Source organism: Cyprinodon tularosa, unplaced genomic scaffold, assembly GCF_016077235.1.
Source record: "Cyprinodon tularosa strain WSP-4 unplaced genomic scaffold, ASM1607723v1 ctg187, whole genome shotgun sequence".
Classification (NCBI taxonomy): Eukaryota; Metazoa; Chordata; class Actinopteri; order Cyprinodontiformes; family Cyprinodontidae; genus Cyprinodon; species Cyprinodon tularosa.
Genome location: NW_024038657.1, coordinates 423,729 through 474,804, shown reverse-complemented (window position 1 = coordinate 474,804; position 51,076 = coordinate 423,729). Strand labels below are relative to the sequence as shown.

Sequence of the window (51,076 nt, the reverse complement as noted above, 5' to 3'; positions counted from 1 at the left end):
TAAATGTGAGCGTCCACACGAATGCATGAAAACGCTGCAAAATGTATGCCAGGCCTGTAAGTGGCGCTGTGGTGCCAAAGCAAAAATAAGCGACGAAATGTAGGGCATGCGCACTAATATTTATACATGGTTGCCCTGCGGGTCTATTTTCGTGGTTAAGTCAAATTCAGGTGCTGAACTATGTGGTCGATATTGCTCTGTTCTTCCTGGAGATATTCCAGAAGAAGAAGATTCTGTTGTAAGCCCGACCAGCCCGACAGCAGGGTGAGTAGCATTAGCAGCAACGGCGCCATTGTTGTTGTGATGTGTCGCGCTTGCGTGTTTAGAGGCGACGCTATGACGCATGCGTGTAAAAAATAAAATGCGGTTAGGGTGTAAAGATGGAAACGCGAATACGGCGTTTCAGAATCTTCCCACTCTGAAGGGTGAATAAAAAAATGATCGTTTACAGACCCCCGAAACGCCGGCTTCGTGTGGATGAGAGGCTGGTTTGGTGAAAAATTTGTGCGTTTAGGCCAGGGTTCGTCTTCGTGTGGACGGGGCCTAAGACCTTCACTGAAGATTAGTCAAACTGAATAAACATGGTTTTGACCTGAGGTGGTGAACTTATGGCTGATCCATTTCCACATAAAACAAGGCTGTTTACTGACCTCTAGTTAAAGGGCATAGCTGACAGGCTGGAGTCCAAGAATAAGAAAGGTTCGAAGGTAAAAAGGACAGGTAGTGCGCCTGCACTGCATGTAAGAGGTAAGGATTTAAGGACAACAGATACTTCCCCTTCAGCCTGCCTGTAAATCTCCGCTGCTCTTTACAAGCGTCGATGGGAGAGCTATTCTAGACGAGCTAACGGCTTGCCAACGCTAAGGAATGCCAAACAGGCCGGAGCAGGATGCCAGATTAGAGGCAAGAGGGTGTGAAGACATTAACGGCTTCAGAGAACAGATCGCAGCCTTGAATCTGAGTCAGGATAGGAAATACTGTACAATGAAATAAAAAAGGTTTGGTTTATGGAATAAATACTGTCAATGGTTCGCCACAATATACAGTGTTGAAAAAGACAAGACACAGACACGGTCAATGAGAGAGGAAAAATGAGCAGCAGGTTGGTCTCTTCATCCTCCTCCAGGCTGCATGCAGGTTTCTCCACTCCCAGAAGAGAACACCAAGAGGATGGGATGGAGAAGTCGTTTTTTTTTTCCTTTTAAAAATGTCTTTTTCACTCCATTGTTCTGGTAGGTAGGGAGAAATTAATGCAGCGTCAAATCTGGGATGGACAGGATGCCTCAAATCAGGAAGAGAGGGTGGGGTCACAACATGAAGACTGGTCCTTATGGAGCAGAGGGGTTTTGGAGTGATGGGAGTGTTTCAGCGCTACAGAAACGGGGGGGAGACAAAGACAAAAAAATAATACATTAAGTCCAACTTAATTAGAAAAGAGGACCTGGATGAGCATGAATGAAAATGAGAAGTAGATCTACGGTTCTTTGCAAAATCATTTATCCCACTTTAAAATTTTTGTCTGTTACAACCACAAACATGTCCAAGGCGCTCGATGCACAGTGCCAGTACTTCTTGAATTTAACGCAGCTCTTCCTGAAGTTTTCTGCCTTTTTCTACTGGATGAACTGATTAATCCAGGTGTGCCTGACCTCAGTGACCATGGCACACCTGGATTAATCAGTTCATCCAGAAATGACAGACAGTTCAGTATCTTTATCTCACTTTTATCTTGTCTTTCTTTCATCTTTTCTGTTTTTCCTTTCCTGTTCTACTTACATTGCAGTGTCCATATAATCTGTAAAACTCCCTGCATAATTATAATAAAGCTATATATATGCATAAATCAAGCGGAACACTATGGCGACAGCTGTACTGCTCCAATTGTGAAAGTAAAATCTGTTGGGCTCTTTTATTCTTATTGCCATATCGCCGGACAGAACGCTGTTAAATAAAAAAAGAAAAAAAAGGAAAAAAAGGAAACGACAGACAGGAAACAGAAGAGCTTCCTTAAGTTCAGGGAGTAGTGGAGTTGTGCATAGAGCCCATTAGCAGATATCTGATAGACAGATCTCAAACTGCAATGTGAAAGAAGATAAACATATTAACTTCAATTCAAGATTCAGCTCAAAAACCACTAAACAAAATTCACTTCCTTTATAAGCTAAATGCTTTATAAGCTAATTTTCTTTCTTTCTTTCTTTCTCTTTCTTTCTCTTTCTATCTATCTATCTATCTATCTATTTCTATACTGTATGTGTGACCAAATGACAGGTCAGGAATAAAGCTTTGGAGAAGTTTCAGTTACAAAATAGTATCTCAGCGTTGAGCGTCTCACAGCTCCTTTCAGTGAAAACTGCACACCATTTTGACTGCATCGTGTCGCTCTTCCATACAATCCCAATAAAATGCACAAATGCAATAAAGTTTGTGGTTGTAACATGGCATTGTGGTTGTAACATGTGGTTTTACAAGTCAATGTAAAAGCAGCCATGCAACAAACGGCAGTAAAGTTGAACTCAATCCTTAAAATCAGTAATCTTCACCTCTAAAAAATCTAAGCAAAAAAAGAACCCCCCCCAAAAAAAATATGAAACAGCTTAAATATTATCTTTGACATATGATACTTCCTACTTTTTCTTGTGAGAGGATTTTGAATGAGAGCTCCGGGCCCTGGAAGATGCAGCCTGACTTTTGGTACCAGAGTTCTTATTGGCGGCACTGAGCGATTCCTCTGCAGTTCTATTTATGGAGGTGGAAGATCTGCCTCTAGACTCTCTGCAGACTCCTGTCATCCTGGCATTACCAGGCGGGTTGGGAAAAGACAGAGACTTGACTGTTTGGGGCGCTGAATATTTGGAGTTTGACTGTGAACGGACCGAGTCTGCCAGCAATGAGTAGCTGCAGCCAGCAGCAGCAACTCCTTGCACAGATTTAGACCTACTGGGCAACTGCTTTTTCCTTACCGAGACATCTAGGTGAGTTTTTGGATTAGAGTTTTGTTGGCTTTCACCCCATGCTTTAGATGTGTTAGGATACACACGCCAAGCTTTAGACGAGGTTAGATCATCAACATGTAAAGAAAAAGCAGACTTCCGCCTGCTGCTGGAAGAGGAAGGGCCAATATTAGTTTTGATGAACGTGTCCTGGCGCACAGGGACCGAAGCTCTCCGGCCTGATGCAGCCCCTCTTCTATCAGAGACATTTGAACTGACTGTTAAGTCGCTACTTAAAGAACTGGCGGAGTCTCTACGTGGCAGAGAACGTCCGTGACTCACCTCTGTATTAAAAACATCACTGATACTACGACTTCTAATGAAGGTGGCATCTCTTGGGAGACCCCTGCCACCATGGGACCGGCTGCTTGTATGAATGCTGTTGTCGGAAGAAAGAGAAGAGGAGGTTCTTACAGGGCTTGTGTGGAGACTTCGGGTTAGAGCTCGCAAGTGGTGGGTGGCCGAGGCAGGAACGCTGCTGCCAAGGACGGGGCTGGCCCGTGGACTGCTCCTCAGCTGGGGCCTGCCGGGACTGCTTCTGGGGCTCCGGGAGGCACGACCTGACTTGGTGGCGAGCTCTTTAGCCCGGGACCGCCGGGGGCTGCTGTTCAAGCTCCGGGGAGCCTGAGGAGTCTCAAGGTCCTCCAAACGCTGAGTGAGAGCCAACTTCTGCTGGATGGCCATACGCAGGAGAGAATTCAGAGTCTTCTTCTCATCCTCGGCAGCTGCAAGCTGCCTCTGCATCTCGTCCAGCTGGGTGACGTACTGATCACACCTGAAAGATGTGGACAGGATCAACATGCAGCATGCAGGAGCAGAGCTGAGCTCATTGCAAGGCACACAAGTCAGTGTGTTAGAAGCAACAACAACCAACACCACAAAGGACGTCAATTTTTGGAAATAATTAGCAGTAAATATACCAGTTATTAACACAGCAATTTGAGCATCACACCCTCAGTTGACTAAACTGAGTCCCTTCTTTACTTTGCACAATTAAATATCATTATTCTATTTTCATGTTTTCTTTTTCTTGGCAGATGATATGTTCCCATGCACTGTAAATATACCATTGAGAACATTTATGTATAAAAAAAAGATAAACAAAACTTTTTCTTTTATATCTTTACACAAAAGAAAAAACAAAGGCACAAGCATTGATTCAGTTTGAAAAAAACAAACAAAAAAAAAAACCAGGAGTTTCTAAATATTATGCTTAATGAGAACTGAAGTGAATGAATATCATCCATAAAGGGAAATCTGGAAAACTTAAAATCCTACTTATGTTTGTGAAAATCTTTAAAACAGAACAAAAGCGTAAAAGGCACCCAAACTGAAGGGTCCTCAAATGATTAATGTGGGTGAATTGCAGGTAAATCCTCCATGTGCAGATGTCACCACAAGGTGGTGCCTCTAAACTAAGCATGAACCATAACCTTTCTCTAAAGCAGTAAATCTTCTCCTGGATCAGACCTCAGCTGTCCTTGATCACTGTCTGTACTTCAATCCTTCTTAAGGCTAAACGGCAGCTCATTAATGTCTGCAGACTCCTCAGAGAGTCTGACACCTGGCCAGGATATTCTTTAATTGCTGGTAAATTAAAATTCAAAACATTTTGCTATTTCTAGTCAAATGGAACTCCAGAATTGCTGATAGCAAATCAACTAAGGAATTTTCTGTGTTCTATGGCTTTTTTTAACTCTTCATCTCTTGCAAACTTATCAGACCTTTTCACTCTTAACATGACCTATGTCAATCAGACCAACCCCCCCCCCCAGCAGCACAAGGCAGAACATGTGCTGTATAATCTTCACGTGAAGAGTCTGCGCAGACAAAATAAGCACCGTAAGCTCATTATATATGAGCAACAGTAAATGGATCCCAATCATCAGTGCCTCCAAGAAGCATAAAGTGATAGAAAATAACTATTTAAACTACTTTATATTGTTATATCATATAATCTTACCGACTGGCAAACATGACTCTGAGAGAAGAAAAGGTGGCAGCATCCTCTTTCAGGGCTTTTAGCTCATTCCTCAGTTTCATCATGGTCTCCGACACCATGCTTTTCTCTGTCTCATACTTGGTTTTCAGGTTAGACAAGGCCAACTCAGCGGTCTGCAAAAAGAAAAACAAACTAACTTTACGTTTGTACTTTTAAAAACGATAATCATTGCTTGTTAATCTTTCATTTGGAGACATTTTTTAAAATGATAGAGCTAAGATGCACCAGGGATTTTTACTTTTGTTGGCATTTTAATGATACAGTCAACACTTCAAAAGAACAACGAGTTACCAAAAACTAAAAGGATAGGAAATAAAAAGTTGTTTGGACAGATCGCAACATCAGGAAAACCAAGCAGCTTCTTCTTTCTGTTCTTTATACGGAACATTAATGCTTTCTGTTGGTAGCAGAATAACAGGAAGCGGCTCTTATGCAAACAGACAGGACTATAAAGGCCTTGATGCTCCTAAGCTAAACAGGAATCTGTGTCAGCATAGTGCATTGATCAGGACGGCAAAACAGATTTAAAGCAGTTTTCTTCTTTCTCCAGTTTATTACAGATAAGAGATAGAGCCCGATAATATTATCCCATTAAATGTTTCTTATTGAAATCATGCATTTAAATGTAGAATGTAAAAAGAAACGTGTTTATATTAAGTATTTCAAAGAAGTAACCTCCATAATGTCAGCTTTAGATCGTTTAAAGGATCATCTGGAGAGTCATGGGAGGGCAGCGGAGGGGGAGAACTCCAGACACGACAGAAGTAGGTCAGATGAGATGTACGAGTGGAGGAGAAGGTGGACTTATCAAAGTGCAGTGGAAAAGGGACGGTCTGGTCAGCAATATACACCAACCGGTTATTTTATTAGGTACATCTGTTCAACTGTTATAAGTAATAAGAAAACTAGAGAGGAACTGGATGCATGTAGACATGGTAGTGGAGTTCAACCCAGTCAGAATGAGGAGGAAAGAGAATTTAAATGGCTGAATGTGGAATGTGTGTTGGTGCAAGGCAGGCTGGTCTGAGCGTCTCAGAAACAGCTGATCTACTGGGATTCCTACACAGTCTGAATAAGACTAGCTATCCGGTGGGCAGCAGTTTTTTGAGACTAAGGCGCCTTGTTGAGTATAGAGGAGAATGGTCAAAATGGTTTGGATGGTAGAAACATACCAGTCTCCATAGTAACCACTCATATAGTAAGCTGGGCTAAAGCATCTCCTGTCAGCAAAGAAAGGGAAACTTAGCTAATGAATGGTGAGTAAAGTAGTTATGTAATGATATGAAAGATACAGTCTAGGTACACTTTGGGTCCCTGAGTAAGTAGAGCGATGGAGTTCTAAAGACCCCAGCTTTGACCTGAGCATTGTTAAAACCATCTGGTACTAATCTACTGAGGGCTATGCCCCCCATGTCACAAAGCTAAAATCTTTTAAAACTGGTTGAGAACAGACAACCGCATCGGTCTTCCGCAGATCTCAGTCTCACAGCACATTTAGCATGTGGTGGAAGCAGATTCACTGCATTGGCCGTGCATCCCACAACTCTGCAGCTACTGTGTCAATCTGTCATGTCAAAGAGGGCTGAACGATTTACCCAAAAAATGTTAACTGCAATTTTATTTTCACTTTCCTTTGTACTAATCACCAGCACATATTTATTTCCCTCAAGGGTTTCCTCCTTTCCGTGACCTTGAGAGCTTGTTTGTCCAGATTCTTTTGTAGCAGGATATTACTGTTGTGTGGAAAAGTTTTTCCCTCTAATCGCATGTATAGATCTGTGTGCGAGCTGAAGCTCTCTCTTCCCTTCTGGAAGAGAAAGTGACAAGGTTGGTTCCTTACATTTGTCATATGAAAACTAAAATTGTGATTATATTGCTAATCCAAATATCTGCTAGGCCCTAATCTCAGATATTTAAGGAACATTCTGTCATTAAATTAATGGGAGATCATTCAAAATGGTTCTCATCCTTTTTTGTATCGAGCTTCAGCTTCTTCCGTGATTAGAGCCAGAATAAAGCTTTATAACAGCTTTGTTCCTGCAGCTGTTCAACAGAAAAAGATGCAGAGGCACTTTGCAGATTTTCATGTGCTGTACTGTGCAAGCATATTCTTATTCTCAATGTATTTATCCTTCAGTACTCTGATTACTTCTCAAAAGGATTTATTTTTTGGGTGTTTGCTATGTGTGTGTTTATAAGGCTGGTGTGTAAAAGTGACGTAATTTTTATCTTCCCCTCAATGTGTGCAAATATTTAAGTATTAACCTGAACCATTTAACCACGGTACAAGCTTGTATGTAGCGAAGTTACCGATAACTACTATAATCAGGAAAAAAAACGATTATACTGGTGGTATTTGTATAGAGTGAGTCTCAAGCTTTTTTTTTTTTACAGCAAACAGACCCAAAATCTTGATTGTACCAAAAGATGCAACAAGATAAATACAGTATCTTTTTTTAATCTATGGAAAAACAATAAAAGGTTGACAACAAACCAATCCTGGATAATCTAAGGAAGAATATATGAAACTTTCAGAGAGTGCTGGATACAGCTGAAACCGACAAAATAAGAATGCATTTCAACTTAAACAAAACACAGAAGTTAGCTATAACGAGCACAGCAGCCCAGACAGACTAAACAGAGGAGCTGTGACTGGGTAACGCTGACTTTTACCAGGATCCCCATCAGACCATTTGGATACCATGGAGGAAGGATTTCTAAAAGAGCCAAAGAGATGAGAAACATCGTCCAGTCTAGGTCTAACCTCAGGGGAAATGTAGCTTAGCTCACCTGCTTGTTTGCCTTGAGGACAGTCCGCAGGGTTGCAATCTGCTCTCTCTTTGTGCTAAGAAGAGATTTGAGCTTCAGAACTTCCTCCAAAAGACTTTCCGTGTCCCGCTCGGACTCGTCGCTGCTGCTGAGACCAGAGTAGGGCATCGCTCCTCTCTGACGGCAGAGGTCCACAGCCACCTGAGGGATCACACAGTAAAACCATTTGAAATGGATTTCTTCCTGGGAAAAGTTTGTTACACTATTACAACAGTAAAAAAATAAATTAATTAAATTAAACATGTTTAGTGTGTAATTTGAATGTTTAACTTATTTCAAATTTCTTATTTTCTTAGAGGCTGTTAATATTTATCTCTATTTTATTATTTTCAGTTTTCATTTCACTGCTGAGAAAAAAAAAATAAGTAAATCAAAGTTTTCAAGTGTTTGAGACAATGTTTGCTCAAAGGATTATGTGTTCCTAAGACCATGAATCAACTTTGACCTCTGATAATCCCATCCATTCAAACCAGCACATGCAGGCACGTGTCAACGCCGCCCTGAACAGGCGCTGGATTTATGCAGACAGGAGAGGCACTCAAGAACGTTAGCGTGCTGAATGCAACGTCAGGCTCAGGTAAAGAGCCGTTATTTCATTATATGTTCTGGTTTGTAACGGGTGCAGTGCTGCAGGTCTCACATACACAGTCACCTTACCCTGAGGTGCTTGATCTGGCAACGGATGACAGCAACCAGGTTGGACACATTGGAGGGGTCCCTGAAGTCCAGAGTGGGCGAAGCGGGACAGGTCAGAGAGTCTCCGCTGGCTCCAGCGCTGTCCACCTCCCCCATGAACTGCAGTGCTGCAGCTTTGGAGATGAACATGTCGTTAGCCCGAGGCTTCTTCTGGGAGTTGTGCTGGGCGAAGACATGGTGGGACCTTCGTAACCCTCCTCCGCCTCCCCTGGCGCTGTCCCGGTAGTAGTCCAGGGTGACCCGTTTGGGTGTTATGTTGTTGCACACACATATGTGATGGTAGAGGTTGGAAAGCTCCTCAGAGAAAGCCAGCAGCTCTTCCTGTGCCACGCTCAGGTGCCCCTCAGAATCGGTCGCCACCTTCCGTGTGGCTCCGATCTCCTTCTCCAGCTCACTGATGCGCTCCTGGTCCTGCTTGCTGGACTTGATGCACTGACGGATCTTGTCGGCCAGCTCCTGGGCCTCGCCCCTCCACCGCTCCTTCTCCTGCTTGTACCTCTGCTCAAGGGTGTTGTAACGAGTTCCCGCCTGTGAAATTTCGTCTCGTAGCTTCAGGAGCTCTTCACTGGCGGCACGCATTCGTGCCTCCAGTACCTCTTTGCTCTTGGTGTCCACCTCGTAGTCGAAGCCCTCAGAAGCCTCCTCTCCTGTCTCCACCTTCTGCGTCTCCTCAGCCTCCTGGTTTTGATGCTGCACCGCCTCCAGCTGCTTAGTGAGAGAGCCAACCTTGTCCTCCTGCTGACTTAGTGCCTGTTTGGACATCATCAGTTGCATTTGCAGCTCCTCTAATTTGCTAGCAAGACTTGATTTCTCCCTTTCTGCCTGAAATTCCATACAAAAAAAAACAACAACATGTAAATCTACTCTTTAATTTCAGTAAACCAACTTAATGAACCTCATGAAATTGAAAGTAACATTTTTTGACACTGATGCCCCTTTCCTCACTCTCTCCTCGTCTTGATGCATTTTTAATGGAACCACATTCAGCTCCAGAATCCAAACATCTGTTAGACAGGAGCCTAAAACCCAACCCCCCCAACTTAAGTGCATCATTAATAATGTACTTTGTCCAAACAAAGAGAAACTCAATAGGTTCTCAATTCTCTTTACAGCCTTAGAATAAATCTGTGTTGATAGTAATTATGAGGGGACTTCATTTCTTTGTGAACCAGCTGTATTTTATTCAACCAGAACGGATGTGGTCCCAAACAGGAAGCTAACAGCTCAGTCAAACGGACTAAACTGTGCTGAAACTTCCACACCTGAGACAATAATGATTGTTCTCAAATGAGGCTGAACATACAGAGAAAATAAAGGTTTTTCATCTGAAATCTACAGTTTCAATGCAAAGATACTTACAATTTGTGAGATTGATGACTTATATAAGCAGGGATGCGAATATTTAGACCAAATATAAAAAAGGTTTGTCATATTTGGGACTTTAATATCAAACACAGAAATGCAGATCTCATAAAATGTATGTACTAATAAAAGAAAAGTGGAACAGCAATTCCCCCCTCAAGTTAAGAACTGATTCTGCAATCAAGATTATGTGGTAACCGGCAAAGAGTCATTTACACAACTCTTCTTCTTTGGTTCAATTCAGCTAAATTTACAGAAACCTAATGACCTTCAAAGATCAAGAGGCAGCAGTTAATTTCAAAGGAAGTGAGAGTAGATCCCATTAAAAAACAATATTTTATTTCTTTTTTTTCTGCAATACATAATTAAGTTGTTTCTACGGAGCCTGTTGCCTACCTGTAGGAGCTGCTGCTTCAGTTTCTGACTGTCTGAAAAGTGCAGCTCACTCAGCAGGTCGGACACCAAGCCCGACGCTGGAGCACGCAAGAATACGTCGCTGTTGCGCGGTGTGGAGTAGCGATGGTTGAGGCCGTTGCTTTTGGAGCTGGGAGCGGATGCAGAACCATTTGTGTGACTGCTGTCCTGGTTCTCCTCCTGAGCCTCTCCTGCTCCTCCCTGGCCCTCCTCCTGACTGTCATCCAGCGGGTCCAAATGGAGGTCCAAGTTCCCGATGGAATCAAACGGGTTCAGGGTCAGAGCAGAGAGCTCCCGCCGCAGACCGTTCTTCTGCTCCCGCTCCTCTTTCAGGGCTTCCAGGGCCTCGTCCAGCTGCCTCTCAGCAATCTCCCTCAGCCTCGCAGCTTCTTCCAGCTGTGCCCGCAGCTCGTCTTGTTCTTCATTCTTCTGGGATAGCTCAAGCTTTATTGATTCAAACTCGACCTAAAAAGGTGGGAACAAGCAGAATGCCTGTTTAAATCAATGCAATATTAATGGGGGTCAAATTTCAACATTCAAATCAACCCAACAGAGCGTTCAACAGATGGTGTTTGGTCAACAGAATCCAATCCTGCTTCCTCTGTGCCCACTGTGTTAATTTTTAGTTTCCCTATATTCTTTTTCTATATTAAAATTATGGATGTCCTGATCACATTTATGAAATCACTCCACCAGCAGCCAAAAAACGAGGAGAAATTGGCTCGTGCATGCTCTAGCATGCATTTAATAGGCATTCTCGCATTCTCTTTTAAAAAATTAACGAAAATCCCACACTACACCTTTAAGTCTGTGTAACCTAGGGGTGGAACGGTTCACAAAATCCACGGTTCTGTTCGGTTCACGGTTTCGTGGTCACGGTTTTTGGTTCGGTTCAGTATATGTTGATTGTTAGGAAAATCTATTATGGTCATGTTGCTGTTAGCATAAACAACACGTGTTGCACAATGCTTGCACACTGTTGCACTTTTATCCACAACTTTCTTTCCGCCGTCATCGTAGGTCACTCTAAATGCAAAGCGGTCCCATACAGCAGACCTATAAAGTGCTGCTGGCGCGTCTTCCAACTGATGTTCTTTCCCACTAGCCATACCGACACAATTCTCCACAATAACTGATTTTTTTTTCTGCTACACCCGGCTACGCTGCTTCGCTTCTTCTTCTTCTTGTTTACTACTGGTGGTTGGCTTTGGTCGCAGTACCGCCACCTTCTGCTCTGGAGTGTAAACGCTTCGCCTATGAGAAAAAGGAGCAGCGCATGAAGCGAACGCAACACACGCGAACCGAACCGAGACAGTCGAACCGAACGGTTCGGACGGTTTTCATAAACCGTTCCATCCCTAGTGTAACCCATTGGTTATTAATGAACAGGTCAGAGGTTCTCTTACCTATTGTTGTTAACCTTCTTCTCTGTTTAACGAATATCACTTGATCAAATCTTTTTACACTACAAAAAAGGTAACAAAAGTATGTATTCCTGTTGATATCGTATTGGGTCAATAATATTGGTTACACACAATACTCAAAGCTGCAGCCGTCCAGGATTTAACCACCGGCCAGATGAGACCAAGCTGCCCATCCTCCTACTTTCTCAATGTCCTTTCCTGTCCATTGGCTTCACAAACAATACTTACTAGTACCACAAAAAGAAAATAAGCAAACCCTTTAGCACAAGTTCCTGCCTCTGATCACTGTAGGCCAAGTGTTTGGCTAACCCAGGAGAACACATATCTGAGCCTAGCAACATCTCCACGTGAGATGAAGCAAATTCATAACAAACTGACCTTAAGTTTATCTGGACCAGAACCAAGTGAGCAACACAGATAAACAGAACTCTGTAGCCTTCGCTGTGGAAGGTCCCGTCAGAGCTGTGTAAACACATCAGATCCATGCAGCTCTAAAGAAAACCCACATCTGGGTTTTCAAAACAGTCTGTACAAATAAGCCTGATCACGTTTTAGATGCCACCTGCAATTTCCCTGAGCCTTTTTAAGACAGTGAAAACAGAAAAAACCTTCAGGAAGATTTAAGAACACAGAAAAATTTCCCTTGTAAAGAACATCAAAAAAACATGCACACAATTCACATGAACATAAGAGGCAAAGGAAGAAATGCTAAAATAAGAGCTGACCTGATTTTCCTTTAGCACAGACACTTGTTTTTGTAAGGAGATGTTCTCTTCCTCCAGCTCACTGCTATCCTGCAGCTGGCGCAGCTCGCGTACTTTATATTCCTTCATTTCATCTCTTAAATGGTTCTTCTCTGCTTCCAGACATTCACATTCCTACAGAACACAATGAAAAAACTTTTAACAAATGTTTTCATTTAAAGTTATTCTAGAAAGTTGGTATATCGAGTAATTAAAACCTAACCCTATGACGGGAGGCTTCATAACAAAACAGGCCTGTCAGGATTGACATTTTTACTGAGTGAGGAGACATCATACCTTCTTAAGCTGGGTGGAGAGCCCCCCCAGTCTATCGATCTCTGCGTGGGCGTTGCCCAAAGCAAGACGAGTCTGTTTTAGCTCTGCCTGAACTTCCTCCATCCGGGTTGCCATGGCAGCCTCTTTAGTGGCAGTCTCCTGCAGCAGGCTCTCCTCCCGACACTCTCCATCAGCAGCTGCACGCTTCTGGCTGCTCACAGAATCTGCAAAAGCCTTTACACCAATGGAAGGAGTTAAAGATGGAGGAAAAAAACAAGCAGCATCTCACAAGCATCTGTGTTACATCCTGAAAAATAATCAGCTGATGGATGCATGTAGGATAAGCAACTAAAGTAAGGCAAGACTAATTATAAATGTTGTATAAAGACCATAACCCTAACTAGTTAGATGTTTTTCTGCCTGGAGAATCACATAATAGCCCTAATTCTTATCCGATAGTTGCATAATGCGTCTATTCACAGCTTCCAATCACCAGGAAACAGAACACTGCATTTATGGCGACTAAGGAAACAAATACCGAAAAAATGCTTGGCTGAGGGATTTATTGTAGCTACAAAATAAGTCTAATTTAAGACATGAGCTCACACTGCTTTATTAAAAATCTACACAAGCCGACATGGTTGAATATCTGAATAATTAGTTTTAAGCACACTGTGATAGAAATTAAATTCTGCATAATTTTGCCTCTTTTGAGAAGGTTAAAAATATACTGTGTTGGTCAACAATACTTAAACCTAAGAGACTTAAATATCTTTACACAAAAAGATTATTTTCTCTACTCAATAGGGTATTTATAACAATTGTAAAACCCTGAAATAAACAGTACTAGGAATGTTTCTTCCAGTGATTCGTTGCTGATTGAAGTCCTGTTAAATGAACCGAGTCTTTGATGAAACTTAACTCCCACTCTGAAATGGCGCACCATCTGGGTTTCTGTTAGCCACACCCAGAATGTGTTATGGATGATGGACGCTGTGTTTTGGGAAGACGACTTCTTTTTAACAAGCAGTGCGTATTTTATCATGCAAGCACTGTAAAAATTATTGGATTTCTCTGGTAAATGTGATGAAACCAAACATCTTTCTCATACAATGACCTTCAAAAAGAGCTGCCCTCACTATTCCTTAGGTTTTACAGCAATCGGAGCAAAGCAATAAACTCTGGAAGCACGAGAAAACATTTTTCTTGTGGGTTTTTTTTTCTGCACACAGCAAAGTGATACCACACGGGAATGTTCTGTTTCAAATCATCAAAAATTTATATCAAAACTGTTCATTTCCAAGGGAAACGCTTTGTTCTCTCTGCACATGGAAGGCAGATTAACCAAAATCCCAGTCAGGAAAGAGTTCTGAATTATTCCTTGGAAAGTCAGAAGTCTCAGAGAGACTAGCTTTGCATCCTGTGCAACTATTTAAGATCCTGTGCAGTAATTTAAGAAATTAAAGTTGTTAAAATACTTTCATTACAGCATATCACTAGATCAGTGGCTGTGAAATATATTTCTAAAAAAATGAAGGATATATTTGATTACCTTACATAATTTTAAGCACAAAAACAAAACATGAAAAAAAAGCAATTTAAAAAAGTGTAAAAACTGCAACCAGATGCATCAAGTCGAGTAAATCTTTAAAAGCTCATTCTAAACCTGTCTGTGTTTTAGGTTAAAGACATGATTTGTCCTAACCAAGGTCCCTGCAGTATCTTAAAGCTTTCCAGCAGAAACTCTGGTTAGAAAAAAACTATTTTGTAGTAAAGAAAACAGACTTATTTATTTATTTAAATCACCATTAAACGGCACCTTAAAACCTGAGTTTTCAAGGAAAGGGTCTCAAATGCATTTGAATACCTTTTAATAAAGTAACCTTCAGACTTGCTATTGAAAAAAGCCAAATATTAAGCAACTTCAATCTGTATTCGGGACAAAACAGGATTATAAAAAAAAAAAAAAAAAAACTTGACCCGGTGAGCGTGATTGGCTGAACGTGGCTTTAGAGTAAAGTGCTTTAAGAATGAGGAGAATGGGGTTATACAAAATGAGTCCATTTACTAATACAAAATAAAACAACACTAATAAACAAGTAGGTCATTACATGGCCTAAATAAACTTCTTGTACGTTGGTTTAACTGATAGTCGACGGCGATGAGCAGCCTTCTCCTTTTAAAGCCTCAAAAACCAGAAGGCAAAGTTCACAGACAAGTTTTTAATAGTGGAATAACTCCTACATTAAAAGATACAAAAATTAATGTAAATGTAACTTTATCTCCCATGCAGATGCAAATATAAAAAATGCAAAAAAAAAAAGAATCTTCAAACGGCTTTAAGAGTTGCTGCAGCCAGATCCTCAGCTGTGATAAGTCAAATGAACAGAGATAGTACAGCAATGTGAATGGCTGCAATGTTTAAAGTTTGCATTGTGGAAAACTGACAGATATTCAACTAACCCATGGGGTTGTAGTTATATCAAGCTATACCATTTATAATTGGAGAGTTATTGGCTTTGCTTCTTTTTAATTCTGGGAGGGAAAGTTTATGGAAGCACATCGCTCTGAATCTATTATAACAAACAATCAAATTATATCATTGCTGCAAATATTCACTTTTCAATATAAATTAAAGCCTTTTACTAATGATTTAATGTGTGTAATTATATTCATATAATAAAACACAGCCAATAGGTTTGTGAGCCCGATGTGTTTCTACCTCTCTGAGTTGCTGCAGCTCCAACTTTAGGGATTCGTGTTCCTCTTCCAGCTGCGTGTGCTTCCTCTTAAGAGCGGCGCTTTCTTCCAGCACTACGAGTCCGTACCGAGCCGCCTGCAGCTTTTCCTCTGTTGCCTCTTGGAGCTCCAGAGTGAGCCGCATCACCTCAGCCTTCAGGTCCCTGCTACCCATGTCTGCTTCCACCTCTTCCTCGACCTCCCCACCAGCTAGGTCTGAGTCGGCCTCAAACATCTTTGCCCGACCTCCTTATCTGCCGACTTTCTGCTGCAACGCCCGCCTCCTTCACTCATCCACCCTCATCACCATGGCGCTGCAAATGAGGAATAAGAGGTGAGCCAATCATGTAATTACAAGTTTGGGCTGTTATTGTAAAACCAAGATGCAAAAAATGTTAATGAAAATAGCAAGCAGTGACTTGTAAATGTCCTTAACCTATTTATATATTAAAAGATTAACTGGAAAAAAACACATCCCAGTCAAATACAAACTATTTTATATCCAAATAAATATTAACATGGTTATTTGGTGAACTCCTTTTCTTAAGTTAAGATGCTTTCCTCATTGAAATGTCTCTCATACAGAAGTCATCCACAAAACATCTGAACTTCAAACTCATTTCATGTTGGAGAAAAGTTACAATCTATTTTTTTTTTTTTTTGCAACCCCGCTTCAAAGAGTTTTGCGTTGCCAATATCATGAAATCAATTAATGCTGTTATTTGGAGATACTTCTTCTACTAGTGTGCGTTTAAAAATGTTGATCGGTTATCTAGTTTAATGTCACAGAGGGTTAGGTCACCACTTTTAGAGAACTAAGTAACTTCTAGCTAACATCAGGATATCGCATGTTGTTATTTTGAATTTTCTATACTAGATAACCCTCCATAAAAATGTTAAGTGTGACGTATATATGCAACCTCAGCCCAGCCAAGTAGCTGTTTTCTTGTAATTTTTCCGATATCAAGGACTGACTTATCTCATTGTCTTCCGTATGTTTGTCGTTTAAGACATCTTGTGAAATACAAAGTTAGTACACCTCAGTTTCATCAGAACAGGCTGACCAGCATATGGGTTCATTTGCTCTCGCTGTTCTCATTCTTCCAAGGATTTTATCAATACAGAGCCATTATGATTATTTTAACCGATCTTCTTTGTTAACTGAATTCATATATTTTTAATTTACACTTGTAAGAATGCATCTATAAACAGAGTAAGAACTTTGGAATAATATTCCTTAAAAGAAAATTCATAAGCCTTTGAATAATCAACTATCTACAGTTCTTAACTATAATTCAACATCGGATATCTTCTGGAAACATAGTTCAGCATCTGCACATGCTTGCTAAAGCTCTGCCATGCAAAGAAAATAAACTTATGTGGGCCTCATCCTGAAACGCTGGAGAATTCTCTGTGCCAAGGCTGATTTAAAGTGGTTTAAAGTGGATTTGGCAGCTCACACTAGGGTTGTCAGAAATATCAATATACTAAAAGAAGAATTGATACTCAAACGCTGTACTCAGATACAATAGCAATTTGACATGGTATTGATACTAAAGACAAGTATGTATATGTATATATATATATATATATATATATATATATATATATATATATATATATATACATACACATACATACATACATATTTTTGCCATGATAACTTTAGATTTCTGCTTTATTTGCCTGTTAAAAGAATGATACCCTATACAACCTTAAATATTTTCTTTTTTTTTTCATTTAATTTTCATTTTTAAAATGTTATGTAATATTAAACATTTTCCTGTGCATTGATATCTAGTTTGAAATTCCAGCTTTAAAGTGTGAATAATTCCTAGGTAAGCAGTTATTCATAATTTCCAAGTCAGAAGTTACACAATTTCAAGTATAATGTTACACATTTAATGTTATCAATAGGGGTGCACCGATTGATTTATCGCCCGCTCCATCGATTGGCTTCGATTTTAATTTATTTTGAGGGAGATCTGTGATCGGCCGATACTTACATGTAAAATCTTTTCCATCAAATCAAATCCACTCCTGTAAAGGTCTGAAACTCACCCACTGTCAATGCCATGATCTATATTTGAGAGCAGTTATTTCAGAAGTTGTTATTGTTTCATGGGCATTTAAGGATTTTTTTCAGTAACATTGAATATTCTTGTGTCTTATGATCTTATAACAACTGGCTGTCAGTTATAAAAATAAATCTGTATCGGTCAAAATCTGAATGACCATGTCAGGCTTTTTTTAAAGATAGGGAATCAGTGATTGGCCAGAAACCTGTAATCGGTGCACCCCTAACAATCAAGATTGTAAAATCATCTAGATTGCAAATATTAACACTGTTAATGATTTTATTGACCCATTAGGAAATCATCTTAACTTGACACTCTTATCCCATCTTAGCTTGGTGAGTTTAAATGACCAAACTGTAGGCATTCAATGCCCATATCATATTTCACTGCTGAGAATGCTTCATGTTATGGTGTACAACAAAAGGTTGGGCCTCAGAAACTGCAAGATCAGCACTTCAAATGATTCAAAGCTCTGTATGAATGACCTGAGAACATCAGCAAACAACAAACACTGGATCCCATTATTGTAATCCACTCTCATAAGTTAAAAATATCAGAGAACAAAACGCAATAAAAACAACCTTCCTTTAAGCATGAGCTGTGACGTGAGGAGCCAATCCCTGCCCCTTTATTTCCTCCTGCTCTCATCTTTGCCCGAAGATGGATACATCAGCTGCCCCGCACACATGATGCAGTTAGTCATCCCAATAACATCTGCTTCCACCAGCTCCAATTGTTCCCCTTATAGTGGTAGCTTTAAGCATTTGATAGTGGAAGAGACTTGATCACTTATTGAGAAGATGATGACAAGGATGCAAAAACGAACACGACACCGGTAAAGAGAAACAGGACACTGATCCGGCTGCTAGCATCATTAGCTTAGCTTAATGTGGTATAAACGGCAAATAAAATCAAAATGTCAACCTATTAGCCGAGTTAAGAGATCAAGCCTCTAAAACTGAAACCCTTACAAAGCGGGGGGGGGGGACGAACACCACTGAGCTTTCCCTCTTGAATCCTATCAGACGAGCTAATTAGCCAGACAGTCAGCCATCAGTGACCAAACTACGTACTCACCCCAGTTTTTTCTAAAGCTGGAGCTCACCTATCGCCACAAAACGAAAAGGTTGCTCCTAATTGGGGTCCAACCGGCAAATGAAGTCTTCTAATCACGTTACCACCCAGCGGTACCCGGTCTGGTGTATGAACAGCCGCTCCCCTTCCTCTCAACCCACCTGCTTCGCTCGTTTCGTGGAGGGTCGGACCGTCTGAGTGTCAAATGCGCGCTGAAAATCTGACGACACGGAAGCGCCCTCCTCCGGTCCTCCAGGGAACTGCAGACTCAAACACGAAGGGGTCTGAGCCATTTTTCTTCTTCTTTTCTATAATGGCGGATCGGTATGCACCTATAAGGTGCATACCGCCATCTACTGTACATGAGTGTGTAGCAACATTAAATTCTCATTTAAATAGGTATGACCCACTCTTAATCTGATGATTACTACTTCTTCCCTTCTGTTTCTCTCATTAATGATTCTATTTAATACTGATTTTTGTACCTAATATAATCCTCTTCCTTTCTTATCTTTATTCCATCTCTTTTGCCATTTTTCCTTTTCTTTACTCTTAATAAGTGATTTCCCTTTTTCCTTTTTGCTAATATATCTGCTTTTTCATTGCCTTTTACACCTTCATCTGCTGGAACCCAACATAACCAAATATCAATGCCACCCCTATATAATCTAAATAGACTGTGCTGGATTTCTAATACTAAATCTTCTCTATCATTTCCTTCTCCCTGAATAATTTCTAAAACTGGTTTGGAATCTGCTTGAGTGGATCGATTAGTCCCAATGGGTACGTTATAATTTACATGTCATTTAACAAAATGTAAGGCAATATAGTCAAAAAGATCACATAGTAACATAGTAATACACATAAATTTACAACAATGTATTTCTTTCTTAAGTATTATATAAAAGGTCCACCTTAGCCCGCTGCCACAACAAATCAAGAATCTATGACAAGTTATATAAAGGTTAGTAAAAAAAACCTTCAAAATATAGTAATAACATATTATCTTCATCTATTCATTTGGTACTAACACAAAACTAGCCTGATCCACCACTGATTTTTACTGTTCAGACCGAGACTGAATTAATTTCTAAGGCTTTCAGGTTCTTCCACATTTGTTTCTTAATCTAAGGTCTGAACTGGGAAATTAAACACTAAAATTACAATGTTTTGTATGTTTTCACATATAGAATAAATGTTTCTCATTTTTTTAACATAATGGTGGCTCTTTATTTATTAAAAGTTTGACCACTTTGAGTCATTTAGTATTTTAGCTTTGAGAAAATCATAAACATTAATACAATGTCTATGATAGAAAGTAATCCATCTTTTAGGAAGTGAAATCAGTTAATTAAATTTAAAAAAATAAGGGATTATTTAATCGTATTTTAAGTAAGAATATAAGTGTGTGTATGTATGTGCATATGCTCACATACTAATTTATATGTGATTTTGTATATTGATTGATATATAATATGCAGATTTGTGAATACCATTGAGGTATGTATTAATAACTTCCTTCTGACATCATTGATAACCACACTCCAGTCTGGTAGGTGGCGGTTAAATACACCTTAAGTTGGTTGCCATCCGCCAATAAAAAACATAAGAAGAAGAAGAATTTTATTTTTTTTTAAAGAAGAAGTAGAATGTAATCCAGATTCTCTAAAAAACTGTGAGCTAAGTCCCAAGTCAGAGTCGACGTTGTTTGTATCGCGTGAGCTTAATTATATAACAACTTTAAACATATATTATTATTTATTATTATTTCAGTAAAATTTATTTTTAGTAAAAATAAGCATGCCAAAATAGACACGTAATTAGACTGCCGCTTGCGTCATACTCATATCCGTTTTTTTTTCTTGAAATAAAGAATATCAATGACAATCTCAAACAATACGTCAATAATGAACATTACAAGAAAAAAATAATATCACAACTCCTATTAACTCCAATAGAGATTAGAGGCTAGAACAGAGAAAAAAAAAACAAACAACTAACAATATAAATAAATTATTAAGAAGAGGGGACTAACTGAAATTCTTCCATTAAATCAGACAATTTATTTTCTTTAAGGTTCTGCATCTTTTTCAGACATCGGTTAAAGGAGGAAAGTTTGTTTTTGAGAGCAGAGAATGAGAGGCAGCATTTTGCATAATGACATTTATGGATATAATATTTGGTTATAATCATCAAAGCATTAACTAAGAATTTCACATTTTTTTTCATTAATATATAAACCAAACTGAATTATGTGTATAGAATTAAAGTCCACATTTATAGATCTAGAAGATAAAAATATCTGAAGTTGATCCCATAGGTTTCTTACTTCTTTAGATTCATAAAACAAATGATTAGTAGTTTCCAATTGAGTTATACAGAAACCACAATTCCCAAAATTGAATTTAAATCTCTGTCTTAAGCACTAATTTGAAGGATATATGTCATTTATTATTCTGATAATTCTTTATATTTAGGAGGGAATTTAAAATAATTTGTCCTAATTTTCCTTAGTCGACGTTATTTTTGATACATAAGCTTAATTATATATGCATCTTTAAACATATAATATTTATTATTATTGTTTCAGTAAAACGTATTTTTTGTCAAAATAATCGTGCCAAAATAGACGCGTAATTAGACTTCCGCTTACGTTACACTAACATCCGGTTTGCTTCCTTCTTTCAACATTGGCGTTTTGCCGCTCAGAAGCAATGAAGCTTGTCACCTGGAATATAAACGGCATTAGGACGTTTAAAGGTGGGATAAAAAATGCCCTTGATAGCCTGGATGCAGACATAATTTGTGTTCAGGAGACAAAAGTCACAAGTAAGTGTTAAAATCAGAGAAGCTGTTGTTGCTCCAATCAGAGCTCTGTTATGAAAGCGATCAAAGGTTTAACCCGCATTTCTGCTCCACAGGAGACCTGCTGGATGAAAGGACGGCTATTGTTGACGGTTACAACTCTTATTTCAGCTACAGTAGAGGACGCAGCGGTTATTCAGGTGTACTACACTGTTATTTAGCTTTTCCAACCCTTAATGTCCCCTTTAATCAGTGCTTTTCAGCCTGTGACCCCACAAATAACAAAGAGCAGACTGATAACCCCTAAAATTACACGTAATTACTCACGCTAAATTATTTATATAAATATAAAGTGAAATGATTATCTCAATTTTTAGATACATGTATTTTTAAGACATTTAAATATTTGATGCATAATTTTGAATGTGTTCCTAATCATTTAATGGGACATTTCAGAAATGAACTACTAAACAATATCTGCATTTTACAATTTCAAGGTATATTTATGTTTAAATTATGTAGATAAATAAATAAATATTAAATCTACTAGTTTCATTGTACACATTTATACCTGCCTTAAAATCACAATAAAGTAGGTTTTCTAGATTTACTTAAGGAAGCTCAGAACCTGATGTCATCTTCCATTTAATATATGTCTACAATAATTGTGTGTCATTTCTTTTGTGCACAGGGGTTGCAACTTACTGTCGGGACGATGCCACTCCTTCCGCTGCTGAAGAGGGGCTCACAGGTCTGCTTACCAACCATGAGGGAGCTGCTGGATGCTATGGTGACCACACTGACTTTTCAAGTGAGGAGCTGCAGCTTTTGGACAATGAGGGGCGAGCAGTCATCACACAGCACAAGATAATGTAAGACGAAAACATGTGTTGGATACAGAACGGTGATTATTTCTGTTTTTGCATTCAATTGTCTTCTATTATTAATGAACATAAAACTTCATTATTTTAAAAGGCATGCCTATATTTATTAGAACTAACCTAATTTTAACAGTGTTTATTTGATTTATTTGTGTGTGTGGGTTTCGTCCAAAGGTGTCAGGACAAAGAGCAGACTGTCACTGTGATAAATGTCTACTGCCCGCGGGCTGACCCAGACAAGCCGGAGCGAAAGCAGTTCAAGCTGAGGTTCTACGAGGTGCTTCAACGTCGGGCCGAAGCTCTGTTACAAGGAGGGAGGTGAGAGTGTAGAGCACTTCCCACAAACAGAGACAGCAGAACAGGTGTTTCCTGCTTTTACTTTAAATCCTTAAACTGAAATATGTACAGTTTTGGTTATGATATACATCTGGTTTTTACACTTTTTATCTTTGCTAACAGTTTCTAAGATAACATACCTAAATGTTGGGCATGAGAAAAATTATGATGTGCTGGCAGGATCTCAACACTTAACTGAAATACTTTTTTTTTTTTTCGGCACTAGTGGCTTGTTTTTTCAACGGTAGGCTGACGGGAAAGGGGGTATGAGAGAGGGGGAGAGACATGTGGCAAAGGTCCAGAAGTCGGATTGAGGACTGAGGCCTCCATACGAGGGTCATGCGCGCTAACCGCTGCACCACCTGCACGTCCCTTTTTCTTTTTTTAAATTGTCTCACGTTACAATTGCAGACTTTGTGTTTTTAATTTGGACTTTATGTGACATAGAAAAACTAAGTTGTCCATAGTTTTTAACAGGAAGGAACATTTTTACAATTAAAAATCTGAACTCCCTGCAGAGATCCACTGTTCATGTGGGAGACTTTGATGACAGATAAAGTTATACCTCTGTAGAACATGACAAAATAGAACAAAGACAAAAAGAGAGCAGTGTTTGATGCCCCATTTGCAGTGTGGTCCTATCTAAGTAAGGGAGAAACCTACGGAAGGAGCTCTGATCAGATCTGACTAGGGCTTAAACTCTTAATCGGATTAATCAATTATTGAAAAAATTGTCAACTAATATAGTAATCAATTAATCATTTACTGGAGTATAGAGACTCTAAAACATGCTTTTAGCTGACAGAGCAACCCACTTAGAACAGTAATTATATTGTAAAAGATAAAATAATATAAAACATTTTGCATTTAAGATAAAAGATAAATTTCATCCATCAATGTCCTCTATCTGGAACTCCTTAAGTGGAAAAGTTTTAGTTTCACCTTGTTTTATTTAGTAAAAAATCTTCTTTAACCTCTTACACCCTCAGGGGGTATAAATAAATTTCTGCCTGACAAAAACACACAAAAGTAAATCACTTATAGCCTCACAGCTATTAGATTTTAGAAGAAACTTTTGGTACCTCTGTAAAGGTAAGATGTCATAGAATGGTTTTCTGGTGTCAGCACCATTGTAGCTTTGACCCTGCCTGAAATATTAGGGACAAAATACAAAATATTTTGCATTTTTTGAACCTCGCCAAAATTTTCTTTGAAATAAACATTGCAAAACACTACCAAAATATTATTTATAGCACAAAAAAGTAGTACAGACTTTTAAATCTAAATGTTGTGTAAAAATATACCAAATTTGGATTTAATCAGATGAATCATATTTATTTTAGAATGGTATTAGTGAGAAATTTCTTAGGCGGAGGGGCCATTTTGGCACATTTATCCAAAAATGTCACCAAACTGTGCCAAATATATTTTTTACATCAATACTGGGGGTTTGTTAAAATTACGAGGTCACGTAGCAGCTGGACCCACCGGTGGGTCCGTAGGGTTCTAGGGGTTAAGGAACCTTTGGCTATCTGATAATAATCAATTAATTGAAGAAATAGTCGACATATTAATCGACTTGCAAAAAAATCGTAAGTTGCAGACATAGATTTGACCATGATTGAACATTTTGGCCTCCAAGTAACACTATTTGTGACAAACTATTAAAACCTAAAAACACCACACCTACAGGCAACATCATGCTTTTTCTTGTTAACAGATGCTCTCCATTTAATCTCACTTACTTTGTAAAAATGAATGGTCAAAACATAGACTTTCTAGATGTGCAAAGCTTGTAGGCGTCATCTTCTATATCTGCGAGGGAGGCGTTCATCTGAAAAGATGTCCAATCCACTTCAGCTGACTCCTCACAATGTCAAGGAGGACGGCGTGTAAAGCTGCAATAGAAACTCTCTGAAGGCCTCTCTGCTATAACTGCATTTAGACTTCACAATTCTGTACTACTGTGTGTTGCTCTGTCCATAAAATCTGAACAAAATACTTTGAAATTCGTTGTTGCAATCTGACAAAACCTTGCAAAGGTCCAGCGGACACAGATTATTGTAGCTCTGCTGTTCCTCTGCTTCCTATTAAACCATCCTTTTAGTCACCTATGTTTTCTGTTTTCCAGCCATGTAATTGTTTTAGGAGATGTGAATACTTCTCATCGGCCAATAGACCACTGTGACCCATGTGATGATGTAAGTTAAGGATTGTGTTACATTTTCACTCTAAGCTAATATTTCTACATTAGAAATGGTTTCCTGGTTACTGACCTATAAACTCATGTTGTGTCAGTTCATTAGATAATTAAATCTTACGATGACAGAGGCATTTAAAGTAGAAATACTGTCATGCCTAAACAATTTGTTGTCATAAAATAGTGGTGTGTTTTTCCATTTGCAACTTATAGTGTTTTAAGTGGCTGATAGATGAGGATGTTTGTTTAGTTCCCAGTAAAGCAAAAGTGAAAAAAAAAAACACTTAAAAAAAAAAAAAACTTTAGCACTCAGGCTGCAGAATATATTACAAATGTTATTGAAATGTGTGCACATTGAGAAAAGCTGCCTCCACCGTGCATTCAGGCTCTGCTGCTGCTATCTATTTTTTAATGCCTGTTGTGTCATGCACAATCAGAGAGTTCGGGTAACCCTAACCCCTTTGTTATAAAGTCATTAAGAAACAATAACTTAGTTATGTTCTCAACGCTACAACAGACATGTTGGCCACAAGCAGTTATGTTAAAACTTTTTTTAAATTAAAATAAGGAATTATTCTTTATTCCCAGAAGCTGAATAGAGATTGGGAATAAATCTTAGAATAAAAAGATAGTGTATTTTCTTTTACCATTACTGCAGGTCTTCCTGCTCGAGTTTGGTAATAACTGTTTTTTTCTTACATTTCTAAGGATGATTTTGCTGAATATCCTGGGAGGAAATGGCTTAATGGCTTTCTGTACAGTAGCAGTGAAGAAGAGGATCCCGATGAGGAGGAGTGTGATAAAGAGTCGGAGATGAGAGACTGTACCCAAACAGGGAAATTTATTGATATCTTTCGGTACTTTCACCCAACTCGTACAAACGCCTTCACGTGTTGGTCCACGCTCACTGGAGCCCGACAGACTAACTACGGCACACGTATCGATTATATATTTGCTGACCGGTGCTTGGCCCAGGAGCAGTTTGTAGGCGCAGACATCATGCCTGAGGTAGAGGGATCCGATCACTGTCCTGTTTGGGCAAAACTGAAATGTTTGCTTCTTCCCAGCTCCAAACCTCCTCCCCTCTGCACGCGCTATCTGCCGGAGTTCATTGGAAAACAGCAGAAACTGTCTCGCTTTCTGATTAAGGTGGACCAAAAGTCCTCCCAGTCTGAGCCAAAGCAAACCTTACCTGGATCTCAGGAAGAGGAGGAAAGACGGGAGAACATGAATCCATCTCCTGTCCCATACATCTCTGGTAAAAAACGGCCTGCAGCACCAGAATCTGCTGCCCCAAAGGGGAAGAAGTCTAAGACAACAAATAACTCTTTAAAGCCACAGGGTAACCTCCTTTCTTTCTTTAAACCCAAACTCACAGCTGTTAAACAGTGTGAGAGCACACCTGCTCTGGATGGATTCACCTCATCACACAGAGACCCAAAGGCATCCACCACCAGTGAGCTGTGTCCCGACACAGGCAGCCCAACGGAAGACACTGAGCTTGTTGTTAAGGCTCCATCCCAGCTGTGCATCAGCAGCACCACAGGAGAACCAGACAAAACGGTGAAGACCAAACAGCCGGCCTCTCAGCTCGCCGTGGGGCAATCAGATGTCAAGAAGGGGGCATCATCTGTGTTTTGGAAGTCTGTGCTTCACGGTCCTCCCCCGGCCCCCTGCTGCAAGGTGCACAGGGAACCCTGTGTGCTTCGCACTGTGAAGAAAGAGGGCCCGAATATGGGCAAACAGTTTTTTGTGTGTGGACGGCCTCAGGGACATGTTTCCAACCCAGAGGCTCGATGTAATTTCTTTATGTGGGTAGAGAAAGGAAAGTGATGTGTCCTCTAAAGTTCAACGGATAAAACTCCATCACAAAGCTACGTCTAAACATTTCACTGTTTTTATAAAATTTTGTTCTTTTTTTCTGTCTAAAAAAAAAATAAAATAATTTTATATTTATAAGATCTCTTTTTTAAATGTCCTGCAAGGTCTGCAAATGTCCTGCAATGCATTTTCAAGATAAAAGGTAAATGTTTCTAGGTTTTATTTTTTGTTTGGTTACTTTTAAGATTCACATGTTTTTTAGAATCTATATTTACATTTTTTAAAGGTTTGCCTTTAGTAAACCAGTTGTCTGTCAGTTTTTTTTAAGTTCTGCAAGTTAAATAACTGAAAAATGTAAATTTCCAGGGAAATTGACTCATTATTTCACATTTTTAAGTCAGTTTTTTGGTATTCTATATAAGTGATAAAGACGAGGCATAAAGCTCCTTATTAGTTGATCATAGTATAGATCTGTCACTACAGCCAGATCCATACAAATATGGCTTTAAAAATTGAACCCACTCATTATTAAATAGGCTACTTAGCTACTGTCACTTGATAAAATTCAGAACCCGCAATCAATCCAATCAATCATATCATTTGTTTGTCAAATCAGTGGCAGGGAATCAATCCAAAACATGATATCAGATTTTCAGGTTATCAAACATCAGCAAGTTCTGGTCTCAATAAATTGCATTTTTATACTTGCAGTATTTGTTTTAACATAAAACAAATTATTTGCATTGCAATATATTGACAATATAATTGAAAGTGATACTGCCTTTAAGTGGGAAAAAAGTTCTATTTTCATAATTCACCTTTTTTCATTATTTAATTTTTCCATGTTTAACACTATTTCTATGAGTTACATGCATCCCCAGTCAATACCACGCATCCTGTTCTATTGTGCACGCTGTTAGTGTAACAAATATGGCTGTTCTCTGCTGCAAGTTAATGAAGGTGAATCTTCTTTGAGCTTCTGATTGCCGTTTCAAAATGTCAAATGTCGTCAACCCTCACCCTTCATTACAATGTTTTGAAAAGCGCCCAGTAAAATATCATTGGTTTGTGTAAAAACACACACAAAAACATTTGCTTTTACCATAAAGTCATTATTGAATTGAAATAGTTATGTAGAAGGTTATAACTAGAATGGTGAATGACTTTGTTATACAGGAATTATAGATCCTAGAAAAATATACCTTTTGAAACAAAAATAGAAGCAAAGGTAGAGAAAGTTGTTCTACATATTAATTACTAGTTCTACTGAGGGAGTTTTGTGTGTTTACATGAAGCTGCACGCATTGCTTTGACTATCTAAAATTTCAGAAATCTGAGCAAAATTGAAAATGTTATAATCTGGGATCTTGCTGGTTGCTTTTTCTTTCTAACCCACTAGATGGTAGCGTTCATGGGTCATGAAAAAACAGAAAGCTCAGAAATGAAATGAAAAATGCCTTTAAAAGGCACTGACAACTGTATGAGTAAAATAATAAAAAAGATCTCTAGTGTTGGACAATAAGATTAGTATTTAAGTGAAAATGGAGATCCCAGTACATCCAGTCTTTATCCCTTAACCCTTTATAGTGCACTCAGTGAAATCCTTTAAAAATCCACATTTCAAGCCAATAGTGTTATTGGACTCTAGGACAAGACCTTATTACCTTTGTAACATTTTGATGGCAAAAAATGAATGTTAATGTAATAAGAAACGCCAACTTGCTCGAATATATTAAGAAAAATAACAAAAGAGCTTCTATAAGAAATTCATGTAAAACAGTGAGTGAAAGAAACACTTTTTTTTTTTTTTGGTCCAACATAACCTTAGAGGCATTAATGCTGATACAGGTAGATACTTTTAGTTTATAAACTGTTAACTAGGGTTATTAACTTTTATTTTAACTTTTTAATAAGGTTTTTACCTTTTTTTTCTTGTTTACTTTTTTTCAACTTACTTTGCAGTAGGTAATATATCATTCAAGGGCTCATCTAATTGGTCAAATGTATCTTTCCTGAATGGCTGAATATAGATCTTGTGCTTCTAGACCTCACTGAAGGACAGAGGGGACTCTATTTGTAAGGGGTATGCAAGTCATCAGAAATGGAAACTTCCCTATAAAGGGTTAAGGTGACAGCTTCCACAATGATGACCTATGTCATTGTAAAGAAGTAGAATAATGTTATTTCTAAAAGTGGGATTGTTGTTTTCAGCAAACTAGAAAAGTACCATGTGTCACCCTATGTGAGGGAAAAAAAGGGGGAGGGGTAGGAACTTCTTTACGCGCGTAGTCACTACCTCCTCTTTCCTTCCTCCATTTTTTCCTTTCTCAGCTGCTTATTTTTGAGCTGTATCTTTAATGCTCTCTGGATCTAATTATCAGGACACAAATCAGCCATCAGATATCAGCATTTCCCCCTCTGTCACATCTGTCTGGACTGCAGATGTCAATCTCTTCCCTGAGGTGATCAGCAGTAGAGACCATTCACAGCGCTCCACGTGTTCCATTTCCTCTGTAAGTCTTTTTAGATTTGTCGCATGCTTCTGTGGAAAAAAAGTAACCAGAATGTAGAAGAATGGGAAAAATAGATTGTTTAAACCCTTAATGATTTTACTTCTTGATGTTGATTGGAATTACCAGCAGAATGCTCAGCACAAAGGCGGGATTTTAAAATGACTGTAGTAGAAGTTCATCATGGCCTATTAATTAAACATAGAATCGTATTTGATGTCTTAGTTTACCTCTATAACAAATGTACTGTCTAACAGTTGTACCATTTGAAGTGAATGGGTCCTTTAATCACATGTGATGCTTCTTTAATTTCCTACAGTCACACCATCTGTACAGGCTCCTATCCTGATGTGTCAATAAACCATAAACCCTGATAAAATGAATGGAAACATTTGTTGTCTTAAGATTCTGCCTTGTAATAATGGCATAAAAGTCATCCAACCTAACAAACCAGCCCTAGATACTATCTCTAACTGAATGACATATTTTCCAGTAAGAGTTTTGTGTCAAAGAGAGATAAAGAAAGAAAGGGCGTCTGGGTTTGCTGTTAAACCTTATATCTCTGTTTAGCTGAACTTTATCGGCCAACTGAATTCTTGTGTCTCAGAGGTATGTGAATTTTTTTTCTTTTCATTCAGAGCAGCAAAGCTCTTTAACCACAGCTGTGGTAACATTTAATGTGTGGGTTTTCTGCGTCACTTCAGCTGTTATATGCTGCTCTAGATTCCGTAGTTTGCTTAAAGTACAACATCTTCAGCTCCTCCTTCACATGTGAGCCATCCTGTAGAAAGCACTGATCTGCTAAGCTAATAACTATTGCCATGGCAGTGAGCACAATGATGACGTCCATTGCTCACATACTTTCTCCTTGAACTGTCAATATTTACATACCCTTGCAAATGTATTTAGATCTAGGGAGCATTTTTCATGCTATAGTCACATTACAAGTTGTATAAATTTCTTTTTTCTATGCATTGAGTGGGGTAAAGCAGCAGGAGGTTGGGTGTAACTGTTTTTTAGAATTTAAAAGTGTAAATGCAGAAAAGCAACACTTTCTACTATGAAACATGGTGGTGAGAGCATTACGCTACAGGGAAAGGGAAGCAGATCAGAGTTGATAAGTAGAGTTTCACCTGCTTAACTACTAGATGGATGGAGATAAATGCAGGGCAATACTGGTTTGAACTGTGTTTAGTTGAGAAAAGATCAACATTTTAGTCCTTAGATTTGTAAAGCTGATTGACACACACCCTAAAAAGCCTGGAGCTGTAAAGGAAAACTGTGCACCAAAGTTCTGCTGCTTGTCTAATGATATCTTACTGTTTATTTGCTAAAGTCTTTTAACAACCCTTAGAGTCAAGCATAGAAGGGCTATGTTTATCAGAAGAAGAAGAAATGACGTACAGCTGAAACTATTTACTGTCAATTGGTTCCTGAAAGTGGTTGTTGGTCTTTTTTTTTTTATTTAGGGGCATAAAGTGACCATAAAGTGGTTAAATACAAATGTGCGCTTCTCTTTTCAGGTTGTTTTTTGTGTAACATTTATTAAATCACCTTCCATTTTAAAATGATTTACTTTGTGTTGGTTTATCACAGAAACTCTAAATAAAACTCACTAAAGACAGAACGAGATGTGAATAATTATTTGGCAATACTTTTACAAGACATGGTTTATCGCCATAGAGACTTCAACGCACTCCTGGTTAAATTGGATCATACCTGAAAATAACTTTTTTAGCAGCTTTGAACTATTTATTGTGTAAACTAAAAACAGCCTTAAAATTGAAGGCAGCCAGATTTCGACTCAGTTTTTTTCGACACCTAACCAGGAGTCTATTGGTTCTCTTGGCTCGCACAAGAGCAATCTGTATTTAGGTCCATCCTCCTGCATGCATTCCAAGTCAGATGCTAATCAAATAGCCATCCATTGTTCTTCTGGTTTGTTGGAGTATTTTTTGTGCAGGGGCTATGTGATTGGTCCTTAATTATATGAATGCTGTGGGGGGGAAAAAACAACATTAGGAAATAACGGTCCTTAATAAAACCAGCAATGCTAAAATTCCAGTCTTACCTAAAAATTCCTATAGAATAAATGTTAAAACATGTTTCATAAATACTTTTCTTTTTAAAATTGAAGTGTTTAGTAACTTTTACTTTTAATCAATCACTTCCTGTTTAACTGAAATGCAATAATAATTTGACACAGAGTCCTTTAAGCACTTGTCCGAATGGGAAATACAAGAGAAAATGTCACTTCAGTAAAGAAAGAACTTAGTGAAGAGAAACCAAAGCAAATCACCACTCAAACTTGTTTTAAATATATCTTTGACTTAGAAGTCTTGCCACCACACATGCTTCAAAGAGGATGTTGCCGTTTGGTAAACTTCAGTAAGAAGAGTCATCTTATGCTGAACTTCATGACCTTTGTTGTCTGCATCACAACAGCTTTTCTACTTTCTTTACTAGAAGTAATTATCAGTGATGAGCTTCTGTGATCAGAGTGAAGTACTGACTTTCTGGACACCGTAGGTAATTCATTACACAGGCACCAGTGTTTGCTCTACTCCAGTGAACACTCCAGGTAACAGGATCCCTGCTGTCTACGTGCAGCTATAACGCCACCTGTGAGGGGTTTAGCAAAGGGTTAAATATGGGTGTTCCCATTTCCTGCTCCAGCTCCCTCCCAGGCTCTAATCTCCCTCACACTCGTCTCTCTTCACTACCAAGGAGCTTTGGATAGATTCCCTGAAACCCCTTTACATATAAACATTGGCAGATTCTGGGAATCCAAGGCAAAAACCTTCCAAAAGATTAGATTTTTCATAAATCCAAACTACCTCCACGGTAAGTTGATGCTCTTTAGAGAAGTCATGGTTGTAGATGTGGTTATGATGAGGAAGAAAAGGGAAGGGCTAAATGTCAATAGTGTGTGAGTCTTGCGTCAGAAAATCTCCATGTGATGCATCAAATATTAAGAATAATTAACTGAGTATAGATAAGTATTTCTCTTAAATATTGTTTAGATTAGCTATTTAATGTTTTATATAAACGTAATTATAATGAGAAAAAAATTAAGTGTTATTTGTTAGTTTTTTAACAGAATATGTGTTCAATGTAAATTATGTGAATGAATGAATGAAAGTAATAGGGCTGCTTTTCTCAATTAATTGAATTATATCCACTTCATGTATTAATATTATTATTATTATTATATTTTCTTTTTCTGTGTAAAGCCTACCCTTATAAGCAACAAAAATCTCATAGATCAAGTTCTTTGTTAACCAGGTTAGGTTAATTTGTCCCTCCCCACAGTAGCTCAAACTATGTGAATTTTGCTCAGAGCAAAATATCTTTAGCCTCTTTAGTATCCAACAAACGATTTATTTAGTCACTGACTTTTCCTGACATCTGCTATGATTGGTGGTTGCATGATTTGGCCGTGAGCCCTGGGAAAGTTGCAGGGTGAGCAACTGAAGATAGCGACTCTAACCAAACCAGACTTCAGGCTAGTCTGCTGGGAAAGTTCCACTCTGTATTTAGTCTAAACAGCACCGATTTACACTGGAGCCCAGTGCTATCAGGTGCCAAGCTGTAAAGATCAGTTTATGCCAACGGGACTAATCAGTAGTTTAGTTTTGTGCAAAATTCAAAAAGGCTGGGGACTGAGTGACCTTTGGAGGTGAGATGTAAAAATCCAAAGGGAAACTTAAGGGTCATGGGAAATATTCTATGACCCGAGTGGATCAGAGGACAAAACCACGAGTCCCTCCAGAGGTGTCAATGCCAGGGTTGTTCATCCAGGAGGAGATTAAGGGCAACTCATGTCCTCACAATACTGGGCTTTTAATGAAATCCAAACAGAAGTGCTCCATTTTTATGACTCATTTATCTGTTTGTTTGTTTTTAGCATCTCAATTCAATTCTAATGTGAGGTACAGTAAATGACAACAAAAGATCTGGATGTAGCTTTTGGACCCACATGTACAATCACATGAAGAACCAGTGAATTTTAACATTTTATTTATGAAAAGAAGGCAAGAATCTTAAAGCGGGGACTCCAGGAGGTCAGTCGGTTTGAGAGATGAAGGAGAGTTTTGGAAATGTAAGTATTAGATTTAGCAGGCTTTGAAAATTGTACCTTGGAGGTCCAGGTGAGCGTAAGTGAGATCTGAGAGATTTCAGAGTCCAAGTTGAAGAGATTGGCAAGAAGACAGATTCAACAAGAAAGATAATTCTTTGGCTGGAACAGCAGTAATCATTCAGCAAAGAGAGACAATCCTTTGCCTCCTTATAAACATGCTAGTCATCTTAATTGAGACATGTTCTCAGGTGTGCAGCAACACGGGTCGGCCCAGCCACCAGCAAAGATCCTCCCTGTGAGACAAAGCTCACTCACTAGAAAAACAGCAAAACCCCACAGACCCTAACATTACCCCCTCCTTAAGGGCCTGCCCGGTGGCAGTCTAGAAGAGGAAACCAAAAGTCCCAAACAAGGTCAGAGTCCCAGATAAAAGAACGATGTGTCCGAGACCAGTCATGAGTTGATAGCCGAACCTTTTGTCCAGGTGAGTATTGGGTAGCAGGACTCCTCTGATCAGCCAGATGTCTATTTGTTTACACTGACAGATTCAAGGCAGAAACCGCCAGGTTCCAGACCTGTCTGCACTGCTGAATGTGGTGTTTAACAGAGGCAACTGCAATGTTCTGCTTGTCAGATGTAAAAAGGGAAGGTTGACATCCTAGAGAGGACTTAAATGGAGACAGACCAGTAGCAGAGGAAGTGTGACAATTATGTGCATATTCGACTCAAGCGGAGAGATGTCTCAAGCCCCTGGTTGCGTTTAGAGTGACGATTTGTTTGGGGAGGAAAACCTGAACTAAGAGAAATTTTGGCCCCCCAAAGTAATACAAAACTCCTTCCATTGCAGACCCCTGTCTGACAGGATTTCACAAGAGATTCCGTCAAGGCGAAAAACATACTTAGTCAGGAGCTGAGCTGTCTTAAGGGAGGTCTAAGAGGGATGCGGTGGCAATCCTTGGAGAAGTGGTCAATTATCGTGAGGATGGTGGCGAAACCCTTAGATGGTGATAATCCAGCAATGATACCCAAAGCCATATGAGACGAAGAGAATTTTGTTATGTGGACCCAGTAAATGAGGCGTGACTTAATGGAAGCAGAAAATAAAACCTAGTTCAGAGATTCCATGATAATGCAGGAAGGTTAAAGGACAGCTGCGATATTAGGTTCGTTGTCACTGGAGTATTGCCTAGACAGGGCATCAGGTTTTGTGTTTTTAGAGTCTGCACCATAATAGATGACATAGTTAAAATGGGAAAGAGCAGAGATCAATGTGATTGCCTACGTTTCAGACATTTTGCTTCTTAGAGAAAGGCCAGATTCTTGTGTTCAGTCCACACAATAAATGGATTTTTTCTGACCAGTGGCGACTCTCTTCAAAAGCCCATTATATGGCTAAGAGTTCTCTATCGCCCACATCATAGTGTCGTTCAGCTTGTCTTTCGGAGGAAAGTAAAGCTAGGTAGGGGTTGAGCAGGTTTCCAATAGTTTTTAATGAATCTGCGGTAGAAATTGGCAAATCCTAAAAAAATTTTGTAGCTGCTTGTGATTTATGGAAGAGGGCCAATTGAGAATGGCTTGAACCTTCTGTGGATCCGCCTTCACCTATCCGCTATCGAGAATGTCCCAAAAAGGTGATTGATGAGGCATGAAACTCCAACTTCTCAGCTTTGACAAAGAGCTGGTTCTCTAGAAGACATTGGAGAACTTTAAAGCACAAGGATCTTATGTTTGGATTAGGCCCTTAAGAACATCAGAATGTCAAACTAATTTAAGAAATCTCTAAGGATGTATTTCACCCGGGACTGGGATACTGCATGTGCGTTTTGTGAGACTGAAAAGCATTACCAGATATTGAAAATGCCCTAGGAGGGTCTTAAATGCAGTCTTCCATTCATCTCCTTCTCTGATCCTGACAAGGTGGTAGGCATTTCTGAGATCCAAGTTTCTGAAGAAATGCGTGCCATGAACTGATTCAAAAGCTGCTGAAAGAAGAGGAAGTGGATATTTATTTTTCACAGAAATTTGTTAAAGCTCCTCTAAATTAATGCAAGAAGCATGAAGGTTCTCAGTCATCCAGGTCATAGTCATTCCGTAAAAATCTTCAAATCTTGGAAACCAAGTCCAGTGGATATTTCTTTTTTTAATTTTTACGGAATTAGTGATCCATTCTTTTTCCCGACAAAAAAAACTCAGCTCCAACAGCTGAGATAGAGGTGCAGATAATTCAAGCAGCTAGCGACTCACTTGTACTTCTCCATACTCTCTCAGGTTTGAACAGGTTATACATCCCACTAGAGATGGGCTTCAGGAAGCAGCTCAATAACACAGTAATATGGGCGGTAAGGTGGGCAAGAGAGAGCCTTGGACATACTGAAAACCAGATGAAGGTCACGATACCCAGGAGGAACCAGGGAGAGGTCTACTGCAATTTCCTATTCTTGAGAATTTAAGAGTGGAGACATGGCCAACTGAAGAGTTGGACAGATGGTTATTCCATGATTCAACTCTATTTTCTTTCTAGTTCAGGTGAGGATTATGAAGGGTGAGCCAAGAGTACCCTAAAACAAAGGTAGATACTGGTGATGAGAACAGGAAGAAAAAAATATTTCTTCAATATAATTGTCTGACACTTTTACTAGTTCAGTTCGCTACGTGATTATATGCAGATGACTTCCATCTAGAACCGAGGCATGAAGTGATTCAGGTAGGCATACAACAGGAAGAAGTAATTGTTCAGCTAAATTGTTATCAATAAGGCTTTAGGAATTGCTTTAATCAATTCAACCAGAATTGAATAAAGCAAAAAAAGGAAATGGGTGACTCAGTAGGAGATTACAGGGTGATGTTATGAGGAATGGTTTGCTCTTAAGACTGCCACCTGGTCCCTTCCTTACCGGTGGACCTTCTATTTTAGCTGCTTTCGGCAAGAAGAAATGAAGTGACCACTCTCGCCACAATACAGGCAGAGTCCAGTTATTTCTCCAACATTGCAGTTCCTCAGGTGAAAACAGGATAAAGTCTCTCTGTATCAGCTCCTCAAGATCTGACTTGAAAGATTTAGAAGTTTGTGAATGATCTGAAAGATTGTTTTGCTCAAGTTCTCATTCGAAATCTGTTGTCAGTGCGAATAGCGAATTGACCAGGTTTGCAGCAATACGGGTCGGCCAAGCCACCAGCAAAAATCCTCTATGACAAGAAGCTCACTCACACCAGAAAACCTCAGAGACCTTAACAAGATCTAAGTCGGGGATCTGATTTCTTTGTTGCACCCACATAAGTATTGATTCAAAGTTAAAAAAAAATCTTGACCTTTCTGAATCTAAAGACTTTGTCATCAGTCTGTGTTTAATATGGAGCCTCTGGTTTTTCTGCTCCTCTATAAACAAAAGAGAAATCACTCCTAACCAGATGCATATATTTATACAACTATTCTAAGTGTGTTCCTCTTACATAACCATTGTTCCAGGCAGTAAATACTGCTTTTTGCTTCCTGGAAGATTCATTTGATGGCGCTGTTTCAATCTCAGTAAGTTCAAATAGATCACATAATCTAATGTATTTAGATATTTAGATGTAATGTATTATATGCATTATAATTTTAAAAAAAGATCATTCAACTTGGTCTCTGCTTTCTCTATGTCTAAATCAGTCCAGCCACATCAAACCTTCTTTTTATAGAAACAATGTTACGATTCACATTGGCTTCCTTGGAATGTCTCATTAATGACACGTTTGTTTCTGTGCTTCCAGTCATTTCGACTTTAAAAGACCAGTCTTTCACGCAGCCAAAACCCAATCAACCTCAGCAAGTAAAATAAAATGGAGCTTCAGAAGATGAATGGACACAGCAAAGACGACGGGTGAGACTCTGTGAGAGCAAGAAGCTTGATCAGTTTCATTGTGTCTCTTTTCAAATTAACTGTTTGGATTGTGCCTCCTGTGAAGGTTTGATGGAGTTGACGCCATGGAAGAAAAGCAAGAGTTTCTTCCGCATAAAGCTGGTACAAAGAAGGAAGTTCAATTTACGGATGTGAGTTATATTTTTCTCTTTGACAAAATAAAATACTACTTTCTTAGGAACAATGAAACATATGTCGTCTTGTTTCAGTTCGAAGGAAAGACTTCATTCGGCATGTCCATATTTAACCTCAGTAACGCCATCATGGGCAGTGGAATCCTAGGACTGGCTTACGCAATGTCCAACACAGGAATCATTCTGTTTATGTGAGTAAAGGAACAAAAAAAAAGTTTTTTTTTTAAATATATGAGCTGCTTCTTATATATTCTCAGTGTTCAGGTTTTATGCAAACTGCATTGTATGTATGTGTTTCATCAGCTTTCTGTCTTTCTTGTCTACTGTAAGTAATATTCTGCAAAGATCATCATTGAAAATTTATTGTCTGGCCAAGTGAGATTATTTCGTAGACTTCTTATAATGTCAGTTGGTAATTGTGTTTTAAGTTTGTCTGAAATTTAGTTCTTCTTCTTTTTTTTTAAACAAAAATATATTCCAAAGAATGATACTGCTGAGATAAGCAATCACTCAGAGTGCAGTATCTGCAAAACATCATTATGCTTTGATAATTACTATAAAGATAGTAGATTCTTTAATAATGTGCATCTTAGCCATTCCAGCATTATAATTATTACCATAATCATCAGCTTTAAACTTCATTAAGAGTAAATCAAATTAAGAAAAAAAAAATCCATTAAGAATAAAAATAATAATAATATAGTATAAATAAGTTAATTGAGGAATAGAAATTTAGCAAATAATCCTAGTGATACTAGTGGAACAGCTATTTCTACCATCATTGATCATCACAATTTCCATTATTCCAAATAAATACAGTAAAATCTTAAAAAGTAAACAAGTAACTATTTAAATAATATCTAGCACTATTGCCATAACATAATACTGCTATTAATACCAGCATTGTTATTGTTATTTTTATTATTAGTAGTAGTAGTAGTTGTAGTAATTGTGTGTCCTTCAATCTGTTTGTTCTAACAGAGATTTAATTTAAATCTACAACCCAGACTCTTTGTAACGGGGCTGCTTTAACTGGATGAATGTTTATGGTTCAGGTATAATGTAAACAATGCTACACCACAAGCTACTTTACTACGGTCCACACTCTGATCTGTCAGATCCTACATTAGAGCTCATACGCGCACGGCTTCTCTAAATCAGATTTGGGTAGTTAAATATAGAGCTCTGTGATCAGATCTAAGAGACGCCCTCATGGTGCAGACCTGCACCTTGTGGCAGAGGAGTGAAGATGAAAAGACGAGTCTACCTCTAAAACTAAATCATCTTATATAAAACTAGTAGTATAAAGCTACTAAAATCTGTATCAGTTGTTAAAACTGTATAATCCAGATATATTTTATTACATAACAATAATGACTGAGTGCCAACAGATGTGATTTTGTTTCTGTCTTTCAGAATCCTGTTAGTGTGCATCGCTATTCTGTCTGCATATTCAATTCATCTTCTGTTAAAAAGTGCCGGAGTTGTAGGTGAGGGGATCCATTAAGCCAACACAACTTTGCTGCTTGTTTAATCATTCATCATATGCAAACACAGATACATTTGTTGGTTTTCTGGTAAACACTTTTAAAGTCCTTATAAGTAGTATAATCTCTCACTAAACATTTTAGAAAGGTACAACTTTTAGTTGTGGTGCATTTACTTAATAAGGGGGAAACAATAATGCAGTGAAAAAATATCCTTAAACAAAAAATTATGGGTTATAGTAAAAAAGATTATGGTAAAATTCTGGGTATTTATAAAATCCCTTTAATTCATTCCTTACCTTTTAGGCTAAACAGTTTGTTTAATAACCTTCATCTAGTAATTCATTGATGTCTCCCTAAGGAAGGTTTAAGCCTGGAAATAGCTACAAGAAAGCATTTACTCACCCACATAAACAGTTTGAGTCATAATTTAAGACATAACAAGAACCATTATTTATATTGCCACCATGCACAGTGAGCAGAATGCTAAATAAGGATAAACAGCATCTTCACAGTTAGCTGTTAGAGAAATGAAGCAAAAGGAGGCCAGCAATTTTCCATAATGGCCATTAAATGCAAAATGGTGATTTGGGGGCTTGGGAAAAATAAAAATATTTTTTTTCCCTTGTTTAAAAAAAAAAAAAAAGTGTAACAAATGATAAACTGTGCTGAGATTTTAACTAGTAAAATGTACAATAGTGGAGAATCTGTTATGCTATTTTCTGCAATGGCCCCCTGGAAACATATAGAGAATGCTTGACTTCATGAACTCTTCTAAATACTACACCATCTGGTGGCATCTATCAGTAAACTAAAAAATGAATATTCATTCATTCTAAGGAGAGGGTATCCATCCAAAGCACACTGTGACTCTTTATTTCTCAATGTAAGATTTTTACTTGGCTAAAAATTGTTTAAAATGTTTTTTAATGATAAATCAGGGTGAGATTAAACTACAGCAAAAAAGGGAAAAAAACTAAAAAATAATTGTAAGTTGTTGTCTTTTTTATCTTTTACAGGGTTGACAAAAATGAGTCTATCTTTCCTAATAATGTAGTAAAATATTCCTTCCTTTGATTGGTTTTCAGGTATCCGTGCATATGAGCAGTTAGGAAATCACGCTTTTGGCCACCCGGGAAAAATGGTGGCCGCCATCATCATCACTATGCACAATATTGGAGGTAATGTAATTAAACCAATTGATATAAAATTATGTCTCTATAGAGAATGTTTTCTTTGATTTGATCAGATTAATGTTGTGTAAATGTACAGTTAAAATGGATAGATTACAACTCAATTCACTGATGAAACACATTGAGATTAATTAGAGACATTCTAGATGTATTAAAGTCTTTATGTCTGTTTTTAATGATAATCTTCCCCTTATAGCTAATGCAATCATCATATACTGTTAGAATGCCACTAAGGATCAATAAAAAAATATAATTTTGACACTGAAATGTCAATCAATTTGAAGCTGTACTTTTATTTTAATCTGAAGAAAGAGCTTTATCAGAAACAATATTATAATTTATTGAAAAGGTATATATTGATACAATCAGTATTCAGGAAAAAAAATATGCACAAATAAACAATAAAAGCTTGTTCTGTTGTGTTTGTAGCAATGTCCAGCTATCTCTTTATCGTGAAGTCGGAGCTTCCTCTGGTTATAGAGGCTCTCGCTGGTAAAGGAGATGGCTCAGAGTGAGTTTTTATTCATGTTTTTTCTTACTTCACTCTTAACAATTTCAGTTGAGTTTTCATCTTTTTAGCTGTGTGGTGATCTTCTCATTTGTTTGTGTGGCCATGTATCAGCCCGTGGTTTTTGAATGGAAACTACTTGGTCATCATTGTTAGTGCCATCATCATTCTTCCACTTGCACTAATGAAACAGCTTGGTATGTCAGCAGTCCTTTTCATATCCTTTTGTGTTTTATTACTCTTCATGCTCTCCTCATGTCTCTACTTGGCATTTTTTTTTGTTTATTTCCATATCTCACTCTGAAATAGCTGAATAAGACAGTCCTTGGTCTCAAATAATCTTCTTTTCTTTGCCTTTCTTTTCCCGCTCCAGGATACCTTGGCTATACAAGCGGTTTCTCTCTCTCCTGCATGGTGTTTTTCCTCATTTCAGTAAGTCAGAAAAATGTAATCCATGCAATACAAATAGCTGCTCTTCTGATAATTATTTGTCTTTTAATCAATTTTTTTGGTTCATCATTTCAGGTTATCTACAGGAAATTCAGCCTGGACTGCTTGTTTGAGTCAAGAAACTACACAAGTTTTGTTAATGAAAAATGCAAGTCCTTTAACAACACAGACTTAACCTGTGAAGCCAAACTTTTCACCGTCAACTCACAGGTCAGGAAAACATCTCACTGATTATGTCTAATCTCCTTTATGCTGTGTGTATTTTATGCCCTGGTTTGTACAGCTTATATTCCCCAGCACAGTGTGTAAAGTCAGTAGTAGTAAGACGTGTTATGTAAACAGCAGTGTTAATAACACAGCTGGACTAACAAGGCTGTATCTTTGTTTTGGCTTTTAGGCAGCATACACTGTCCCAATCATAGCCTTCGCTTTTGTCTGTCACCCAGAGGTGCTGCCGATCTACACAGAATTACGAAAGTAAGTCTGGATGTTTTTTTTTAGTCTGTTATTTATAACAGCGATGCTAAAAGGTTTCTTTTTGCGTTCAGTGCCAGCAGGAAGCGCATGCAAGCTGTTGCCAACGTCTCCATCCTGGCCATGTTTGTCATGTACCTGCTGACTGCAATTTTTGGTTACCTCACCTTTTATGGTAAGATGTTTTTCACAGCTGAGTCTGAAGCATTTTTGCTGCATGCCTGACATAGAATGATAACCCTGAGGGGGAGAATACCATGATTACATGGTATGATGACATGCACCAGATGTCTGCCACCTTTAAAACCTTTAAAACAGCCCTTTTGCCAGGAGTCTAGAGCCGCAAATATTGAAATTTTGTGGACTGGTTATAACCTTTTTAATAAGACACAACTAATTATCATCCTTGTTCAATATCAGCTATAGGTTATCTGTTTCCAACTTAAAAAACCAACAAGCTTTAATATGAGGAAAATCATAAAATATTCCATAAATAAGAAGCAAAGATTTTCCTCTGTATGAATACCGGTATATGTGTTTATTTAAACCCAATTAAGTTTCCAAGACTTAGATACATTATTCTGCCAAATTAGTTGTTTATTTATATCAATTTCTTTATATCACTATAAAGAGCCATTGTAGAGGTTCCAAAGAGCCTCTAGCGGCTCCTGAGCTGCAGGTTGAGAGTATTACTGCTGCCTCCATCTATATTAGAGGAGAAAAATGCTAGGGGTGGCCAATGATTGGCTAAGGGTGGCCATGCCCCCCCTTGGCTCCCCCATCTAGCTCCGCCCCTGTTTGAAATAAGTAAAATAAAAAAATAAATAAAAAACACAGAATCGATCTACAATAACTGTTTCAGTAAACTCTGACTTAAAATCAATGTCTAATCAAAAAGTCTTAAACTCTGTAGAAAGTTTGCAATTTCATATTTTTAAACAGTTTTTGCTTTTGTCCATGGATAGCTGCAACAGAGTCAGAGCTACTTCACACCTATATTTGTGTGGACCCCCAGGATGTTCTGATTCTCTGCGTGCGTCTGGCTGTACTGGTGGCTGTCACTCTGACTGTCCCTGTGGTTCTCTTTCCGGTAAGTAAAAAATATCTATATAATAACTAAAAGTACCAAGGCTGGAGAGAAATCATACAAACCTATAAAGGATGCAAACAGGCAAAACACGTGCAAAAAAAGAAATAAATGTTGCAAGTAGCAAAAAAGAAAAAACTGGTGATTATTTCTCCCTGGCTTTAAATGTCTTTTCACTTGAGTTTTAGTTAGAAGTTAGAAAATAGCAAGGAGCAAATCATCTTTCTTATATATTGTAACTGATTTATTTTATTTTCTCTCTTAGAGAGCCTAATTCCTTCCTTTCTAGGCTTGGTGTTTATTTTCATATGACTATTTCCCTGAGTCAAGGGAAATAGGCCTACTTGCTATTTAACTTAAAAATAGAACAAAAAACTGTCAAGACCATTTATGTATAAGGAACAACTACTTTAAAAGGATTCTACTTCACACCACATGTTACCAATGTTTATCTCTGTGACGTCTACTTACTGTGCTTCACTCTCTGTTCCCTGTGTTACTCTTTCGGAAAGAAAAAAACCTCTTTATTACTTTTGCATACAACGCTAAAATCAAGCAACTACACAGCAGATACACAAAACCTCAAAAAATACGACACATAATATGTTGCAAAGCTAGCACTAAATCAGAAAAACTGGGATTATTCCGACAATGCTTTAAAGTCTTTCCCTCACTTGAGTTTAAGTTTGAGTTAGAAAATACAAGGATTGCAAATATCTTTTTTATTTATTGTAACTTGATTTATTTTATTTTTCCGTTAGAGAGCTAATGCTCCATTCTCTTTCTAGGCTTTGGTGTTAATTTTCATATGACATTATCCTCTGATCAGGGAAATAGGTCTACTTGCTATTTAACTAACATAAACAAAACATCTTTGCCTCAGTACCATTTTGTACAAAGGAAACAACTTACTATTAAAGGTAGTAGCTAAGCTTGATGCTGGATAAGCTTTTGCAAATCAAATTAAGAAAATAATTCAACTATTAAATTTTTAACAATAAAGCAAAATGTCTTATAAAAATGTTGAGTGATTGATGATTAATAATGGTTATCGGTCATCGTTCTCATTATGATTGAAGGATCTTAGCCTATCTCAGCTTAAGTTCACAGTGTAGCAGTACTTGAGCATGCTAGGTTCTGTCTAAAATTATCTTTAGTCCATCCAAGAGCAGAAGTATTATCTCTAAACATTATGTGTATTTAATACGAATAACAAAAGTGTTAAACAAACTTGTAACACAGGAGCCAACCGCCCAGACTTGAACTCTTTTCTGCTAAATTAGCCAAGCCAGCCTGTAGCCAAGTTAATGTGTAACGTAAAAATATTACTGTTAATTTTTTAATTACCATTTAGGAAACAGAAAAAAACCCTCTTTCTTTCTTTTTGCATGAAACGCTAAAGTCAAGCATCTCACAGCAGGATACAAAAACCTAAAAATGACCGTACACATATTAGTAAAAGTATCTAGGCTGCACTAACTTCAGGAAGCTGAGGATTAAGACAGAATGTTGTAAAGACTTCCCCATCAGTCTTGATGCTAATTTGTTTGTAAAAACAGATTTTGCTTAATTTTTTTTTTTTTGTGTGTGTGTGTGTGCTTTTTGGGATATTTGCAGATTCGCAGAGCATTGCTCCAGATCTTCTTCCCTGATAAGCCTTTCCACTGGGTCAGACACTTCATCATCGCATTAGGTCTCATCATCGTGGTCAACATATTGGTTATTTCTGTTCCTACCATCAAAGACATCTTTGCCTTCATCGGTATGTTTGCACAACAGGAAAGAGAAGTTTGAGTCTCACTTTAGATGCCACAGTTTAAGCTCAAATTTGCATTGCTAAACTTCAGGTGCATCTCATTGAATTAGAATATCAGTCATTTAAATGAAAAAGGTATATCAAATTTTTGATATAATAAATAAACTCAGGGTTATAAATTTTAACCTGCTCTCTGAGATATAATTATTATGGTTTAAATCTAATGGAAAGACAAATGTGTGTTTCTCAGAAAATACAAATATTATAATAAAAGACCAGTCATAATTCATTTTAACAAAGGAATGTTGGGATATACAATCTTGGGAAAACAGCTGACTTGACACCATCCACAAGAGGAGAGCAATGGTCATTGCCGAAGAACCTGGCTATTTAAAAAGACCAAGATTGTGTAAATTCAGACAATGTTAGGTAGGCCAAAGAAATGTGGTTTAGGAAATCCACACATGCAACAGTGTTAATCTCAGCCTTGAGGAATATAAAATAAACCCATTTGAGGGTTTCACATTGTGTAGAGTGTGAATATATATATATATATATATATATATATATATATATATATATATATATATATATATATATATATATATATATATATATATATATATACCGGTATATATATATGAGTACAGAAATTGGGGGATATTGTTCCTTGGCTTAATCCAAATACAGTACATCTAATCGGTAAGAACACTTAGGCCAGGGAGGAAGTGCATCAGCAGTCTCCATTAATAAGTGTTATCTGAATTATGCTGGCAGTAAAGAAGAAGTTAGGAAGAGAAGGCAGTGAGCTTCCTATAGCAACCTCCTGATATTCCTAACCACAGCCAGAAGCCCTATGGTTCCTCATAATCCATATAGATACAGCTCACCTAACAGAGGTTCACAAAATTAAAATATTTTCAGACATGTTATGTTTTCAGATTTAATATAAAAAGTATCAGCCATTATCTACATTTTGCATCTTTTGTTTATTGTAGGTCTTTTTTCTGGAAGGCTGTAGTCCTAATTTGACTTGCATCACTTTTGTTTTTACTGTGTCTACTGAGTAATGACATCCGTAAAGCTGAAGGTCTGTTGGATTTCAGGACAGTGGTCTGTTGAACCTGTCAAAGGTGAAGGGGTAGGGGACAGGAGCAGGGCATTTTGGCCGAAAAAATAAAAAGAAGGACTTGACAGTTTAGAAAAAAAGTTTAGAGTTTGAAGACGGTGATCTGATGAGCAATGCCATCTCCTGGTCTTGGTCTTCTGTGTTTTGATCAAGGCTTTTAGAGCTGTTGATATTTAGCTTTATGGAAATGCTGATTTGATTTTCAAGCATCATTTGGTAACCACCCACTGTTCCAAAAGTACTAATATTTGGTTTAATCGGCATGGTAGACCCCAGTCTTGGATTGATCAGCACCTGGTTAAAACCTGAACCCTGTGGAGAATATAATAAATCAAACTTTCCAGAAAAAAAAGGCTTCGAATGTAAAACCCTCGGTTCAATGGATCTATAAAAGAATGTATTTCTCCTTGATTATTATTCCTGATATAAGCTGCTTTTTTTTAGCTATGAAATAATTCATCTTGATGCACCTGCAGGTTTAATTAGTGCTTATTTTTTTTAATAATCTGTTTAAGGAGGACATGATCTGCTGCCAAGTTAACAATAATCCGGCTCGTTCTCTCTCCTCTTGTCTTGTGAAGGAGCCACCACAGCCCCAAGTCTCATTTTCATCCTCCCTTCAGTCTTCTACATCCGGATCGTTCCTGAAGAACAGGAGCCTTTGAAGTCAAAACCTAAGATTCAGGTACAAGTCTGTGGTCTCATGTGGTCGCATGGTTTCTTTTCTGTTTTTTAAGCCCAGCTGAGAAACAAATGGCTTTTTTTTTTTACAACCCTTGCAGGCCGCATGCTTTGCAGCATTAGGATTCATCTTCATGATCATGAGCATGGTGCTTATTATCATTGACTGGATTAATGGAAATCCCTCAACAGCAGGTGGCCACTAACTGGGCAACAGATGGCTATGACTAAACAGAGATACAACAAACAGAACATGAAACCAGTAATTATCCCAGTAATTATCCCAATATGCTGAGATCCCCTCCAAAGTCTGGAGATTTTCAACAAAATGAAAAAGCATTTGAAGAACCTTCATCAGCGTTGAAATCAGGAAAAAGGTTTTGACATTAGATGGGATGGAAGAATGTCCTGCTGCAGAGGAGGGAACACAGGGTGGCATGAGAGGTGTTCTGTCGGAGTCCGCCCTGCTGAAGATGGCCGCCAAAGGATGAATGAGAACAGGATGACTAAAATGGAAATCTTTTTTTCCGTGTTACATGGAATAGTTCAGTCACTGCCAACATCCCTCCATTGTACTTCCCCAATATTATAATGTCATCCAACAATCCAGAATAGCTTTGCTTAGATGTCCCTACATTTGTTCTACAAAATATAAAGAACAATGCATGAACTTTCACAGAGTTTGTTATATTTGGTAAACAGACAACTTTCTGTGAAGTGAAGTTCAACTAATGTGATATTTTGTCTCCTATAGTGACTGTAAAATAATATACATTTCAGGCAGTGTCTGCGGTGACCATTAAATCCAGTGCAATATGCAGGATTTAGCTGCTATTCGGACAGTTTGCTGACAATCATTTGAGCCAAAACGCAAAAAGGAGGTTTGCACAAGTAAACAAAAGTTTTTATATGATAATAGCTACAAACCAAATAGTATATTTATCCAGTTACACTTTTTAATTGATCCTATTAAGTGTGTAAATGTAGAGCCTCAAAACAGCCAGTGTTACAAAACATCTTTCATCGCTTTTAGAAATGACTGAGTGTGTTACCCATCAACAAGGTTAAAATAAAGATTTATCTGAAATTGGACCACAACATCTGTTTCCCTTGTTAAACAGCCTGTACATTTTCCTACTGGTTTGACTGACATGCTACAATAAAGTCTGTTTTGTTTCTAAACTCGAGTCATTCATTGCTTTATCAACCTACTGTTGAAAACATCATTCACTGTTAAAAAAAAAAAAGACACAACACATGTTTCTCTGGTTGTCTAGCATCAAACCAAGTGAACTATTTCATTTTTTTAGGCCCATTAGGATTATATCTCTTTGCTACTTTGCTTAGTGACAGAATAACTAGGAAGAAAATGTGTTTTTTTAGATAATTTTGTTTGTGTCTTCAAAATAAGACATTTGCACATAAGATCCATATGAAACAGCAATTTAGTCTAGTCAGATGATAATGTTATAACCTTTGGAAGTTTATGAATAAATAGCTCAAACTAGGGCTAAAACAATTCATTGTATTAATAGCATTAATCGATTATTGTAATAATCGTCAACTGATCGTCAACTGCTTGCCTGAACCTGTTAGACTCCTGCTGGATTTAGCCTCCCATGAGTTTCTGTTTGAGCTGGATGCTCGACGCAAAGGATTCTGAACCTGCCTTCATGATCTGATGGATACCTGGAACCCGGATCTGTCCGTTCCTGAGTGGATCGTAACCCCTGACCAGATTGCGGACTCCCGGATTCCAGTACTCCGGTCTGATCTGAATCCCTGTCCTGGACTGGAGTCCAGCCTGCGCACTGGGGTTGTTGCATTGGGGACTCTCTGGATGGCTTAGGGCTGCCTCTCTTTGGCAGTGTATCGGCTTATCCTGCCTATGATTGTGAGGATGGACTGAACTGTTAAACCAGATAAGTGACTCCCTCTGATAATCATCTTCTGTTCACTTACCTGTGTTTCTTCCTAAACCAGAGTGTCAGTGATTGGGCAGTGCCCCGCCCCCCTCCTGTAGTCGTTACAGGTCCACAGCCTGTTTCAGTTCTGTTCTGTCTGTTTTTATTGTAATAAACATTTTGAACTTTCCTACTGGCTGTCTCACCCTGAATACTTGGTACATCTGTCCCGTTTTATGACAGAATGATCTGGCCACGAAAGCTGGAACTGAGCCCAATATAAGGGCAAATGGCAGGTGGCTGAGATGAGTGATGATTAGGAGCTGGACAGAACTAGGCAGGTGAGTGCAATGAGCAATTAAGGCCAGCTATCAGAGCAGATCATGACACTATCCAGAACTCAATTGGAATCGTTTTAGTTTCAACTGGTTAAATTTAGCATAATCTAAATAAATAATCAACATATTAGTCAATTTGCAAAATAGCGTTAGTTGCAGCCCTAGCTCACACGTTAAAAGGAGGGATACCTCTGGTTGCATTTTAAATGGGATTTCCCTGACCTGGCTCAAACTAATGCTTGCCCTCAGGGACTGCAGCAATGGGGACAGCTATGGGTGGCTCCTGCAGCATCTAGTAGGCAGCCCCCTGGCTGGATCCTACCACTTTAAATGGAGATGGACTGAACTGATAAACCAGGTTGGTGACTCACATGGATAATCCTCTTCCATCAAATTATCATGGTCACTTACCTGTATTTTTCTCCACCTGAGTTTCCAGTGATGGGTGGTGCCCCGCCGAACTGCAGCCGCTGCAGATCCAAAGCTCTGCGTCTGTTTCAATAAACGCCTTTTAAATAATCACTATCTGTCTCGCCTGAATTCTGGGTCCTATGTTCTGAGCTTCATGACAAACTGACCATTTATTTTAAACATGTTAAAATGGCTGAAAAAACTGTGAAAAAAAACAGAAGCTGAAGAAGTGAAGCCAGCTGCACTAATAGAACGGATGCAGCAGCGGCTTCTGAATAGTTGTTTTCTATTCCTTAAGGGCAACTTTAGAGGGAGCCAGAGCTACTCTCAAGTACTGAAGTTATTCTTAATTGCTTGAGAAACATGTCTGATGGTTTTTTATAGAATATTGTTTGTTAAGATACTTCTAGAAGACACTTTGGTTGCTTTAGGTTGGAAGAATCTGATGGAAAAAGGACTAATAATATCATCCCTATGGGATTTCCAGCAGAAAAAGCATTATTCTGTTGTTGTTGTTTTTTCAGCCTTAGTGCAGTGTAAGCAAATAATATGTACTTTATTTTGCATCTATTATTAGCAGTTGGGTATTTTCTTTCTTTCAATAATAAATATAACCTGAATATAAAATGTAAATGAGATGTAATATATTTTTCCTACATTTTACCCAGCTTGAGAGCCTAGATGAGGGCAGCGCTGTTACAACTTTGTAACGTACTAATCGGGACGTTCTTGAAAAAGTTATTTTTTTGAAACATTAACAAGACATTTGTCAATTACCAAAAAATGCTTGATGTAGAACCGTTATTGGGGCTCGCAGAGCCCCCTCACACCAGCCCCCTCCCTGTTTTTGACTCTCAACATGTCTCCAAACCCCAAGACCACCAGAGACCTAACCTCCCCCCCACCACCACTCTCACCAACCCCCAACCAACTCACACCCTCTGCCATGCCTCCTTCCCCCCATGCAGTCACTTCAATGTAGGTGAAAAGCCGGCTGAAGAAGCTGAAACAGAGGAAATCCTCTGGACCGGACGGGATTCCTCCAAGGCTGCTAAGGAACTATGCTGATGAGCTCTGTGAGATCCTCAGCTACATCTACAACCTGGTCCCCACTCTATGGAAGACATCCTCTATCGCGCTTGTTCCCAAAACGCAACACGCCAAGGAACCAGCCCACATTAGATCAGTCACCCTGACCTCCCACCTGATAAAGGCCATGGAGCGCCTTATCCTTGCCCACCTGCACACCCTGGTGAGCCCCACCCTGGACCCCCTGCAGTTTGCTTACCGACCTGACATCGGAGTGGAGGATGCCATCATCTACCTGCTGCAGCGGTGAGAGTAATGTTCTTTGACTTCTCCAGTGCTTTGAACACCATAAGACTAGAGTTGCTGAGAGGGAAGCTGGAGGACGCTGGAGTGGATATACATCTTACTGATAGACAACACCTACCTCACCAAATGCCCTCAGTATGTGGGGCTCCAAGGCTGTCAGTCAGAGGTGGCACTCTGCAGTACCAGAGTCCCCCAGGGCACAGTTCTGCTCCAACCTTTACACCTCGGACTGCATCTACAGCACGGACAGCTGTCATCTTCAGAAGTTTTCCGATGACTCAGCCATTGTAGGCTGTGTTTCTGAGGGGAATGAGCTGGAGTATTTATCAGTCAACATGAACTTTGTTGACTGGTGTGAGAAGAACCACCTGTGTCTTAACACCAGTAAGACCAAAGACACCAAAGAAATGGTGATCGACTTCAGGAGAAGACCCCACCTCACTCCCCCATGACTATCCAGGGGCAGGACATAGAAACTGTGGAGAATTTGAAATACCTGGGTGTTCACATCAATAACAAGCTAGACTGGACTGACGCCCTGTATAAAAAGTACCAGAGCTACCTCCACCTCAAGAGGAAGCTGAGGTCCTTTGGATTGAGCAGGGCCCCACTTAAAACCTTCTATGAGTCTGTGGTGGCATCAGCCCTCCTCTATGCTGTTGTCTGCTGGACCCCTGGCAGCACAGAGCGGGACAGAAAGAGACTGAACAAACTCGTAAGAAAGGCCGCTTCTGTTCTAGGCTGCACCATGGACTCAGTGGAGGAAGTGGCTGAGAGGAGGGTGCTGTCCAAGCTTACATCCTTCATGGACAACACCTTTCACCTTCTGCACCAGTCTGTAGCAGATCTGAGCAGCTCCTTTAGTGAAAGACTTTTACACCATATGCTGATGAAGGTTCTCAGTCATCCAGGTCATATTCATTCCGTAAAAATTCAAAAAAAATATCCGCTTGAGAAAGCTTCCTGGAGAGGTGGCGAAACGTCTTCAAATCTTGAAAACCAAGTCCAGTGGATATTTTTTTTGAA

General features: G+C 38.6%; 3 protein-coding genes across 9 annotated transcripts; 2 read left to right on the top strand and 1 right to left on the bottom strand.

Moving 5' to 3' along the window:
* Positions 1 to 550: 550 nt before the first annotated feature.
* On the bottom strand, positions 551 to 18,878 carry zgc:162200 (uncharacterized protein LOC558638 homolog). 4 transcript variants are annotated; one of them, XM_038282669.1, is made up of 10 exons: positions 18,792 to 18,878; positions 15,462 to 15,792; positions 12,761 to 12,973; positions 12,446 to 12,598; positions 10,279 to 10,761; positions 8,482 to 9,342; positions 7,786 to 7,965; positions 4,957 to 5,108; positions 3,408 to 3,768; positions 551 to 1,371 (listed from the first exon to the last, which is right to left on the bottom strand). In XM_038282669.1, exons 2-10 carry the CDS (start codon positions 15,711 to 15,713, stop codon positions 1,366 to 1,368), a joined length of 2,661 nt encoding a protein of 886 aa, XP_038138597.1. In that variant the 5' UTR covers positions 15,714 to 15,792; positions 18,792 to 18,878; the 3' UTR covers positions 551 to 1,365. The 4 variants fall into 4 exon arrangements, with proteins under 4 accessions (XP_038138597.1, XP_038138595.1, XP_038138596.1 ...); XM_038282667.1 differs by having other exon boundaries at positions 18,634 to 18,842; XM_038282668.1 differs by having other exon boundaries at positions 18,662 to 18,842.
* A 2,413-nt stretch (positions 18,879 to 21,291) lies between these two features.
* Positions 21,292 to 26,808, top strand: apex2 (APEX nuclease (apurinic/apyrimidinic endonuclease) 2). The gene is made up of 6 exons (XM_038282807.1): positions 21,292 to 21,459; positions 21,552 to 21,635; positions 22,127 to 22,307; positions 22,491 to 22,634; positions 24,784 to 24,853; positions 25,561 to 26,808. Exons 1-6 carry the CDS (start codon positions 21,345 to 21,347, stop codon positions 26,683 to 26,685), a joined length of 1,719 nt encoding a protein of 572 aa, XP_038138735.1. The 5' UTR covers positions 21,292 to 21,344; the 3' UTR covers positions 26,686 to 26,808.
* Positions 26,809 to 28,944: 2,136 nt separating this feature from the next.
* LOC119782016 (sodium-coupled neutral amino acid transporter 3-like) lies at positions 28,945 to 47,244 on the top strand. 4 transcript variants are annotated; one of them, XM_038282737.1, is made up of 16 exons: positions 28,945 to 29,186; positions 37,015 to 37,124; positions 37,210 to 37,294; positions 37,373 to 37,488; positions 38,714 to 38,787; positions 39,873 to 39,965; positions 40,407 to 40,488; positions 40,600 to 40,682; positions 40,859 to 40,917; positions 41,011 to 41,145; positions 41,333 to 41,412; positions 41,484 to 41,584; positions 42,375 to 42,499; positions 44,114 to 44,258; positions 45,963 to 46,066; positions 46,164 to 47,244. In XM_038282737.1, exons 2-16 carry the CDS (start codon positions 37,084 to 37,086, stop codon positions 46,266 to 46,268), a joined length of 1,428 nt encoding a protein of 475 aa, XP_038138665.1. In that variant the 5' UTR covers positions 28,945 to 29,186; positions 37,015 to 37,083; the 3' UTR covers positions 46,269 to 47,244. The 4 variants fall into 4 exon arrangements, with proteins under 4 accessions (XP_038138665.1, XP_038138666.1, XP_038138667.1 ...); XM_038282738.1 differs by lacking the exon at positions 28,945 to 29,186 and adding an exon at positions 31,869 to 32,027; XM_038282739.1 differs by lacking the exon at positions 28,945 to 29,186 and adding an exon at positions 33,118 to 33,285.
* Positions 47,245 to 51,076: the final 3,832 nt, after the last annotated feature.

What these genes read in the sequence shown, in the direction of transcription:
- LOC119782016 (XM_038282737.1), top strand. Translation starts at nt 37,084, where the DNA reads ATGGAGCTTCAGAAGATGAATGGACACAGCAAAGACGACGG. An exon ending in GGACACAGCAAAGACGACGG is followed by an intron (nt 37,125 to 37,209) that starts GTGAGACTCTGT and finishes CCTCCTGTGAAG; the next exon opens with GTTTGATGGAGTTGACGCCA. An exon ending in TGGTTACCTCACCTTTTATG is followed by an intron (nt 41,585 to 42,374) that starts GTAAGATGTTTT and finishes GTCCATGGATAG; the next exon opens with CTGCAACAGAGTCAGAGCTA.
- apex2 (XM_038282807.1), top strand. Translation starts at nt 21,345, where the DNA reads ATGAAGCTTGTCACCTGGAATATAAACGGCATTAGGACGTTTAAAGGT. An exon ending in GCTCTGTTACAAGGAGGGAG is followed by an intron (nt 22,635 to 24,783) that starts GTGAGAGTGTAG and finishes TCTGTTTTCCAG; the next exon opens with CCATGTAATTGTTTTAGGAG. An exon ending in ACTGTGACCCATGTGATGAT is followed by an intron (nt 24,854 to 25,560) that starts GTAAGTTAAGGA and finishes TACATTTCTAAG; the next exon opens with GATGATTTTGCTGAATATCC.
- zgc:162200 (XM_038282669.1), bottom strand. Translation starts at nt 15,713, where the DNA reads ATGTTTGAGGCCGACTCAGACCTAGCTGGTGGGGAGGTCGAGGAAGAG. An exon ending in CTGTGCTAAAGGAAAATCAG is followed by an intron (nt 10,762 to 12,445) that starts GTCAGCTCTTAT and finishes CCACCTTTTTAG; the next exon opens with GTCGAGTTTGAATCAATAAA. An exon ending in GCCAGATCAAGCACCTCAGG is followed by an intron (nt 7,966 to 8,481) that starts GTAAGGTGACTG and finishes GTGATCCCTCAG; the next exon opens with GTGGCTGTGGACCTCTGCCG.